The following is a 68,871-nucleotide window of genomic DNA, read 5'->3' as shown; positions in this document are numbered from 1 at the left end:
AGAAGTAACTGAGCTCCTCTGGCACACCACACATCTCCAGAGTGCCAGACCCCAGGGAGATGTCCACAGCTGGCTGGAGAAAAAAATGAGTTCCTGCATCCTAACTTCCATCCTTCACTCTGTCAAATGTCCACAGTGAGTGGAAGAAGACATTGCTGTGGTGTTGGTCTGGCCAGAGCTGATGGCAACTGTCCTGCTTCAGCAGGGTCTGTGCTGGGCACACCATGATGGTCCTGCTGCACCAGGGCCTGTGCTGGGCACACCATGATGGTCCTGGTTCACCAGGGTCTGTGCTGGGCACACCATGATGGTCCTGGTTCACCAGGGTCTGTGCTGGGCACACCATGATGATCCTGCCTCACCAGGGTCAGGGCTGGGCAGACCATGATTGCCTAACTGGGGCAACTACTCCACTACCATCACAAAGAGCTTCCCTACAGATGCCTCCCCAGCAAAGAGCCCCAGACCTGGCAGGACATGGTGCAGGACACAGAGCCCTCTGTGTGAGAGCAGGACATGAGCTCAAACCCAACATGAAGGACTCCTGGCTGGGGCTGGCTGGACATGGCACTTCCCAAAGGCTGGGTCAGGGAGCCTGGGCCATCCTGACCCTTCACTGGGCTGGACCCCTCCATGCTGCAGCTCTGGCAGGCTGCTGCTGTGGTGCATCTCCATGTGCCTGGGTGCTGAGGACATGAAGGGTTTGGGTGTGGGTCAGAGCTAGCACTGGGTGGTGCACATGTGGAGGCAGAAGGAAGTCTCAGAGGTGCCCTCCTGCCCATGTCCAACAGCTTGCCTGTCACCCCTCTCTGTTGCAGCAGTGCCCCTCTCAGTGTCCACCCCTGGCACAGCACAGCTCTTGTAGCTACCCCAGGGTCAGATCATCTACCCCAGGGCCACTTCTACCCCAGGGTCAGGGCAAACTGAGACAGCAGAGTGGGAAGGGACTGGGGAAGGCAGGAGGTCTGCACTGCTGCAGGCTGGAAGCAAGAAGCAAAAGGCACAAGTGGATAGCTGACCCCAAGACCATCAGGGGGCAGGTGACCACATCCATCACACTCCTCTGGGCAGGGTGGGACCTCCCACAGCAGGACCGAAGGCTAGGGCTGCGCTGTTTGTTTGTGGAGCTGCTGGAGAGGAGCTGGGGGGTGGGCACAGCTCTGGGGTTTGGGCCATGTGTCAGGCGGGGCGGGGGGGGTGGGGGGAGGGGGGCAGGCTTGCTGCCAGGTTCTCCTCTTGGGATATTTTGGGATGGGCTCTCCTCTCGGGCTGTCTTGGGATGGGCTCTCCTCTCGGGCTGCCTCTGTGCGCAGCTGAGCGCCTGCAGCCGCGGCCGCGCCTTGCTTTGGGCTGTCCCGGGAGCTGAGCTCCAGCGCGCTTGGAAAGCCTCCCGTTTCTCCCTCCCCGTGGGCAGAGGCTGGGAACTGCATGTCCTCTCCTGCCTGACCTTTCCTGTCGGGTCAGCAGGTCCCCGCTGGCCCACGCCGCAGGAATGCTGGAGCTCGGGCTGCTGGGTCAGCTGCGGCCCCAGCCCTGCACAGCCTGGAAACAGCCTCTGACAAATACCTGCACAAACAGGGAGCGAGCCCAAACACCCAAACCTTTGAGCGCAGGGGTTTGTAATTTTCCACAGGACAGAGGCGGTGCTTGGCCCGGGGCTGCTCGCCGTGCCTCGCCCGGCACCGCCGGCTGCGCAGCCAGCGGCGGGGAGCCGGAGGCTGGAGCGGCCCCGAGCGTGGGCTCCCCGGCGCGGCCCCGAGCCTGGGCTCCCCGGCGCGGCCCCGAGCGTGGGCTCCCCGGCGCGGCCCCGAGCGTGGGCTCCCCGGCGCGGCCCCGAGCCTGGGCTCCCCGGCGCGGCCCCGGGGCGAGGCGCACGGAGCTCCCAGCAGCCGCCCCAGGCTTCCCGGCAAGGCCCCGGCTCAGCCCGGCAGCGGCGAGCCCCTCGCTGACCCTGCTGCCGCTCCCTGCTCCCTGCCTCATGCCGGCCGTGTACCGCCCAGGGCTGCTCCCCGAGACCCAGCCAGGGGAGAGTCAACAGAGGCTGTGAGGATGCTGAAGGGCCTGGAACATCTCTGTGATGAGGAGAGGCTGAGAGCCCTGGGGCTGCTTAGCCTGGAGAGGAGCAGCCCCAGAGGGGATCTGAGCAATGGTTACAGAGAGCTGAAGGGTGGGGGGCAAGAAGCGTCCAGGCTCATGCCAGTGGAGTCCTGGGATAGGATGAGGGACAATGGACACAAACTGGAACCCAGGAGGTTTCACCTGAGCATGAGGAGAAAATTCTTTGTTGTGAGGGTGCTGAAGCCCTGGAGCAGGCTGCCCAGAGAGGTTGTGGAGTCTCCTTCTCTGGAGACTTTCTGGACCCCCTTGGATGTGTTCCTGGGTGACCTGCCCTGGGTGCCCCTGCTCTGGCAGGAGGGTTGGACTGGATGATCTCCAAAGGTCCCTTCCAACCTCCACCACTCCATGATTCTACAGCTGGCAGTCCCACACTCAGCATCCCACCTCCCTCCCACACAGGTGACAGCTCCCTTGGAAAAGGGCTTTGGTGGACTCCTGGTGGGATGGGGGTTGGGCTCTGCCCCCTAGGAGAGGAAATGGCCTGAAATTGTGCCAGGGGAGGGTTAGGTTGGAGATTAGTAAAACTTCCCTGCTGCAAGAGTGGTCAGGGACTGGCACAGGCTGCCCAGGGAGGTGGTGGAGTCCCCATCCCTGGAGGTGTTCCAGAAACCTGTGGCCATGGCACCTGGGGCCATGTTTTGGTGGCCATGGTGGGGTTGGGTTGCTGGCTGGACTGGATGAGCTCAGAGGGCTTTTCCAACCCAAACAAACCTATGACTCTATGTACCCCCAGACCCTTCCTTGCAGAGCTCCTGCTCCCTCCCTCCTCTCTTCAGGTATTTCCATGTCAATATCTGGCAGCTTCTTCAGTCTCAGCTCGGTGACCTTCAAAGCCATCCAGCACATTGAGCTTGGACCACAAGCCAGGCCAGATGGCCCTTCTCAACTAGGCTGGCCAGGCAGGCTGGGGTTCCACTGCCTGATTCCTGCTCCAAGGCAGGCTCGGGAAGCAGCGAGTTCCGTGTGTGCTCCGGGAAGGCAGCCACAGCCCCGTGCCTGGAGCCTGCCAAGGGGGTGGGGAAGGACAACAGCAGCCAGGGGCCAGCAGCCCACGGGCTCTGGGGTTTGCAACTCAGCTGTGAAGCACAGAGTTAACTCTGGGGGAGCAAAAACTGGAGGAGAGGGGGCTGTGGGGGTGAGTGTGGCAGTGCTGGTTCCAGGTGAGGTGGTCACTGGGTGCCTTAGCAAGGTGGAGGTGGTGGAAGGCATGGTGATGGATGGTACTGTCCCCCTTGGGAGACACCACCCAGAGCACTGAGTCCAGTTCTGGTGCCCCCAGTAGCCCTGCAGCCTCCTGCCTGCTGCCTCCCTCCCCCAGTCTGGGCAGGCTGCACCCCTGCAAGCCTCCCGCAGCCTGCAGCCCAGCAGTCTCTGCCTTGTACCCATGAGCAGTGCTGGAACAAGAGGCTCTACACCGTGGGCTGATGTGGTCTGGCAGGACTTGAAGGAGCTGCTGGAGTGGGTTCAGAGGAGGCCACGAAGATGATCAGCAGGCTGGAGAACCTCCCCTATGGGGACAGGCTGAGAGAGTTGAGTCTGTACAACCTGGAGAAGAGAAGGCTTCAGGGAGACATTAGAGCAGCTTACCAGTACCTGAAGGGCTCCAGGAGAGATGGGGAGGAACTTCTGACAAGGGTTGGGGGTGACAGGATGAGGGACAATGGCTTTGAGCTGGGAGAGGGAAGATTGAGACTGGAGATGAGGAAGAAATTGTTGAGAGTGAGGGTGGGGAGAGACTGGCACAGGTTGCCCAGGGAGGCTGTGGCTGTGTCCTCCCTGGAGGTGTTCCAGGCCAGGCTGGATGAGGCCTTGAGCAACCTGTGCTGGTGGGAGGTGTCCCTGCCCATGGCAGGGGGTTGGCACTGTATGAGCTTTGCTGTCCCTTCCAACTCAACCATTCTGTGATTCCATGGCTCCATGAGTTAGCCTGAAACAACTGACGCCGGTCCACATAGAAGTGGATTTTGAGGTTGCAATCTTTCCCTTCTGGTGCTGGTGGAGAGGAGCCCAGAGGAGTAATTGGACAAAGCCACCGTGACTGTGGAAGCTGAGGAGAGGAGGGCTGCAAGCAAAATCCCCTCAGGCAGAGGAGGGGAAGGGTTAACAGACCTGCCAGGGCTTAGACTCTCTGGAAACGTGGGAGACAGCTGGGGAAGACTGAAATAAGCCTGTGGTGTGTGGCGGTGGGTGCCAGCGGAAGGCAGGCTCAGTGCTGACAGTATCTGCTCTGACACACTCAATGTGTTCAGCACTTTGGGGCTCACTCAGGCAGATGAGGCTAAGTGGGAAGCGCTGGGGCAGGCATTCCTGGATGCTGCATCAGGATGCAGGCTCCAGAGGAATGTTTTCACCTCCAAGTGCAAATCAAAGCTGAGGCTACTGAAGAAGCTGGGACTGATCCCAGGGTGAGCCAAGGGGGCTAGCAAATTCCAAGCTCCTGGTGTGGATGTGCAGGGCAAAGCCTGGCAGGGATGTTGGGGAACCCCCTGTGCAGTGCCAGGAGGGGTGATGGGGGCTGGAATGCCCTTTTCATAGGTTCATAAAATGGCTTGGGTTGGAAGGGACCTTAAAGCTCATCCAGTTCCAACTCCCTCCCATGGGCAGGGTCACCTCCCACCAGCCCAAGTTCCTCAAGGCCTTATCCAGCCTGGCCTGGAACATCTCCAGGGAGGGGACAGCCACAGCCTCCCTGGACAACGTCTTCCACACAAGGAGAGACACTGGAAGACACTGGGGAAGGTGGCTGATGCTGGTCCTCCAGGTCAGCAGGGTGCTGGCAGGACACAGGGCAAAGCAGAGTGCAGGGAGATGGGGCATGGTCCCCTGTGAGGACCCAGGAGGTGGAGGCAGCTCCCTAAAGAAGCTCAGCTGCCAGTCAGTGCTTTCTTTTGGGGTTGGCACAGCTTCCCCCTGCCAACCCCATGGGTGCTAAGGATGCAGTGATGCACCCACACAGGCCCTGCTGCCCACCAGTACTGCACCATCCAGCTGCAGGAATTTGGGCCAGGCTGCAGGGCAATGGATTGCTAAATATGTTGGGGTTTGATGCTGTCATTTTGCTTTCTAAAGGCTTTATGATGCTTGAGTGATCCTACATACATGAGAGCTGGAGAGGGACTTCTGACAGGGCCATGTGGTGTCAGGACCAGGGATGATGGCTTCAGACTGCAAGAAGCTGGATTTAGATGAGACATTAGGAAGAAATTGTTGAGAGTGAGGGTGGGGAGACACTGGCACAGGTTGCCCAGGGAGGCTGTGGATGTCTTCTGCCTGGAGGTGTTGAAGGCCAGGCTGGATGAGGCCTTGAGCAGCCTGGGCTGGTGGGAGGTGTCCCTGCCCATGGCAGGGGGTTGGAGCTGGATGAGCTTTAAGGTCCCTTCCAACCCAACCCATTCTGGGATTCTCTGATGATTCTATGATTTATGCCTGAGGGCTGTTTTGAAGTCCCCAACTCCTTCACTGTCCCTGCTGGAGGTGCCCAGAAGCTCCAGGCTGCAAAGCAGTGCTACATGGGTGGTGATGGAGCTGCAGGAGCAAAGGAGGGACCATGCTGGACAGCGCCCCTCTGGAAGGCAGATGGAGATCTCTGCCCACACAAGAGAATGCAAGGACTGCGCTGGTGACCAATTTGTCTCACTGCCAGGCCATCAGCATCTCAACTCAGAGTGCCCAGCTGCAAGGGCTCTGCCCAGCTGCAAGGGCTCTGCCCTGCCAATGCAGTCTGGCCAGATGAGAGGGGAGCTGGGAGCAGGAGGCACCTCCTGAGTGCCCACTTCACCCTGCAGCCCATCACACTCTGCTCAGACCACCCCACTAGCCCCCTGTTCTCAGCAGAAACCAGCAGCCAGTATCTGGAGGGGGCTCCAAGAAAGCTGGGGAGGGACTTTTGAGGGTTTCAGGGAGTGATAGGACTGGGGGGGATGGAGCAAAACTAGAAATGGGTAGATTGAGGTTGGATGTTAGGAAGAAATTCTTCCCCATGAGGGTGGTGAGAGCCTGGCACAGGCTGCCCAGGGAGGTGGTGGAAGCCTCATGCCTGGAGGTGTTTGCAGCCAGGCTGGATGTGGCTGTGAGCAACCTGCTGTAGTGTGAGGTGTCCCTGCCCATGGCAGGGGGGTTGGGACTGGCTGAGCCTTGAGGTCCCTTCCAGCCCTGACAGTTCTGTGATTCTCTGATTCTCACGAGTTTCTGTGGAGAGCTGGGGTGGGAAAGACCAAGAAAAGGCCAGCAGTGCCGGGCAGGCTCCTGCTCTGCATTGAGAGGCTTGCAGCACGTCCTGGGGGATGAAAACGCTCCCAGGGGCTAATTGGGGCTTTGGCAGGGCTGTGAGCGCCGCGGCCGCGCGGATGGAGAACCGCTTCCACGGAACACCGAGCGGAGGGAGATGATCAAGTCAGAATGAAATATTTTCACTTTCCTGAGATGAGCTTTGGTGTTTTGACATGATCAGAATAAACATTTTGACACTGCTGAAAAGAGAAAGTCAAAGTGATGCTGCGAGGCTTCTTCCTGGAGGAAATGGCAGCGGAGCGGCAAGTTCCCAGGGAAAGATTTGTGTGCAGCAAAGCCCTGGGCTCTGGTGGGAAAACAGCCCAGTGTGTCCCTCCTACCTGGTGGAAACCATCCCAATGTGTCCCTTCTACCTGGTGGAAACCATCCCAAAGACACTGGAACAGGCTGCCCAGAGAAGCTGTGGACACTTCAACCCTGGAATCATTTAAACCTCAAAGACCATCCAGTTCCAACCCCCTGCCATGGGCAGGGACACCTCCCACCAGCCCAGGTTGCTCGAGGCCTCATCCAGCCTGGCCTTGAACACCTCCAGGGAGGGGCCATCCACAGCCTCCCTGGGCAACCTGTGCCAGTGTCTCCCCACCCTCACTATCAACAATTTCTTCCTCATCTCCAGTCTCAATCTTCACTCTTCCAGCTTAAAGCTGGTCTCCACAATCCAGATCTGGAGTGGGCAAAGGGTAGAAGGGGAGAAGGTCTGTATGGGATGTTACTGGAATCATTCAGGTGGATGAAAGATGGAAGTGCTACTGGTCTGGTAGGAAGGGAGGTGACACCAGCACCAGGCATGGATACCAAGCCTTGGCTCTACTCAGAGCTGAGGCAAGATGAAGGGGCTCAGGCTGCATCACCCTGCCAGGGTCCACTTGGTGGGGAGATGTCTGGAGCTGCAGCTCTCCTCTTCTTCCTTCTCCTCTTGCTCATCCTCCTCATCCCACAGGTGGCCCCTCTCCCTTCATGCCTCCTGTTAGTGAGTGTGGTCCCTGCCCCAGCTCTGTTCAAACCCTGCTGTCCCAATCCCCCTTCACAAGGAGGTTTTGCCCAGGGGAGCAGTTGCCATGGGGCTCAGCATGGTGCACACTGGAGGTCCTTCTGTTCAGACAATTCAGGTCAGTTCTGCAGGTGACTTGAAGCAGCAAAGAGTCCCCATGCACTGGAACATCTCTCCACTGATGGTGGGCTCAGATCTGGTGTTTTGTGGGGCCAGTGCTGGGACAGGGCAGCTGCAGCCCCCTTGCTGCTGTGGTCACTTGCAAGGAGCAGCTCACAGCCGTGGCAGGATGGATCAGAGCTGGTTCTGCTCTCTCCATCCTAACTGAGGTCCCTTTTCCCCTTTCATTCCCTCATTCTTCCCAGCTGGGAGATGCTGGGCACCTTGGACAGGCCTGTGTAAGGCAACCCCTCCTGAGATGTGAGCTTCACGTGGTGTTGAGTGGCTTCATCATGGCAAACTGGCTCCTGTCTTGGAGCCTGAGGACCAGAGAAGCTTCACTTCCCATCCAGATGGAAGAGGAGGGGAGCACTGCACCCCACAGGATGCCTTTGCTCAGACACTGCTGGAAGCCAGTAGAGGAAGGGTAAAGCAGGAAGCTGCATCAGGCAAGGGCTGTGCTGGCCAGGGGAGGGATGCTGGAGAGAGATGTGAGGTGTGTCTGGATCTCCAGCCACCCACATCTGCCCCTTCCCTGCTGCTATTGCTCAGGTGGGCTCTGCTCTGCTCTTCCACCCCCACACCCAGTGCTCTGGCTCACCCCAGACTCTAGGAAAATAAGACTGGAGTTGCTGGTGAGAGATGCAGGAAGGTTCTGACTCTTAAACCCCTCTGAAATCCCTGTGCTTACCCTGCAGACCCCCGTGTGTGTCCCCAGGCAGGGCCACACAGTGTAGTGGGCACCTGAGACCAGGCAATGGGATTCAGGAGGCATCCTGGGATGTGGGGGAGAGATGTGGCAGCTCCATGCCCCAGCTCTGCTCCTGAGTCTGCCTCTCCCCATAATGTGGTGGAGGAGCAGCAGGACCTGCTGCTTAACGGGGACAGTGGCAGCGTGCAGCTGGCTTAATCGAGCAGCTCCTGCCTGGTGCCAGGCACTTAAGTGATCATTAACCAGGTGCTGGGGAAGGTGATGCTGGAAGCCAGCCCCGTGCTGCTGCTGGGCTGTGCGAGGCCTGAACAGCCACCCCCTGCTCCCCAGACCTGCAGGTGCCTTGGCTGGGGCTACCTGAACCCAGAAACCTGCTGCTCTGCATCCTCAGGGCCAGGGATGAGACTTTGGGCAAGCAAGGACTGGGCAGCTTTGGTTGCTGGAGCTGGGAAGCCATCCAGCAGCTGGCTGTCACCTTCACCACCAGCAGCCACACTGGGTAGCTTTACAGAGGGAAACTGAGGCAGCAGGTGAACAAGACCAGTGTGTCCCTGCAGCACTGGGTTCCTGCAGCAGTGCTGGGTTGGACTTAATGATCTTCACACAATCCCAGAATGCCAGCTTGGAAGGGCCCCCGAGGATCATCTGCTCCAACCTCTCCAGAGGATGATGCAGTTGCCATGAGCTGGCTCAGCACCCTGGCAAGCTGAGTCTGAAACTGCCCAGTGCAGGAGACTCCACTGCTGCCCTTGGGAGGTGATTCCAGTCTCTGCCTGCTCTCATGGGCAAACATTTCCTTCTGGAGTGCAACAGGAATGTCCCCAGCAGTAACTTGTCCCCATCACCCTTGTTTTTACCATGAGACACCCCACAGGGAGTCTTCATCCTCCTGGTCTTGGAAGTTTTTTCAAACCAAAACAACTCCAGGTATTGATCAAGCACAGGGTTGAGCTGGCAGAGAGGGTTCAGCTCTGGGAGACCACAGGGAGATGCACCCACTGCAGTGCAGGAGAAATGCTGCTGGGGACACCCCAGCAAGGAGAAAGCTCCTGGAAGCAGCACGGGAAGGGCTGTGCAGGTTGGGACCCTCCCACTCGCCTCAGAGCTTGGGGCTGGGCGTTGTGTCTGGGCTAGAAAAACAAAGCTGGAAGAACAGGTGAGAAATGTGGGAGGGTTTTGACTAATAAAGGCAAGGCTGAGGAAGGAAACATCTCCAGGCTCCAAGTGGGCAAAAGGCTACAAGGGAGGAGGGAACGATCCTGCCTTCAGGCTCTGGGGTAGGGGAAGGAGGCTGTGGGTGTAAGATACAGCAAAGCAATTTGGGATAGATCCCAGGAGGAACATTCTAGGGAGGAGGGAGGCACAGGAGGATGTGGAGACTGGCTCCTGGTTTGCAGGGTCAGGGTGGATTTGGAGTCAGGTCCATCCAAGAATGCTCCAGGACCACAAACCCTGTGTGGCCCCAGCCAGGCTGGCCAGGGTACATCTGGAGCCAGCCTGACTCAGCCCACCTGAACCAGTAGATGCGGAACTTGGCCAGCAGGTCCCCATCTGGTGGCCGGGGGTCGTGGAATGCAACCTCAGCCCGCACTTAGGTGGGACGTGCCCCCAGGGCCGGCCGCGGCACCTGCAGCCACCGCTCCTGCTCTCAGGTTGTGTGAAGCAGGGCAGGTGTCGTGTCCCTTCCTGTCCCCTGTCCCCCACTTACTGTGTGGCACTGCTGAGTTGTTTGGGACTGGATTTCGTTCTCAGAGCTGCCGGCCGAGCACTTCGAGGCTGGAGCCATCGGCTGCGTAGTTGCTTGGGTAACCTTAGCCCATCCCCTTGGGCAGTGAGTGGGGCTGCAGGAGCAGCATCCCATGTGCCTGTGGTGTGGAAGACTCCGTTGGAGGCACAGCTGGTGACAGCGAGGGTGACAAAGCCTGAGAGCCACCAAGGGTGCTCGGTGACAGTGTCCCCAGAGCCAGCAAGCCATGGTGGGTGGGGAGGGATGGGTCTGCAGTGCACTGATGCACCCAGCTGCCCTCCTGCCCCCAGCACAGAACACTGGAGGTTGCAGGCATCTGCCCTAGGTCCGGGTGGGCTTCTTGGGTCTGACCTCATTCTCATCATGTATACCTGGCTGTTGGGGACAGGGGGGCTGAGGGCCTGGCCCTGGGCATAGGACCCCAGGTGGGGCCTGGGGAGCTGTGGGCAGGCAGGGTAGGGCCAGCTCCTACAGGGCTGACCCCATGGGGACAGCCACTCCCTTGGGACAGCACCCCACACAGGGACCAGCCCCCCACGGGGATAGCCCAAGGGGACAACCCCCTCTGTGGGGAAGGCTGCCCCACGGGGAGAGCCGCTCCACCAGGACAGGCCTACCCACGGGGGCAGCCAGCCCACGGGGACATCCATCCCACGGGGCCATCCATCCCACGGGGCCAGCCCCTGCGGGAGTGGGCGGGGCTATGTGACACCGGGACGGGGCTATCGCGAAAGGGGCGGGGCCTGGGGCAGGGGGCGGGGCATGCAGCGGTGTCTCCCGGAGCGGAGGGCGTGGCCAGGGCAAAGGGGCGGGTCCATGCCAAGGGGGCGTGTTCATGTCTATCCCCCGCCCCCGGCTGCGTTGCCCGGGGCGACGCGCGGCTGCAGCCGGCGCCCGTGACGTCACTCACGGGGCGGAGCCGATCCTCCCCTCCCTGCCAATGCCCCCCTCCCTCCGCCCCGCGTCCCGCCGGCGCCGCGCCAATGGGCGGGCTGGGGGGGGCGTGTCCGCCGGGCAGCTCCCGCCAATGAGGCGGTGGCGGCGGCTCGGGGCAACAATGTGGGGGGGACGCCCGGGGCGCACGTGGGGCCGCGCCACTGCCGGGGGTCGGCGGCCCCGGGGCGGGCACTGGGGGTGGGAGGCCGGGGAGCCGGGGCCACCCGCTCCGTCCCGCCCCGCCGCTGCCCCGTGCGGCGCCGGGGCACTCCCCTCCCCCGCCCTCCCCCCGCCCCTCCGGGCCCTCCCCCTGTGTCACGGCGGCGCCCGCATTCGGGGACGGGCACGGCGGAGGGAGGGAAGGAGGGAACGAGCGAGACAGCGAGCAAGCGACCGACCGGCGGCCGCCCCAGCATGTGGCCCGCCCGCTCCGTGGCGGCAGCGCGGCGGCGGCGGCGGCGGCGGGCAGGTGCGCGGCCGCTGAAACGGAGCGGGGGGGCGTAGGGGCGGGGAGCCGCCCGCCACCGCCCGCCCGCCGCCGCCGCCGCCCTCGCCCGGCGCTGTCAGGTGCGTGCCGCCCGCCAGCATGGCTCCGCCGCGCCGCCGGACTTAGCGCCGGGCAGCCCGCCCCAGGAGAGAGGGGGGAGGCTGCGCGCTCGCCGTGCCAGAGGCTTCCCCCCGACACCCACCTCCATCCCGCTTCTCCCCGCCCAGGTGCCCCGCCGCCCGGCCCCGGAGTACGCCGGTTCCTAGCTGAGGATGCCGCCCGCCGCCGGTCGCTCCAGTTCATCTGTTGCTGCCTGACCGCGCCGCCAGCTCCGGTGCAGCCTCCGCCGATGGATGCGGCAACCCCCGCGCCCTGCCTGCCCGCAGCCGCCCCGCTGGCCATCGTGCCGGGAACGACTCCGGAGCTCCGCGGCTGGTAAAAAAAAAAAAAGAGAAAAAAAGAAAAAAGACAGCAAACAAACCAAAAACAAAACAAAAAACCCCAGAAAAACCAAAACCAAACCAAAAACCAACCCTCTTCCCGTCTCGCCCGGGGCCGGAGTCGCCACCGATGAATATGCAGCGTTCCCCCCGGCTCGTCTCTCCCGTTAGCCGTCCGCTCCCCGGCGCGGAGCCGGGCAGAGCCGCCTGAGAGCTCCGCGGGACTTCGGGCTGCACCCGCCGCCTGCGCCCATCCTGGACCCGGGCGCACGGAGCGGCTCCTCCTGCCCTTCTCTCGCTCCAGCCGAGCTTGGAGCCTTCTTCGCACTCTTCTCCCTCCCGTGCTTTTTTTTTTTTTTTAAATTTTTTTTTTCCTTATTTTTCTTTTGGTGGAAACGGACCAGAACTGCGGGGAGGGGGCTGCTTGGGGGCCTGGGGGGGCGGGAGAGGCGGGGAGGGGACCATGGAAGAAAAGCTCCAGGCGCATCAGGTGGAGATCGACCCGGATTTCGAGCCGCAGAGCCGGCCCCGGTCCTGCACTTGGCCTCTCCCCCACCCCGACTTCGCGGCTGAGGAGGAGGATGGGGGGGGGCGCGGCGGGAGGACCCCCGGCGCTGGCGGCCGCCGGCGGGGAGGGAGCCGAGAACGCGGCGGCCCCGGCGGAGCGCAGAGCAGCGGCCGCCGCCTCCCTGCCGCCCCCCGGCGCGGACGTCGGGCAGCTCCGCAAGGCCAAGACCTCCCGGAGGAACGCCTGGGGCAACCTGTCCTACGCCGATCTCATCACCAAAGCCATCGAGAGCTCGCCCGAGAAGCGCCTCACGCTCTCGCAGATCTATGACTGGATGGTGCGATACGTTCCCTACTTTAAGGATAAAGGCGACAGCAACAGTTCGGCTGGCTGGAAGGTACCTGACCCCCCCCCCCCCCGACCCCAACCCATTGCAACTTTCCCCCCTGCTCCCCCAAAACGCGCCGGGGTTCAGATGCTTCCCCTGGGCAGCCGGAGCTTGCCGCTGGCTGGGGGGGGTTGAGGGCTCCTCGCGTTCCTTACTGCTGAGGGGGCGGGATAAGGTGGGGGATCCCCGCGTTCCTCACTGCTGGGGGATCCTCGCCTTCCTCACTGCTGGGGGGCATGAGGGCTCGATCAAGTCTCGGGGGAGCCGGCGCCTCGTGGGGGTGTGTGTGGAACCGGGGTGAGCTGGTCCCCAGTCGGGACATGTCACAGGGCAGACCTGGGGTGCCCTGCCACAGTCCTCCCCGAGGAGGCCAGGGACAGCAGGATGGCAGCAGGCAGGGTGCTCCCGGCTCTCCTGCTGGTGTGTGAGCACTGGGGTACGGTGAATGACAGTCCCTCTGTCACGGCTCTGCCTGCCCCTGCCTGCGGGCACCCCAGCCGTGCCAGGTCCCCGAGCGCCGGTGGCGCGCCTGGGAGGACAGCCGGAGGTAGGGCTGTCCCCAAGCAGGTGTCTGTGAGCTGTCTGTCACCGCGTGTGTCTCCTCCGTCTCGGCACCACCTGCCTTTCTCAGGGCTGTGTCCCCTCCTGGGGGGTCACACAGCAGCCCACAGTCCCCATGATGGCTTTGCTGGGCTCTGCTCCTGGATGACACTGGGGGCTTGTCAGAAATCCCTGGCACGGGCAGTGAACCCTTCTTGCTTAGTGTGACCTGAGGATGCCTCACACCGACCATCCCATGCCTGGGTGAGGGCACAGAGGGTGCCAGGTCCTGGCAGGGTCACACTAGCCCCTGCCTCTCCGGGTGAAGCTTGCCAGGCGCCGTGCTGGGCAGGGGGAAGAGATTGTGTCCAGATGGTGTCAGTAAAAAGGAGACGGTTTGCTTAAGCCCTCCCCTAAGCCCTGTCACCTCCAGTGTGATTAGTGTGTAGCAAAGCTTTGGGGGCTCTAATGCCAGTCTGCAGTCCTGGCACAGCGTTTCCTGGCTCTGTCCCTCCAGGCAGACCCAGACTACCTTCGGGGGATGTCCTTCATGGGTGCAAACAGGGCACTGTTGGGCCAGGGAGGGCAGACTCTGTCTGTGGCACCGTGGCCAGGCTGTGGGAGCTGGTGCAGTGTGGAAGAGTGTCCTCTCTGCTTTGCCACACTCCTGGTGGGTGGGCAGGAGGCAGCTGGTGTCCCCCTGGGGTGGAGATCCCCCAAGGGAGGGTTTTCAGGACTGTGTTTTCAGGGTTGTGTGGGAGCCTCTCAACCTCCACCTGGGCTGAGACCTGCATGGCCTTGAGTGTGTGCCAGGGAGAAGGGTGGCACCTGTTGGGGACAGCAAGGGGCGAGAGGTCTGGGTACATGTTGGGGAGGTTCTCAGCACTCTGGTCCAGTGGGTCGAGCCCTGGATGGGATGAGGAGCAGAGGGATTCCCATGCAGCACTGTCTGTCACTGGGGTGTGGGATGCTTGGAGACCCTGCAGCTGGGTGTCCCTGAAGGCAACCCCGGGGGAGTGAGGGCCAGGGGATGGAGCTGTGAACAAGTTTTTGTGCCCAGCCGTGGATGGGCAGGAGCAGGGCAAGAGGGTGCTCGTGTCTCCTGGCACTGGCACGCAAGCCAAAGCCACCGAGCAAAGCTCTCCCGGGGTGGGAAGGACCCTGGCTGGGGACAGCAGGGCCTGCAGCTGTCCTTGTCACAGGCAAGTGCTGGGGTTTGGTCCACCCCTGGCTTGCATGGGCTGGAGCGGTGCCCTGTGCCCTCTGCAGGCGTGCCAGGGCTTGCGCAGGGGACGGTGGCACCGCGCGGGTGTGTCCGGGTGTGCCAGGTGGCACAAGCTTCCCCGCCCGCCTACGCCAGCACCAGCTCTTGGCCCCCGGGTGAAGACAGGCTGTGACAGCAGCAGTTCCTGCCCACATCAGTCCTGGCAGAGGTGACCCCCGAGGGCATCCTCCCGGGAAAGCAGGAGTGGCCTTTCCCCGTGTCAGCTGGCACCCCAGGGCTGTGCGGGAGCAACGTTGGGGTGTTCCGCCCTGGCCCTTGCCCCCCACGCCCTTCCTGTTGTCCCTTGGGGTAGGAATGGTGCCTGGTACTGTGTCCCCATGCCAGCACTGCCCAGGGTGCTGCCAGTGGAGCCCTGTCATCCAGCGTGGGGTTCGGTGGCTTTCTGGGGGGCTGCATCCCTGGAGGCTTCGTGGTGCTTGATGTGCAAGCAGGGAGGACAGGCTCAGGGTGCAGGGGGGAAGGAGCTGGTTGCTCAGATGTGCCCTCCTGAGTGCACCCCGGGAATGGATGTTCTCCACCTTTCTGGCCCATCTGCTGCCCTGCACTGCTGCTGCCTGCTCCCTCCTGGCAGCTCCCCTTGCCCCCAGCATTGGCACTGTGGCTTAAACCCCCCCAGCAAAGCATTCTGCCTGACCTCTCTGCGCAGTCAGTACCAGGCAGGATTCCCCTGGGCCTGTCCTGATGCTGCAGGTGCCCAATGCCCAGCTGGAGCTGGCAATGTCAGGGCTGGCAAGAGCCCAGGGTGAGAAGTGACTTGTGGAGACCTCCTTTGCTTGACAGTCTCATCAGATACCAGTGTGCCAGGGGTTAAAACCCCACAGCCCCATGTCCCTTTTGGTAGTCCCTTGCCACAGATGCCCTGGATGCCCTCAGGTGTCCCTCCTGGGGCCAGGCTGGCAGCTCTGGTGCCAGGGAGCACCCAAGTTGCTGGGCAGTCAGTTCTGCAGTAACGAGCTGCTGGTAGCTTATTAAAGAGCCCCTGGAGAAGCCAGGTCGCTCCTGCCCCAGGCCTGGGAGACGCCTGGCAGACCGGGAGCCTTTCATTGCCCAGCTTGGTGGGGTCGGGCTGGGGGGCTCTGGTAATGTGCTGCTCTCTAATTAGCTCCTCTGAAGCTTCCCCATGCTGGGTAAAGTGGAGGTCTGGGAGCCTGACTAAGGGCACTGCGGCACCATGGGGCAGTGCTGGTGATCCTACAGGGGTTCTTCAGACCCTCTCTGCTCTGCTCTGACACTGGGGGGATTTTCCCAGCAGGACCCCTTGCCTCATCCTGCTGGCCCTGGGGATGCTGCACCTGCACCTGGCTGTGGTGTCTGATGTGTCCATCAGGAATGTGTCCCCCGGGGCTGCCTGGGAGGGAAGGATGCTGGCAGGGGCTGCATTTCTCCTTCCCCACCAAGCTCAAATGGCCTGAAATTGTGCCAGGGAAGAGTTAGGTTGGAGAGGAGGAAAAATTTCTTTGCTGCAAGAGTGCTCAGGGATTGGCACAGGCTGCCCAGGGGAGGTGGTGGAGTCCCCATCCCTGGAGGTGTTCATGGAACCTGTGGCCATGGCATTTGGGGCCAGGGTTTGGTGGCCATGGTGGGGTTGGGTTGATGGTGGACTGGGTGACCTCAGAGAGCTTTCCCAACCCACACAATTCCATCATTCTATAAGCTGCTGGCTGCATGACCTGCTTTTATGGTGAGGCAAACCGACACACCACATCCAAGCACCTCAGCCGTGCTCAGCATGGGGACCAGCCCCTGGAGGGGCGGGGGGGGAGGGACACCCTGGCTTCTCCCCTCCCGGGCCGTGCATCCCCTCCGTGCTCCACGCTGGGCTGCTGGCAGCAGGAGCTGCTGCTGCTGCTGCTTCCCGATGCAGGGCAGCAGGCGCCCCCTTGACTGACAGTTCTGCTTAATTAGGGAGTTGTTATTTTATCAGTTCCAAAGCGCTTGAAGTTTTCTGCTTCAGCTCACGCTTTCCACTTGTTAATGGGAAACCAACACCCTCCATCAAAAAGGCAGCGGCGCTGATGCATTCTAAAGGTTTCTGCTTGCTCCGGTTTGACATCCAAAATATAACAATCAAGCAATCAGCTGGTGGATGCCTGTTTGATGCGGCTCTGACAGCGCTGAAAACCTTAATTTCCCAGCCCTCCCCTACACCTCCTCCTCCTCCTTCATAGTGCTGGGGCTCTAGCGTGGCGCCTGCTCCCGCCGGGGGGGGAACCGGCAGGCTGGGTCCTGCCGGAACCGGGAACGCCAGCACGGTGTGCTCAGGGCCGGGGGCCGCCCGGCAGAGACACACCCCCACCCCCGCCCAAGTGCCACCTTCCCCTTGCAGGGCAGGGTGGAAAGGAATTAGGAGTGAAAAAGGGGGTTTGGGTGGGAGTGTGGTCCTTGCTGCCCGAGGTTTGGGGTGTACTGGGGGGCTTCAGCTCCCCACTGGGCATGGTGATCCTTGAGCTACAGTCAGGGGAGCAGAGCTGTGGCCCTGTGTGCTGGAGCACAGCCCCACCTGGGCAAGGCAAGAGCATCCCTTAAGGCTCCTTCACTGATGCCACTCTCTGCCCAGAGGCCTGCCCTTCCCCTCCTGGATGTGGGCACTAGTGCAAGTCCTTGGGACATTGCCCAGAGTGGCTGGAGAGGCACAAAGGTGGTTCCTGGGACTGATGGGGATGACTCTCCCCCTGCAGAGGGCAGTGCCAGTGAGGATGCAGGTGATGCTGTGGGGGTGGCACAGAGGTGAAGGTGGCAGTTACAGCGAGGACAGGGTGACAGAGCTCTGGGGGCGACAGGGTTCTGGGGGCACAGAGTGGGCTCAACTGATTTGCACTGGGACTAGCACTGTTCACACCACCCAGAGCCGGGGAAGCTTGGCAGAGGTCTCTGCCCTGGGCACTAGGATGAGCTTGGGGCTGCCCGGTCAGGGCTCCTTGATGGGGTGTTTTGGCTTGGCTTGGCTCAGCTCCTGTATCCCCATCTTCTCCATATATGGAGATTTTTCCAGCAGCAGGGAGAGCCTGGTGCTCCCCTGAGAGCTGCCCAGGGCGAAGAGCAGAAGGGCTGGAGAGCCTGGCTGGCCTGGGGGCTGTGGGGCCAGGAGGAACCACCGGCTCCTTTACCCCGGGAAACCCCAACTGCCCCTGCAGCAGCTGCCCCAGTTCTGCCACCCCCACAGTGCAATGCCCCTGGGGTCCCCCATAATGTGAGGGGACCCTCCAGGCCTTTCCCACAGCACAGGCAGAATCCCTTGGGAGGCCAGGCTGTGGCAGGTGACCCTTCAGCATCCCAGGGCTGGAGCTGGGGACTCCTGTCCTGTCCCTGACTCCAGGCGGGGATGACGGAGCCTGCTTGCCTCCTCCTGAGCTGCCGTGCTCCAGTGCTGCTTGGTGGCATGGCTGTGAGGAATCCCCTCAGCAGCTCTTCTCATTCCTACCTCATTTTTTTTCCTCTCCTTTTTGGAGGTTTTCATCTTCCTTCTCATGTTTTTTTCCCCTTCCCTCCCCCCTTTCTTCTGGCATCGCTTTCCATGCCGTGCTAACTGCTGAAGTAACACAAACCTGCTAAATGGTCTGGCTTTATGATAGCATAAAAATGATACTACAGCAGTGAGTGGGGCTTTATTAAACCCAGGGGACAGGCTCCAAATGAACAGCTTGCTCTGCTCTTAGCTTCCTTCTCCTCCTCTCGCCCCCCCCTGCTATGCCCCCCTTTATTTTTAATAACCACTGGAATATAAACTCCAGTTAAGAGCCTGTGGAGCAGAAGAGCGCCGGCAGTGCGGCGTTGTTGGGTCCCTCCCTCTGTGCATCCTTCCCACACAGAATCCCAGCATGGGGGGGGGGGGTGAGGTTGGAAGGGACCATCCAGTCCAACCCCCCTGCCAGAGCAGGGTCACCCAGGGCAGGGCACACAGGAGCACATCCAGGTGGGGCTTGGAAGTCTTCGGAGGAGACTCCACAACCTCTCTGGGCAGGCTCTCTCCTGCCTGCCCTGTGCTGAGGTGAGAGCACCAGCCCCCAGTGCTGGGAAATGGATTTCCTGGGGTTTGGCTTTGTGCATGAAAAGCCTCAGGAATGTTTGCCAAGGAGGCTGAACCCCCTCAGTCAGTCAGGCCGGGTGTGATGTGGGAGTGAGCTGGAGCTCCGTGGCCTAGCTTCCCCTCGCAGTAGGATTCTCGCTGGGATGCTGTTGGCACTGGGATGGGTTATGGAGAAGGGTTGGATGCTTGTCACTACTGTGTCCTTGCAGAGGGAGCACACAGGAAGGGGATCAATCTCCCTCCCCACAACTACAGTGGGGTTTGGGGCCACAGTTGGACCCCTCAGCCCTTCATCCATGGCATCCAAGCCCTGCTGCCATGCCCTTGGGTGTACTTTGGGGATGCTCTGGAGCAGGATACAGGATTCCCCCCTTGCCCTGCCACGGTGCCTTTGTGTCTCCAAGGAGATGCTCGGGAGCTGGATACAGGATCCCCCCTTGCCCTGCCACAGTGCCTTTGTGTCTCCAAGGAGGTGCTCTGGAGCTGGATACAGGATCTCCCCTTGCCCTGCCACCAGAGATGCTCTGGAGCAGGATACAAGGTCAGAACTCCCCGACCCTGCCTCTGGGGGGACAGCTGCTTTCCCCCTGCCCTCCCACCCCCACCCGCCGTGGGCTCGTCTCCAGCTCCCATTACTTTTAATTAGGCAGACACTTGCCCGGCGGCTGCCGAGCGCCGAGGTGAGCGGCGGCTTGGGTTAGGGGAGGACAGGCGGCTGGGCTGGCCGGGCTGCCGCTGCAGCTCCTCTTGGACAGCAGCTGCTGATCATTCTGTGGTGCCTTGGCCCGGCGCCAGCCAGGAGAGCTGAAAGCCCCAGCACAGAGCTGGCTTTCACCCGCCGCGGGGAGCAGTGCAGCAGGAGGAGAAGAATGCTGAGAAGGGAGCCCGGGGACCCCCCGAGCAGGCTGCTCCCATCCCTCCCGGCGGGGATGCTCCGGCACCCCGAGCAGCCTGCTGTGGGTCTGGCTGTGGGGGTCCGGCCCCACCACCCCTCCCCAGCACCGCTGCTGTCCTCTGGGCCGGGGGTCAGCACTTGGGGGCTGCCCAGGGAGGTTAGCAGCAGGATGGGAGGTGTTGGGGTCTGCGTGGCTGGCGCCTACTTTTTCAGGAAGGGACCCATCCTTTCCCTCCTCAGCACCCCTCTACCACCCTGTGCACCTGGATGTGCCCTTGGGGCTGTGCCAGGGCTTGGCAGCAGGGAGGGGGCTGGGCTGCTCGCCCTCTGGGTGTGGGTGCCAGGGTTGGTGGCGCTTTGTACCCAGCGAGGCAGGGAGGCAGCAGCGATGCAGCTCAGCTGGAGGCCTGCAGGGCAGAGGAGGCTTCCCGAAGCCCCTGGTGCTGGCACGGGGGGCACGCAGCGGCCTGGCATTGCCACCCAGATCCCTTGGAGCAGGAAAGCCCTTGCCTGGGCTGGGCAGAGCACTGGGAGCCACAGGCAGTAATGCTGCAGGGCAGCCACCGCCTAGGCACACGTGTGGCACCTGTGTGTGCACGCCTGGGCACACGTGTGTGTGCACACACCTGCTCACACGTGTCTCCATGCACACCTCACACATGTCTGTGCACACCTGCTCACACGTGTCTCCATGCACACCTCACACGTCTGTGCACACCCGCTCACACGTGTCTCCATGCACACCTCACACATGTCTGTGCACACCCGCTCACACGTGTCTCCATGCACACCTCACACATGTCTGTGCACACCCGCTCACACGTGTCTCCATGCACACCTCACACATGTCTGTGCACACCTGCTCACACGTGTCTCCATGCACACCTCACACGTCTGTGCACACCCGCTCACACGTGTCTCCATGCACACCTCACACATGTCTGTGCACACCTGCTCACACGTGTCTCCATGCACACCTCACACATGTCTGTGCACACCCGCTCACACGTGTCTCCATGCACACCTCACACATGTCTGTGCACACCCGCTCACACGTGTCTCCATGCACACCTCACACATGTCTGTGCACACCTGCTCACACGTGTCTCCATGCACACCTCACACATGTCTGTGCACACCCGCTCACACGTGTCTCCATGCACACCTCACACATGTCTGTGCACACCTGCTCACACGTGTCTCCATGCACACCTCACACATGTCTGTGCACACCTGCTCACACGTGTCTCCATGCACACCTCACACATGTCTGTGCACACCCGCTCACACGTGTCTCCATGCACACCTCACACATGTCTGTGCACACCCACTCACACGTGTCTTCATGCACACCCAGGTGTGCACTGAAGTGTGGTGCTCATGTGACACTTGTGCACCCCTGGTGCAGTCAGGTGGGGGAAGACCCTTGGCCATGCCTTGGGTGGCTCTTTCCGGGGGCACAGGCTGGTGGCCCTTGCCCTTGGGCAGCGGAGAGGAGAGCTTGGCCTTGCTGGGGGTGCCCTGCTGTGGGTGTCTTGGTCCGGGTGCCCTGCTGTGGGCATCTTGCTGTGGCTGCCTTGCTGTGGGTGCCTTGGTCCGGGTGCCCTGCTGTGGGCATCTTGCTGTGGGTGCCTTGCTGGGGGCGCCTTGGTGTGGGTGGTTTTGAAGAGGTGGCAGCGCCTGGGTGGGCGAGGGGGAGCCTGGGCTGGCAGCGCTGAACAGCCACCTTTGCTTTGCGTGGGAAGTGTGTGTGTGGGGGGAACAAAACCAAACCCCAAACCACCCAAGCCTAAACCCAACCCCAACCCAAAAACACAAAGGGAAAAAGGCAGCCCCGAGCAGGAGCAGGAGGGGGAGGGCGGCTGGGAGCCGCCTGCCACCTGGCGCGGTGCCAGCGCGGGGACGCTGCGGAGCAGCCGTGCCAGGCTGTAATTGCAGCCAGGCTGGGAGCAGGAGCCCAGACAGTTATTTTTAACTCGCGTTAAGGTAATGCACTCAGCTCCTGCCTGCCGGGTCAAAAGTTCAACCCCCTCCCCGCTTCCCAACACCCAACTACCCCCCCCCCCCCCCCCTTTGCTCACCCACCCTGTGCGGGGGCACCCCGTCTCCCCCCCCATCTCGGGCTTTGGGTTCTGGGTGCCGGCCCTGGCAGGGCCATTCCCCGTGGCTGGGCATCCTGGCGCTGGCAGACAGCCTGACCCTCCCCGGGGCAGCCTTTGTGTCTCCCGGGGTGTCTGGCTGCGATCCTGTGGGATTGGGAGGCGGCTGCAGCCGGGGCCAGCCCTGGGGTACGGAGGAGGAGACTGGTGTTTGCTGGGCTGTGCCAGCTTTGTGCCCAGCCTTGGCGCTGCCGAGGCCCCTGGGAGATGGTGCTGGGGGTGGGTGTTGCATGCCAGGGTGCCCAATGCTGCTCAGAGCCCGGTGGGAAAGCCTGGCCCTGCTGTCAGCGGTGGCGCTGCTCACTCCCTGGGGCCCCAAACGCTTGGCAGTCACAGCTCTGTGTGCTGTGCCACCCTGGGCACTACTGCCATCTCCTCCAGCAGCCAGGCTGGCAGAGCAGTGTGGGGATGGTGGGATGCAGGCTTGCCCCTGCTCAGGCTCACTGGGCAGCTATGCAGGGGAGGCTTCAGCCTCTGGGCTACCCGAGGTGGAACCAGCCTCTGAGCCCAGTGCTCTCAGTGCCACTTGCAGGCCCACACCGAGGACTGTGCAGCAACCTCAGCCCTGGCTGTTGGCATCAGGGGAGCCCCAAAGCCAGGCACAGGGCTAGAGCAGCTCTTGTTTGTTTCTCTTAAAACATGCTGGAAGTGCCAGGAGGTTGGGTGCCCTCTGCTCCTCAGGGAGCAGCTTTGCTACCCTGATACAGGATGTCATTGGCTGCATGGGACCCAAGTAGTGCCAAGCACGGGGACAAACCTGGTACCTTGCTCCCCTACCCTCTGCCCAGACCATCTGGGCAGTGGCAGTGGAGCAGAAACTCCCCAACAGGGCAGCTCTGGAGCTGGAGCTGTCATTAATCCTTTGGCCATCAGCAGCCTCCCCCAGGAGCTCAGGTGCTGGGATCTGGGGTGCTCCCGAGCAGGAGCAGTGTGTCCCTCCTCCTGTCCCCAAGTGCCCTCTCACCCTGGTTCCCTGCGTCAGCAGCTTGCCAGACGGCCGGGAACTCCCTGCCTGGCTGAGATGTCTTTTGTCCTCGGCTGTGGCATGCCTGGGACCAGCAGCTGCAGGTGCTTCACTGCTCCTCCCTCCTGCTGCCTTGCTTTGGCACTTCCCTCCCCTCCGGTGTAGCTGCTTTTGGCAGCAGCGCTGAGATTCAGGGCTTGGGGGGAGACTCAGGGGGAGCTGAGCCCCACCCCAGGCACGTTTTGTGGCATGCCTGGGGCTGGTCGCTGGCCCCACTGGCAGTGCAGTGGCTGCTGAGCACACAGGTGAGGGAACAGCCTGGGTGAGCTGGGGGGCTCTGATCTGCCAGGAGCTCGGTGAGGCATGGCCTGAGCCATGGGGCTGTGACCCTGAGCAAGGAGGGGGCACCTCCTAGCCCGGCAGGGCCACCGGCCCCATGGGGCTGTATGTGACTATGCACCTCCCAGCTGTGGCTGCATGGGTCCATGGAGGGGCAGCCCAGCACCCCCTCTGACCATGCAGATGTGGGGCAGAGGGGAGCCAGGGGGCTTTCTGGGTCCCATTAGCTGCAGGCTGGTGTCTGTTGCTGCTGGGAGGAGTGGGCACTGTGTGGTTTCCTTGAGCTCCCTTCCAGCCTGGCATTCAATAGTCAGTGTGTGCTGAGGCTGTGAGCATCCCTGGAGCCTGCCTGGGCTCTTGGATGTGTCTGGTAGCACAGGGTGGGAAGTGTCCAGAGCAGCCTCTGAGGATGGCAGAGCTGGGGGAACCACAACTGGGACCATGCTTGGGGCCATGCTTGGGGCCATGCTTGGCATCACACTTGGGACCCTCTGGGACAGTGCTTGCCTGGGACCATGCATAGGACCATGCTGGTGACCACCTTTGGCAGTGGTTCCACTGGCTCCATCTTGCTCTGGGTGAAGAGCCCTGGGAACCATCCCATCCCTATCCTATCCTATCCTATCCTATCCTATCCTATCCTATCCTATCCTATCCTATCCTATCCTATCCTATCCTATCCTATCCTATCCTATCCTATCCTATCCCATCCTATCCTATCCCATCCCATCCCATCCCATCCCATCCCTATCCCATCCCTATCCTATCCCTATCCTATCCTATCCTATCCTATCCTATCCTATCCTATCCTATCCTATCCTTATCCCATCCCATCCCACCTCACAGCCAGTCAGAGCTGCTGGGAGCAGGTTTGGGCAGGATTCATAGAGCCATAGAATGGTTTGGGTTGGAAGGGACCTTAAAGCTCATCTGGAAGGTACCTTAAAGCTCATCCAGTGCCAACCCCACTGCCATGGGCAGGAACACCTCCCACCAGCCCAGCTTGCTCAAGGCCTCATCCAGCCTGGCCCTGAACACCTCCAGGGAGGGGGAGAGCCACAACCTGCCTGGGCAACCTGTGCCAGTGCCTCCCCACCCTCTCTGGGAAGGCTGAGGAAGGGCAAGCCCCCAGCCCTGCCACATCCTGCTGCCAGCTTCAGGCTGAGCTTCAGGCTGAGGCAGCCGAGACGCTGCTGTCGCCTCCTGCCCGCAAGCTGCCTGGCCCGCAGCCGGCCCTCTGCCCTGCCTGCCCTGGCTAAGGGGGGAGGCTGAGGAGCTGCAGGGCTGGAGGGAAGGAGGCTGCTGGGCCTCCAGGCTCATCCATTTCAGCTTGGCTTTGTTTTTTTTCATCTCGAGTCTGTCAACCCTCTGCCTGTCCCAGGGTTGTAAGACAGCAATTTTATTGCTGCTTGCTTTGATGGCTGCTCCCTTTCCTTCTCCTCTGCAGCTGTGATTTATCTCTGCACTTTGGGCTGATTGGATTAGAAGTTTAAATGCTAAGGGTGCATAACAATATATTTATATTTTTTTTTCCCCTTTCTTATTAATATTAAAAAATCATTATTGGATTTTTTTATAGTTCTGTTTTGAATTGAATCCCTTGGCTTGATTTATTCTCTCTCCCAGAGTAGGATTTAATGCTAATAGGGAACAATCATTGCTTTGTTTTGAAGCTTTGACTGTTTGGAACAAACTTCTTCTCCTCCTCTTCTTTTTGTTGTTGTTGGGTTTTTTTTTGGGGGGGGGGGGGCTGCAAAGGGGAATTAGAGGATTATTAAGAGTCCATTAAAAGAAAAAAAAACAACAACCAAGGGTTTGCCCATTCCTGGCTGTTACCTGGGAGCTGGGGAGAAAAACTCGACAGCAAAGGCAAAGGAGGCTCTTCCGCAGGGCTCGCACCCTGCCCGGCGAGCCAGGCGGTGAGCGTGCCGGGGGTGGGGGCCAGACTCACAGATTGCCCTCTGCTGGAAGGGGCCCTCCAAGGGCAGCTTGGCCAACCCCCAGCTCCAACCAGAGCAGGTTGCCCAGGCCCACACTGAGCCTGAGCTTGAATGTCTCCAGGGATGGACCTCCACCGCCTCCCTGGGCAGCCTGTTCCAGTGTCTCCCCAGCCTCAACGGAGCTTCCCCCTGGGGCTCAGCTCCCTCCAGCCCAGACTCCTCTGCTCTGTCCTTGCCATTGCAATCCTGCTCCCCACCTCCACCCACAGTCCCCAGGAAGATTCACAGATTGCATCAGCTTGGAAGGAACCCTCCAAGGGCATCTTGTGCAACCCCCCCTGCAGTCACAGGGACACCTCCAGCTAGAGCAGGCTGCCCAGGGACACAGCAAGGCTGAGCTTGAATATCTCCAGGGATGGGGCCTCAACCACCTCCCTGGGCAACCTGTTCCAGTGTCTCCCCAGCCTCACTGTGCAGAACTTCCTCCTGAGCTCCAACCTAACTCTGCCCTGCTCCAGTTCCAAGTTCTAGTGTGGGGTGTCCCTGCCCATGGCAGGGGGGTTGGAACTAGATGATCCTTGTGGTCCCTTCCAACCCTGAATGAAACTATGAAACTATAAGCCATTGCCTCTCATCCTATCCCCACAGCCCCTTCTGAACAGTCCCTCCCCAGCCTGCCTGCAGGTCCCCTGCAGATCTTGAAATGCAGCTCTGAGGTCTCCCTGGAGCCTTCTCTTCTCCAGGCTGAACAGCCCCAACTCTGCCAGCCTGGCCCCATGGCAGAGGCTCTCCATCCCTCTGATCATCTTTGTGGCCTCCTTGGACCCTCTGCAGCAGCTCCAGGTCCTTCTTGTGCTGGGGGTTCCAGAGCTGGACACAGCACTGCAAGCCTGCTGTGGGTACTCAGTGCTGGTTCTGTGGCTTCCATCTCTTGCAGGATGCCAGGCAGGGCACTCCTGTGTGTGGCAGCAGGCACTTGTCCCTGCTTGCTTCTGCAGGGGTAGAAGGCCATGGCTTGGCTGCCTGTGCTGGGGGGTGCTGGGGGTGCTTGGGGGGTGCTGGTGGCCATGGGACTGCTCTGCTTCTCGAGGGATTTCTGGGATTCAAGGCTGAGAAGCACAACGGCAGCCCCTGGCTGTGTCTTTGGCAGCGTGCCCTGGGCTGTGGGTACCACCTGGCTGGGGGGAGGATGCTGGGTTCCTCCCCACAGTGCCCTTCATCCTTGTGTGGAGGGTGAGCACTGCCTCTGCCCATGCATGGGGACCAGCCTTGCCCACCCAGTGCTGTGCTACCCCTGGCACACACCACATCCTTTCCTGCCCAGTGTGTCTCAGGCAGCTACCTGCAGCCCCCAGGCCTCCAGCAGGCAATGAGGCTGGGCACATGCCCCATGGGCAGCCCTGGAGAGTGGGCAGGTGGGGATGGGGCAGGGCATGGGGCATGGTGCCAGGCAGCTGGCTATGTGACTGGGCCCTGTGCACGGTGCTGGGATGGGTGCAGCAGCGATGGGGAGCTGTGCCAGGCTTGGCATACAGCTGGCATGGTTGGCAGAGGGAGCACAGCCTGCCTGGGCATGGCTGGGACAGGCCTGGTCAGCTGTGGCCCTGAGGAGTGGCAGGGCAGAGAGGGGGGAGGCTGGGTGCAGGGTGGGAGCGGCAGGACTGGCAGCCTGAGCCACGTGGGGTCCACATGGCATGAGCCTCCCTGCAGCACTGCACTGTGCCAGGCCCCCACCCTGTGCCCCAGCACCTGCACCCTGCTCCCCATCCCCTGCCCCCCTCACTCTGCTCCCCAAACCCTGTACTCTGCACCCCAGAACCTGCTCCCTCCACTCTGCACTCTGCTTTGTGCTCCCTGAACTCTGCTCCACGCATCCTGCCCCCCACATCCTGGCCCCCACACCCTGCACCCCACACCCTGCCCCCCCCTGCCCAGGCTCCCACCCAGACATTGCTTGTTTCAAACATGCCCCCACTCCCCCTGTGCACCCTGTACCCTGAACCCACCCCCCCAAAACCACCTGTGCTCCCCCACACCCCAGCCCCATGTGCCCAAGCCCAGCCCATGCCCGGAGCTCCTCTACCAGCCGTGCCCATGCTGGGCTGCTGGGAGGAGGTGCAGACATGGGGGTGTGGGCAGGAGGGTGCCCCACTCCCTGTGCCATGAGCTTGGTTTCCCTGGAGCTGCCAGCCCCCTGCCCTCTGCCACACCCCCCCTGGCCTTGGTGAGTCCCACACCTTGGAGCCACAAAGAGGGCACTGCCCCCTGCTCTGTGGTAGGAGTCTCAGCCCAGCACACTGTGGGCACAGGGCAGCTCCATCTAGCCAGGCTTGGGTGGCAATGTCCACAAGCCTTGGTGTGCTTGGCTCTGCCCCCTGCCCCCCTCCATGCTCTGTGGCTCTGGGGTGTCACTGCAAAGTGCATCAGCTGAGGGGGCACCCCTGCACCCCCTCTCCCCATGGCACACCAACGTAAGCAGTGGTGGCAGATGTGGGGTGCAGTGCTGTGGGGAGGTGTGGGGTGCAGTGCTGTGGGGGACTGGGGTGCAGTGCTGTGGGGAGGTGTGGGGTGCAGTGCTGTGGGGGACTGGGGTGCAGTGCTGTGGGGGACAGGGGTGCAGTGCTGTGGGGAGGTGTGGGGTGCAGTGCTGTGGGGGACTGGGGTGCAGTGCTTGGGGAGGTGTGGGGTGCAGTGCTGTGGGGAGGTGTGGGGTGCAGTGCTGTGGGGGACTGGGGTGCAGTGCTGTGGGGAGGTGTGGGGTGCAGTGCTGTGGGGGACTGGGGTGCAGTGCTGTGGGGAGGTGTGGGGTGCAGTGCTGTGGGGAGATTGGGATCTGGGGCTGTGCAGTGTGGGGTGCAGGGCTGGGACACGTGGGGTGCTGCAGCTGCCATGGAGCAGCAAAGGAGACACAGAGGAGGCAGGGCTGGCACTGGGGCCAGCCTGGCTCCCCAGAGCTCCCAGTTTAACCAGCAGGGTACCCAGCTCCAGCTCCCTAACCCTAACCCCTTCACACTACCACACCCCCCGACCTCAGCAGAGGGGGAGGATGCTTGGGGTCCCCTCCTGCCTTACTTGGGCACCTCCATGGGGCCAGCCATGGCCTTGGCTCTCAGGACACCTCCCCCTGCCCCCAGTCTCCTTCCAGGGCACCAGTCCTGCTCCTGCCCACGGAGAGGGAGCAGGACCAGGGGTGCTGTAGTGGTCACAGCAGCTTCACCCCAGCAAAGCCTCTCCCTGCCCTGCTGCCCCTCACCATGCCTGGAAGCACCAGCTGGCTCTGGGGGTGCCACAAAGGGGAGGGGAGGGCAGGCTGGCTCTGGGGGTGCCACAGAGGGTGGGGGGCAGGCTGGTTGGGGTGAGACAGAGGGGTGTCTGTCACCTGCCACCCACTGCCAAGGTTTGGGGGGCAGAGGAGGGAGGAGAAGGGTGTGTACCCCCCAGGAGCATGGCCATCCCCCCTCACCGTGTGCCTCAGTTCCCCCTTTGCCAGTGCTGGGGATGCTGGGGTGACCTGGGGGTGGGGTGGGGGTGAGCAGGTTGTCCTGGCTCAGGACACCCCGTGTTTTGAGGAGGGGGAAGGTGTCTGTACACAAGCACACGCACCCCAACCCATCCAGCCCTTCCTGGGGGGCTGGGTTGGCCCCGCGGTGTGTGCAGAGCCCATCCCGGCAGGATGCAGCTGCAGGGCCGGGAGCAGGGAAGGGTTAACCGCAGCGGAGCTGCAGGCGGAGAGGGTTTGTAGCTGCAAGTGGCCTCCTTGAAGAGGATCCAGATCTGTCTGGGAGCTAAAACCCCTTTGATCCACTTACGCCTCCCCGGGGAGCTCCCTGCAGCGCTGCTGCTGCTGCCCCCGCGGCGACAGGGGCTGAGCTGCCAGACGGATGCAGGGGAGACCCCCTCCCCACCCCCACCTCCTGCTGCCAGGCAGGCAAGCAGCCGCGAAAACGGGGCGGGGGGGGGGCAAAAGCAGAGGAGTTTTGGGACACAGAAGTGATGCCAGCAGGCTTCATCTGTGGGGTGCTGGGGGTGCCCTGTGCTGGGGGTGCCCTGTGCTGGGGGTGTGTGGGGGCGTTTGGCTGTTAGGGATGGAGGGAGTGCTGCTGGGTGGTTGCCATGATGCCAGGCTGTGGGCAGGGAGGAGGCTGTGCTGCCATGGGGAGGGTTTACATGGTGGATGGCTCCCCAGGACTGCAGATCTGGGAGCTTCCAGCCCTGTGGCTGACTGCCCCATCCATAGAGCATGGAACATGGAACTATTTGGGTTGGCAAAGCCCTCTGAGATCACCCAGTCCAACCACCAACCCAACCCCACCATGGCCACCAAACCCTGGTCCCAAGTGCCATGGCCACAGGTTCCATCAACACCTCCAGGGATGGGGACTCCACCACCTCCTTGGGCAGCCTCTGCCAGTCCCTGACCACTCCTGCAACAAAGAAATCTTTCCCCATCTCCAACCTGACCCTCCCCTGGCACAATTTCAGGCCATTTCTATCTCCTTCTATCACCTGAGCCCACCCCCCAGCTCACTGCAGCCTCCTTTCAGGGAGCAATGAGGTCTCCCCTCTTCTTCTCCAGGCTGATCACCCCCAGCTCCCTCAGCTGCTCCTCCCCAGCCCTGTTCCCCAGACCCTTCCCCACCTTTGTTGCCCTTCTCTGGACTGCTCCAGCAGCAAAATGTGCGTTGCAGGGCCACAGCTCAGTGTGGAGCAGCCAGACCCTCTGGTGGTCTTGGGGGTGCTAAGGACCCTAAGTGGCTCTGCTCAGGTTCCCCCCTGCCTCCCTGCCAAGCCCCAGGGGCAGGATGCACGCTCCTGGCACTGGGAAGGCAGCAGTGCCATGCATGGCTCTAGGGTGCTCTTGGGGACATGGTTCCTACCCATCCTCACCCTGTGCAGTCCCACAGCCTGGGTTTGGGGGGGCAGGAGGTCCAGCCTCATGCCCAGCTGCTCCTGAGCTGTGTCTGTTAGTACCTATTAGTGTGCATGGCACGGGGGCTTCTGCTGGCTGTGCCAGGCATGGGAATGGCTCTTGGGGGTCAGTGAAGGTTTGGGGTGTGGGGAGCTGGGTTTTGAGCCAGCTGGGTAATGTTTGCTGGTGGGGAGGGTGTTTTTTTCCACCAAGGAAAAGCAAGTTTGGGTCAAGTGCTCCAGACAGCAAATTGGTACAAGGGGAAGGCAGCGCTGGGCAGCCAGGAGCCAGCTACCAGGGGGCAGTTGTGGGTTGGGAGGGGGGTTGGTTGCTCTGCTTTTACTGTGGGAAATGGTCAAAGATGGGAAGCTGCAATGAGCTGCTGCCCTCGACCCCCAGTGTGCCTTTTCCAGTGGGTGCCAGGACTTGCAGGATGCAGAGCTCTGTGCCCTGCTCTCCCCAGACCCCCACTGCAGGTGGGTTTCACCCTGTAGCAGTGGGGTTAGTGTCCTTGGGGGTCCTGGGTGGGGAGGAGAGCTGCACAGGGTGGGGGGTGATGGGGGTGGCATGGTGCTGAGACCTGCGGGGGGGACATTTCTGCGTGGGCTGTGCCATGCACCCCATGGTTGTGGATGGACCTCTGAGCCGGAGGCTGGATTCTGTGCAGAGAGCAGGATGAGGCCGTGGGCAGCAGAAGAGGCACGGGGTCCTCCTGGGGCTGGTGCTTGGGAGCTGGTGCTCTGGCAGTGCTGCCGCTGGTTTAGGAGATGCTGGGCTGCCTGGCGAGCAGGGTGGCATCGCCAGACGGAGGGAAAAGCCATGGGGGCAGCAGTGGAACCGCCGGGGAGGGCAGGGGACGGTCACGGCCGGGTGCGGAGGGGCCGAAGGGGGACGGTGGGGGTAGTCTGGAGGTGCCGAGGGAGGCGAGCGGGCAGCGAACAAAAGCTGCATTGAGTGGCACAGCCTCGCCGCCAGCCGGGCAGGAGCAGCGCCAGGAACAACAGCGCCTGCAGCACGCCGTGTCCCGGCCCGGGCCGCCCGCCCGGGACGTTCCGGAGCGCAGGAAGCTGGCGTGGGGACAGGGCTGGCGTGAGGGCTGCCAGCGCAGCTGACCCCGGGGGGAGCGCTGTGGGGCACCCCCGGCCGTGCCCCCTGCGACCCCTCGCCCGCCTTGGGGGGGCTCATTTGTGTAGCGAGCCCCGCTGAGACCGCGCTGCCCCCATCCATCCCCCCCGCTCCCAGCCGCTGGCTCAGGGCGGGTCGCAGGCTCCTGGGTTCTGGGTCAGTGCCGGGGGAGGAGGCGCTGGGGCTGGGGGTGGGGATGGGGGGGAAGGGAGAGAAAGAGGGGGGGGCCGGGGCCCGGCTTGCAGACAGCGAGCGGGCGCCGTGCCCAGGAATTCGAGGATGGTTTGCAGGCTGCGCTGCCCGGGCAGCAGCAGCTAATTCAATTACGGCGCCGTGTCACGAAGCCGGCAGCGCGGGGGAGCGGGCCGGGGGCCCCTGCGGGGAAGGGGCCGTCTGAAGGGCTGCCAGCTCGCCTGGGAAACTGCCCCGACGTCAGCGGGATGGGGGTGTCCCCACCCCCAGCCCCAGCATCTGCTGGGAGAGCTGGCACGCACCCCCCCGGGGCATGGGGTTGTACCCAGGGTGGCACTGCCGGCAGGTGCCCACGGCTTAGGCACTCTGTGGGGCTGCTGGAGGTGTTACCTCCCCCCGGTGAGGAGGTACTGAGGTCTGCCCCTGTGTGCTCAGACCCCTCTAGGTGGGCTTCCAGGTGACTGGAATGGGGATGGTCTGCTTCCCTGCAGTGGCGTGTGGCTTCCATTGCCTCCATACCTCCTTCCTGTGCCCCAGCGTCCTCTGTTCCCTTCCCCTGTCCTGCTGCAGTTCCCATCCCCCCATCCCCCGGGAGGCAACCCAAAGTGAATGCCCAGGGGGCTGTGGATGGGGTTCAAAGGCCTGTGGTTTAGACACAGGACACCACCTCCCTGTTTTCCAGTGCTGATTTGTTCCTGCTGGGCTGGGCACCCGTCCCTCCTGCCCTGTTTTGAACATTTCCTGACCCCCTTGGACACCTTTTATTTTGGGAGCTCTGTTTCCAAGTCTCTGATTCCTCCAGCTGAAAGACCCAGCATGAGTCTGAGCAGGGTTCTGGGGCCATGAGCAGCTGCAGCAATGAATGGCTGTGCCCAGCAGCCCGTGGCATCACTGCCAGCCCACAGGCAGGGTAGATTGTTGGGGTCTCTCCCTCCAGAGACTCATCAGCACCGAACAAACAGCTCCAAAGATGCTGCATGGCCTGACCTGGAGCATCTCCACCTGCCTCCCGTCCCTCAGGGTCTCTGTGGTGGAGCTGGGGTGGATCCCACTCCTCCCTCTCGTGGCACTGGGACTGGCTGATGTAATTTTTGCCATTACAGGTAAAGCTGCTGTGCCTCGGGTGGTGAACTCCTGGGAGACAGGCAGGGGGGGGGTTGTTGTGTTCCTGTTGATGTGCAGCATCCCCCTGGGGAGCCCTGCTGCTCCCCAGGCCTCCCCTGCCTCCTGCCTGGGCTGCCCCCACCTGCTGTGTCACTTCCAGAGCTGTGCTGGGGGGGCAGAGGCCACCCCATGGATGCATTTCCAGTGCTGTGCTGGGGGGACAGAGGCCACCCCATGGATGCATTTCCAGTGCTGTGCTGTGCTGGGGGGACAGAGGCCACCCCATGGATGCATTTCCAGAGCTGTGCTGGGGGGGCAGAGGCCACCCCATGGATGCATTTCCAGAGCTGTGCTGGGGGGGCAGAGGCCACCCCATGGATGCATTTCCAGTGCTGTGCTGGGGGGCAGAGGCCACCCCATGGATGCATTTCCAGTGCTGTGCTGGGGGGCAGAGGCCACCCCATGGATGCATTTCCAGTGCTGTGCTGTGCTGTGGGGACAGAGACCATTCCATGGATGCATTTCCAGAGCTGTGCTGTGCTGGGGGGGGACAGAGGCCACCCCATGGATGCATTTCCAGAGCTGTGCTGTGGGGACAGAGACCATTCCATGGATGCATTTCCAGAGCTGTGCTGTGCTGGGGGGGGACAGAGGCCACCCCATGGATGCATTTCCAGAGCTGTGCTGGGGGGACAGAGACCACCCCATGGATGCATTTCCAGAGCTGTGCTGGGGGGCAGAGGCCACCCCATGGATGCATTTCCAGAGCTGTGCTGGGGGGCAGAGGCCACCCCATGGATGCTTCCCCCGCCCTACCCCCCAGCAGCCCCTCCTGTGGCTCCTCTGACTCGCTGCCTCTGGTGCTGCTGGGTTCATGCCCACTCTGGCAGCATCCCTGCAGCTTTGCCAGTGCATGTCAGGCCACCATGGTGGGCTGCAGCTTTCCTGCCCCCACTGTGTGCTCAAAGAGGGCTCAGGGAGGGGGGAACACCCTGCTGGGGGAACTGGTGCATCCCTGGTGGGGGCAGCCAGCTGAGCTGGGAAATCTCAGGGCACCAGGGGAAATCTTGGGGTGTCTCCGGTGCTTGTGAGCCTGAGGAGGCTGTGATGGATCCCCAGGCACCCTGGGAGTGCTGGTGGGGAGCAGAGCCCCCCCCGCCAGGGCTGGGAGTGCTGCCAGCCCCATGGGGAGCGCTGGCAGAGGAGCTGGTGCCAGGGAGCTGTGGGCAGGGTTACACATCCCTGGGCACCACCGCCGGGGGTGGAGGGGGGAATTCAGGCAGCAGATTGTTGGATGGGGCCAGGGCTCAGCCACTCCTCTGTGCCTGCTGCCACCAGCACAGCAGAGCAGCCCCTGGCAGCTGGCAACGTTTCCAAGGGGAAAGCCCCAAGCGGTGCCCCGCCGGGGCTGGCAGGGTGGGGCTCCCAGTAGGGCTGTGCCCATCCGGCTCAGGGCAGGGACCCCCCCGCAGGAGGAGGAGGCAGACGGAGCCGGGGTGCACTGAAGCTGGGGGGCACGGCTGGGGCCCCCCCCCGCTTCTCCACCCCCGGTACCTGCGGGATGTCACCAGCTGTTTCCCTGGCAACGGCGATGGCATCCCGAGCACCTCGGGCAGAGTTCCCCTGCCTCCTGCACGGCAGCGCCGTTTCCCGGGAAACCCGGCAGCCGGCTCCGGCTGGCAGGTAGGGGAGGACCTCAGCACACCCACCGCCTCCTGCTGGGCCCCACCGCCTCCTGCTGGGCCCCACCGGCAGAGAGCAGAGCGCTGCGGGGAGCTCTGTGCCTCGCCGCTGGCCCTGGGCGGCCGTGGGGACGGGCTGGCAGAGCCTGCCGCTGCCGTTTGCAGAGCCTGGGCTGGGCAGCTGGGGGAAGTGAAGTGGCCAGCAGCTTTGGGCAGCACAGGGAGCAGCCCTCTCGCTGCTCTGCTCCCCAGAGGTGCAGTCTGGGTCTGCCTGGGGGTTGGGCAGCCTGGTGAATGGGCAGCTTGCAGGGCAGGAGGACAGGCACGGCTGGGGACCTGATGCCCACCCAGCATCCCACCCCATCCGTGCACAAAGGGAGCTGGTGTTCCCAAGGGAGGAGTAGCCAAGGGAGCTGGCAGAGTGTCCAGGCCAGCTGCTGATTGCCTTTCCTGGTCACCTTTGAGCAGCAGGTCTTGGCAGGAGGCACTGACCTCCAGGAGGGTGCTGGTGAGACATGCTGGGATCCCACTCTGTGCTGCTCCTGGGGCCACGGTCCTCCAAGTGATGCCCTTCATGCCCTGAGCCCATCCTGGGCTGAAGCTGCTGAGCAGGATGTGTCCTGGCAGCTGGCATCATCCCCTCGTGCTCAGACTCCTTTGCTGCTCATCCCCAGCAGCTTTGCTCCATCCCAAGCCCAAGTGGCAAATCCTCTGCTCCCAGTGCTGGGACAGGGACAATCAACCAGGCTGGAAAGGACCTCAGAGGTCATCAAGTCCAACATAATCCCTTCACCTCCTGACAACTAAACCAGGGCTCCAAGTGCCACATCCAATGGCTTTTTTGATCACCTCCAGGGACAGGGACTCCACCACCTGGGTGGTGGATATCTGGGTGCTGGGACAGGGACATCTACAGAAGCTTTCCCCTGCAGGAGCCTGGAAAGCCTCTTGCTACTGAGGCAGGAGGTGAGGAGCTGGGGGGTTGTGTTTGGATGGCATCAGAGCCTGTGGCACAGTGACTGCAGGGTGCCCCCCCCATGGATCCTGGCCTCTGCCCCATGCACTGGGGCTGGGGGGAGGCTGGGGGGAGCCACAGCCCTGCTGGCAGGCAGCCCCTCTCCTGTGCCAGCCCCTCTCCTGTGCCAGCCCCTCTGGAGGCATTGCCTCAGGCAGGGGCTGTGCTGCCTGCACAGAGGGCACCCAGCAGCGTTGCCCTGCTGAGCCCCCAGGGCAAGGGGGCTCAGGTTGTCCCAGGGCAGGTTTAGATTGGACATGAAAAGAAACTTCTTGACTGAAAGGGTTCTCAGAGCCTGGCAGAGGCTGCCCAGGGAGGTGGTTGGATCCCCACGCCTGGGGGTGTTTCAGAGAGGCAGAGCTGTGCTGAGGGCCCTGGCTGAGCTCCAGCCTTGGCAGAGCTGCAGAGTGGTTGGGCTGGAGGAGCTGGAAGGGCTTTTGCAGCCCAAATGATTCTGTGTCTTGGGGAGGGGCTGCCCCCTTGCCAAACCCACCCATGGGGCTGTGAGCACAGCCCCAGCCCTGCAGAGGGCACAGCTCTGTGTGTGCCAGGGAGTGTGGCACTGTGGGGTGGCACCAGCAGTGTGTGAGGTGGCACCAGCAGTGTGTGAGGTGGCACCAGCAGTGTGTGGGGTGCCAGAAGCAGTCTGTGGGGTGACACCATCAGGGTGTGGGGTGACAGCAGCAGTGCATAGAGTGCCAGCAGTAGTCTGTGGGGTAGCACCAGCAGCAGTGTGGGGTGGCACCAGCAGTGTGTGGGGTGGCAGCAGCAGCAGTGTGGGGTGGCAGCAGCAGCAGTGTGGGGTGGCACTAGCAGTGTGTGGGGTGGCACCAGCAGTCTGTGGGCTGCCCTGTGCCCTGCTGGGCTATGGTGGTCAGAATCATGGACAGGGCTGTGCCCTGAGCTCAGGCACCCACAAAGGCTCACCAGGTGCCAGGGAGCAGCCTGGGGCAGCAGTGGGGCGTGAAGCCTCCTGCCCTGGTGGGTTTTACCCTGCCCTGTAGTGAGTGGCACAAGTGCCCTCTGCTCACTGGGGTATGGGGGGAGGCTTGTGAGCCCACCTGGCTGCTGTGTGTGGGGGAGGCCTCCCCTCCTCCTGGCTCCCTGTGCTCTGAGTCAGTGCAGGCTGGTGAGACCCTGGCAGGAGCTGCTGTGAGGGTGGCACTGGGGGAGCCATAATTGGCAGGTGCAAGTGGCTGCCATTGGGCCAGGTCAGCTGAGTCACAGTGCAGGCAGCAGGGCTGAGTGCCAGGGTGGGTGCCAGGGTGTGCACTCATGCCACAGGCATTGGCCATGTGGGGCACAGGGATGGGTGCTGGGGATGTGGGGCACAGGGATAGGTGCTGGGGATGTGGGCACAGGCATGGGTGTTGGCACAGGGATGGGTGGTGGGGATGTGGGGCACAGGGATGGGTGTTGGCACAGGGATGGGTGTTGGCACAGGGATGGGTGGTGGGGATGTGGGGCACAGGGATGGGTGCTGGCACAGGGATGGGTGGTGGGGATGTGGGGCACAGGGATGGGTGCTGGCACAGGGATGGGTGGTGGGGATGTGGGGCACAGGGATGGGTGCTGGCACAGGCATGGGTGTTGGCACAGGGATGGGTGGTGGGGATGTGGACACGGGTGGGTGCTGGCACAGGGATGGCTGCTGGGTATGTGTGCACAGGAGTTCTGTGTCCAGTTCTGGAGCCTCTGTGCCAGGAAGGATCTGGAGGTGCTGGAAGGGGTCCAGAGAAGGGCCACGAGGATGAGCAGAGGGCTGGAGCTGCTCTGCTGTGAGCACAGACTGAGAGAGTTGGGGCTGTGCAGTCTGCAGTAGAGAAGGCTCCCAGGAGACCTTCTTGTGGCCTTCCAGTACCTGAAGTGGGCTCCAGGAAAGCTGGGGAGGGACTTTTGAGGGTGTCAGGGAGTGATAGGACTGGGGGGGGATGGAGCACAACTAGAAATGGGTAGATTGAGATTGGATGTCAGGAAGAAGTTGTTCCCCATGAGGGTGGTGAGAGCCTGGCACAGGTTGCCCAGGGAGGTGGTGGAAGCCTCATCCCTGGAGGTGTTTGCAGCCAGGCTGGATGTGGCTGTGAGCAACCTGCTGGAGTGTGAGGTGTCCCTGGCCATGGCAGGGGGGTTGGGGCTGGCTGAGCCTTGAGGTCCCTTCCAGCCCTGACAGTGCTGTGAGTCTATGTCTTCTCCTGGCACCTAAGGCATTGATTGCATCACTGAGCCCTGCCCTGTGCCACCTTTGGGGCCTGCAGCTGCCAGCTGGTGCCAGCAGTGCCTTCCTTGCCCAGCTGGGCTGTTTTTGCTTAATACAAATGTCCCATGGGATGTCCTCCAGCCCAGAGCCTTTGCTGCAGGGATGCCCCCACTGTCCTGACAACCTCTCTGGTCCTCATCCACCTCAGGACTAAGTGCCTCAGTGCTGCCAAGCCTGTGCCATCCATGCTTCATGGAAGCAGGAGGAAGACTCTTGCAGGTGTCTGAGAAGCCAAAGGCACCTTCCCAAGCATGGCCACCCCAGCCCCACATCTCCTGGGGTGCCCTCAGATGTCTCCATGCCTCTGCCCAGCGTTTTCTGCCTTTGCCGAGCATGAGGAGCTTGTCGCTGCTCCTCCTGCCAGCACAAACCTGCTGGGCTCCTGGATGGGACACAAAAGGGTTTGGCTTTGCTCCAGGGGCCCCTTGGATGGCCTTTGGGACTCACTGCTCCTCTGAACATCCCCACAGGAGTGGTCCCCAGGGATGTGGTGAGGCCAGGGGGCAGGCAGGGAAGACCCGGAGCAGAGGGAGTCCTCGGGGGGGGTGTGTGCCCCAGCACCTGGCTCTGTGCCCAGCTCTCTGTGCTCTGTTGGGTACCAGCCAGCTCTGCCGTGCTGCCAGCCCGAGGAGCAGCCCAGCCCTGACCCAGCAGGCACGGGGCAGGGCTGGGGCTGGCTGCAGCATGCTCCAGGGGCTGGGGGTCTCAGCCTGGTGCTGCTGGTGGTGGCTGTGCTGGGCAGGACAGGGCTGGGGCAGGGGGCAGCACGGCTGGGACCTGTGTGTCTCTCAGGTGGCCAGGTGAGCCAGGGGTGGCATTTGGGGACAGTCACCCCCCATGGGTGTCTGAGCATTGCTGTGTGAGGCAGGGTGGTGCAGGCTGAGCTCTGCTGCTCCCTTATCTGCTGCAGGCAATGAAGAGGAGGTGGTGGTGGCTTCTCTCCCAGGAACAGCCAACTCCTGTGCCATGGGGGGTTTGGAGCCCTGATGGGGGCTTGGCCTCCTCCTGGGCTGCCTTCTGCACCCCACATGGCTGCTGGGTCTCTCTAGGGTCTCTCAGTGGGGTTTGATCTGCCCTACCTTCAGCTGCTCCCTGCCCTGGGTGTGCTCAGTGTGGGTACAGGCCGTGGGTGCCAGGGCACCTGCTGTCCCCACCCAGCCACAGCCCTGGTAGCAGGCAGTGAGGTGGCAGCCAGCAGGGAGTTAAAACGGTACCTGAGGAGAAGGGAGTGCAGCTGCTTTAATTATTTGGCTGCAGTGAGAACTTGGTGTGGAGGAAATTGAACCCAGGGGAGAAAATCCTCTAATTTCATGCAAAAATGCCATGGCAGCTCGCAGTGATTTACTGCAGCTCTCCTGGTGCCCAGCCCTGGGCTGCCATGAGAGCATTACTGGGGAACTGCCTGCTGCTGCAGAGGTTCCTGCCCCTTCCCCTTCCCCTTCCCCTTCCCCTTCCCCTTCCCCTTCCCCTTCCCCTTCCCCCTCCCCTTCCCCTTCCCCTTCCCCTTCCCCTTCCCCTTCCCCTTCCCCCTTCCCCTTTCCCCTTCCCCCTGCAGGGGTTGATGTCTCAGCAGGATGCAGGCATCCTGGGCTGGCACCTTGGGGCTTGCCAGCGCCCTTGGGACCCTTGAGGGGGGCTGCAGGTGGCTTGCTGTGGGGGGCTGGCATGGCCATGCTGTTGGGGTCTCTTGGGGGAGGGCTGTGGGGGCTCAGCCTTGCCCAGGGGCTGTGCTGGGGGCGTTTCTCAGCATGTGCCTTGGTGCCATGGGGGCAGGATGTGGCTTCCAGCTGTGCCAGGGTGTGAGCACTGGGGAGCTGGGGCTAGCTGGGTGCCATGCTGGGCCAGGAGAGTGCTGCCAAAGGGGCAGGATTCGAGCCCATGCTCACCCTCTGTGCAGCTGTCCCCTGGCACCTCCAGCCCCCAGTCCATCCTCAGCATCACCACAGGGCTGGGCATCAGCAGGGGCTGGCACAGGTCCCCCAGGCAGCATTGTGCCTGGCAGCACCACAGGCCCCTTTGCCATCTGGCCAGGGCAGGTGGCCCAGCAGCCTCTGGCTCTGCCACAGCCTGAAGGTGAGGGGGTGACAGTGCCAGCTGGCTCAGGGTGTAGGACATGGCCACAGCTCATCTGCTGCATGACCTCCCTGCCCTCTGACACCACAGGGATGAGGGGGCAGGACAGGGGCTGGGGGCAGGCAGGAGGTGGGCAGAGGCTCCTGCCCTGGCACCAGTGTACAGCCTGCAGGCAGAGACCCCATTGGGCAGGGAGTGTGTGGAGCCAGCCACCACCATGGCACTGGCACATGCTGCAGCACCAGCCCAGCTCTGCCCATGCCTCTTGGTGGCACCTGGTGCTGGGATGAGCCTCTGCCCGCTCTCTACCCACTCTGCCCACACTCTGTTGGCTCTCTGCCCTCTCTTTGCCCTCTCTCTGCCTGTTCTTGCTCACCTTCTGCCAGCTTTCTGCCCACTCTCTGCCCTCTCTCTGCCTGCTCTGTGCCCTCTCTCTGCCCACTTTTTGCCAGCTCTGCAAGCTCTCTGCCTGAATTCTGCCAGCTCTGCCTGCTCTCTGCCAGCTCTGCCTGCTCTCTGCCAGCTCTGCCTGTTCTCTGCCTGCTCTCTGCCCTCTCTGCCAGCTCTGCCTGTTCTCTGCCTGCTCTCTGCCAGCTCTGCCTGTTCTCTGCCTGCTCTCTGCCCTCTCTCTGCCAGCTCTGCCTGCTCTCTGCCAGGTCTGCCTGTTCTCTGCTTGCTCTCTGCCCTCTCTCTGCCAGCTCTGCCTGTTCTCTGCCTGCTCTCTGCCAGCTCTGCCTGTTCTCTGCCTGCTCTCTGCCCTCTCTCTGCCAGCTCTGCCTGCTCTCTGCCAGCTCTGCCTGTTCTCTGCCTGCTCTCTGCCCTCTCTCTGCCAGCTCTGCCTGCTCTCTGCCAGGTCTGCCTGTTCTCTGCTTGCTCTCTGCCCTCTCTCTGCCAGCTCTGCCTGTTCTCTGCCTGCTCTCTGCCCTCTCTCTGCCAGCTCTGCCTGCTCTCTGCCAGGTCTGCCTGTTCTCTGCTTGCTCTCTGCCCTCTCTCTGCCAGCTCTGCCTGCTCTCTGCCAGGTCTGCCTGTTCTCTGCTTGCTCTCTGCCCTCTCTCTGCCAGCTCTGCCTGTTCTCTGCCTGCTCTCTGCCCTCTCTCTGCCAGCTCTGCCTGTTCTCTGCTTGCTCTCTGCCCTCTCTCTGCCAGCTCTGCCTGTTCTCTGCCTGCTCTCTGCCCTCTCTCTGCCAGCTCTGCCTGTTCTCTGCCTGCTCTCTGCCCTCTCTCTGCCAGCTCTGCCTGTTCTCTGCCAGCTCTCTGCTCTCTCTGCCTGCTCTGTGCCTGTTTCCCTGGCAGTGAGCTCTGTGCTCGTTACCTGCAGTGCCCTGGTGTCATCTAATGAGCCCTTTGGGGAGCTTGTAGGGCAGGATGGTTGCTCCTGGAGGGATTCACAGGGATGGCTCTGCTGGGGGCACCAAGGGATTACCACGGAGTTACCAAGGGGTTACCTCCTTGCACATCACCCCTGGGCCCCTCCTCTGCCCCTATGGCCCTGCTGGTGCCCCCAGCAGAGCCTGGTAGCCTTGAGGATGAGCCCAGCAGCGTGGCCCCCTTGGGACAGGGCTTGGGCCAGGTGCTGCAGTGTGAATCATGGAAGAGTTTGGGTTGGAAGAGACCTTTAAAGGTCATCTGCTCCACCCCCTGCAAGGAACAGGGAGGGACAGCTGCAACAGGCTGCTGACAGCCCTGTCCAAGCTGTGAGCATCTCCAGGGGTGAGACATAGAAGGATGGAGTTGTTTGGGTTGGTAAAGCCTTCCAAGATCATCCAGTCCAACATCAACCCAGCACCACCATGGCCCCCAAACCCTGGCCCCAAGTGCCATGGCCACAGGGTTCTGGAACACCTCCAGGGATGGGGACTCCACCACCTCCCTGGGCAGCCTGTGCCAGTCCCTGACCACTCCTGCAGCAAATAAATTCTTCCTAATATCCAGCACCACCTCTCTGAAGGGACCTCTGCCCTTCTGGCCCCTCCAGCCCCGAAGCAGCTTGGGCAGGGGGGAGGCTGGAGGAGCTGGCACAGAGCCCCAGGCAAGGCACAAAGGGTCTGGGGCACCGCTGGCCCCGTGGGGAGGAGCTCCAGGCGTTGGCCAAGGGAGGAGCAAACCGATGTGAGCCCCACGGGTGGGCAGTGGGGAAGCCGCTGCCGTGCCTGGCCCCCAGGGGCACCACCCGGGGCTGGGGACAGGGCAGGAGCCGCCGGGATGCTGCCGGCTCCGGAGGGGACAGGGAGTGCTGGCAGCTGGCGAACATAACCCTGCTGCCATGGCAACGCTCCCGGCGCGGAGCAGGGAACAGCCCGCGGCTGGCAGCAGCCCCAGCCGGGAGAGGGAACCGGCAGAGGGCTGCTCGGCTGCTGCCACCCCTGCTGTGGTGGCACCCCTGCCGCTGTGGGCATGGCTCCAGCCTGGGCACGAGCAGCCCCCTGAGGTGGCTGATCTGCCCCCCACCGGCTCCCTGCTGCTCGGGGGCTGTGCAGCGTGGGTCTCATCCTGCTCTGCAGCCCTGCTGTGCAGAGAGGGCAGAGCCTAGCACCCACCCACGGCTTGGCACCCACCCACCCGGGGCTGCCTGTGCTGAGCCAGGCTGGGTGCAGGCTGCAGAGTGAGGTTGCCCCAGTGGGCATCCCTGGCACGGGGAGCAGTGTGTGGTTTGAGTTGTGCCACTCCTCCGGGGGGGTCTGGGCATCACTTGCAGAGCTGGTGGTGATGAGGGGGAGGGGAGCCCCCAGCCAACTGCAGAACACAAACTCAGTGCCAAGTCCACAGGGGTGCTGAGGGGCTGCTGGTGGGGCACTGTGCCAGGGTGTGCAGCCCGGGCTGCTCCTTGGGAGGCTATGCCAGGGGTGAATGGCAAAGGTGGCCCAAGGCCATCAGGGGGCCAAGCAGGGGATGGGCTTTGCCCTGGGGACCCATCCAGCTGCCACAGCACCTGTGTTGGTGCCCAAAGCCTGGGCAGCCTCAACCAGGCTCCTGGATTTGGGGGCTTGGGATGGGACTGGTGAGTCCTGGCAGTGGGGTGGGCTCAGGTGGACATTGGTCAGGAGAGGTTGGTCTTGGGCACCATCACCCAGCCCCAGGGGATGGCAGAGGCACATGGGCAGGAGATCAGGTAAAGCCCTGCCCCAGGTTAGCACAACCTGGCCCCACAACAGGGATTCCCAGCTCCATGCCCACAGCCCAGAGCATGGCACTCCCCTGGAACCATCCTTTGCCCTGGGTGCTATGGGGCAGAGGAGATGCCCACATATGGCAGCTGCTCAGAGCTGCCTTGCCAAGTCCTGTGCCAGAGCTGCTCCTGCCCCAGCCCTGGGGGGGCTGCTCACACCAGAGGGGCCAACAGGGATTGCCATCCCTCCTGAGCCTGGTGCCAGGCTGTGCCCAGTGCCTGGGCAGCCCAGTGCAAAGCCTGAGCACTCCTGCCAGGCGCTGGCTGCAGTTCCAGCTGCCCACACGCCCTGCCCCTTCTCCCTGCCTGCTGCCTGTGCACAGAGCACTGCCGTGGGTGGGCTGAGGGCTTTGCGGCCGTGGGAGGTGCTGAGGGCAGGGTCCTGCTCGGGCATGGCTGTGGGCACAGGCCATGAGCATCTGGGGAGCTTGGCACCCCTGTGGCTCAGGGCCGTGGTGCTGCTGTGTGCCAGCTGCTGGCCCCAGCAGCAGGTGTGGGGCCAGGATGTGGCCCCTCGGTGCTGGGGCCGGTGGGGTGCACACAGCCACCAGCTGCTCCTGGCAGCAGGGTGGTGCCAGTGGCAGGGGCTAGGGCTGGCCATTGCCAGGGGGTGATGCCAAGGTGCCATGCAGATGGCCACTGTGCTTAGGGGCTGGTGTCCGTGGGCAGTGCTGGAGCTCGGGTGAATGCGAAGTCTTTTGGGGGGGCCGCCAGTGACTGTCCCATGCCACCAGCACCCCTGCATGGCATCCCTGGGGGTGAGGCAGCATCAGGGCTGACTGGCAGCCTCTGCCCCCTGGAGTGCTGCCCCAAACAGTGGCAATTTGTGTGTGCCAGGGGGACATCAGCGCCAATGCACTCCCGGAGCCATCGGCGGCTGGCAGGGCAGAGCCTTCCTTAGGGGCACTGTCGCTGCCTGCTCCTGGGGGAGGATCTCCACCAGGGAACGGCTCATGAGCTGGGCAGGCAGACCAAGAGCCTGGATTGACAGACAGACTAACAGCCTGGACTGACAGACAGAGCCTCACAGACCCCGGCCGGGGTGGGGAGGGAGCTCTGCAAACACGGGGAGGAGGGTGGGGGTTGGAGCTTTGTGGTTTTGCGCAGATGCAGGCTGGGTGATGTGGGGACAGCAGCGAGGGGTGGCAGCCCCGGGGCAGTGCCGGCAGACAAGTGCAGGGCATGGCATGGGACAGGGATGGGGCAGGGGCAGGGACAGGGATAGGGACAAGGACAAGGACAAGGACAAGGACAAGGACAAGGACAAGGACAAGGACAAGGACAAGGTGGGGCATGGCATGGCATAGGACAGGGACAGGGACAGGGACAGGGACAGGGACAGGGACAGGGACAGGGACAGCTCAGCTCCTTCACTCTCCCCAGCTCTGGCCAGGAGCAGGGCTTGTGCGATCCTGCAATTCCCTGCTGGAATTGCATTCATTTCCCCCACCTCAGGAGGGTGTCCAGCCCCACTGTGCACCCCCAGACCCTTGGGCACCCCAAAGCTGGAGGAGCAGACCCCCCCGGCCATGCTGCTGCAGCGCTGGTGGTGCTGAGGGTCCCGCAAAGGGCAGCTCGATGCCCATCTCGGGGCGGGGGCAGCAGCGCCTCACCGCCCTGCCGGGCACGGTGTGGCCAGACAGTGTCTCTCTGGTCAAAAGGACACTGGGGGAGGGGAATCGCTCCCAGTGCCGCATCATGGTCATCATCACCATCATCATCATCATCATCACCAGCGCTTCCAGATGCAAATTGACAGTCGAGTCGCTGCTGCTAACAATGGGTCCGGCTAATCCCTTTACAAAGGCACTAATTGCTAATCAGGGCCATTTCACACTGCCTGGCCCCTGACAATGAGGCTCCCTGCAGAAGGGCTCCTGGAGGGGATGAGGAGGCTCCGTGGTTGCCCACAGCTCCCCCAAGCCCCCTACTCCCGCCTCCCCAGCCCCCCACCCCGCCAGGTCCTGCAGCACTACCAGCTCCCGGCAGATGGGTAACAGGATGGCACCGCCGGCTTCCAGGTTGGCAAAGCCTCCAGGGGCTGGCACAGGCTCCAGCCTCATCCCCTCATGGTGTCACCCAAGCAGGGCTTGGGTCTGCCTGCCACTCCCGGCAGCCCTGGTGCCACCTCCAGCCCTCAGGTCTGCTACTCTCTGCTGAAATCATGCCAGGGAAGGGTTAGGTTGGAGATGAGGAAAGATTTCTTTGCTGCAGGAGTGGTCAGGGATGGGCACAGGCTGCCCAGGGAGGTGTGGAGTCCCCATGCCTGGAGGTGTTCCAGAACCCTGTGGCCATGGCGCTTGGGGCCAGGGTTTGGTGGCCATGGTGGGGTTGGGTTGGTGTTGATGGATCTGAGGTCTCTTCCAGCCCAAACAATTCCATGGGTCTATACCCACAGCATCCCCTGCACTGCTGCAGAGGTGAGGGCTGGGGCTTGGCTGCCATCCCCTGGCATGGGCTGGATGTGTGCTCAGCACCATGCTCCTCCTCCTGTGGCTTTTGGGGCTGCCTGGGGCCCGGATGCCAGGAGGCTCTCTCTGCTTTGGTGAAGGGCTTGAGCCATTGGGCTGGGCAGGGAGAGACTGCCATGGAGCCCCTAAAGGGATGAGGAGGGGGCAGGGCATGGCCAGGCCTGGCAAGGTGCAGGTTGCTGCGAGAAGCCCTGCAGGACTTTGGGCAGAGTGGAGCAGGATGGAGACCCTGAGACTGCTACCTGCCCCCTCTGCACCCTGCCAAAACCAGACTCTGGCTCACAGCCCTGCTGAGGCAGCTGCTGTCAGGGAGGTTTGCCCAGCACATGTCCCCCGATGTCCCCAGCACATCACCACCCTGCCTGGGGCTGGCCAGGAGCTGAGCCCCGCGTTTCCCACAGTGCCATCCTGTCCTGCTCCCTCCCCACCAGCCCAGGGCTGGCTGCTGTGGATGCTCTGGGGGCTGCTGGAGGGCTGCTGGGGTGCAGACTGGTGAAGCAGGTCCCTGCCTCATGCTGTTAATAAGCTCCTGGCCCGCCCCAGTACAGCCCCCAGCCCTGCACCCTGCTCCCCAGCCACTGCCAGCCCAGCGCCTCGGGGTGCTAATGAGGAGCCTTGCACTTAATTGCCGCTGTCTTTTGGCTCTTAATGAAGCTTGGCTGTAGAAGAGGCAGCAGCATCCCCTCCCCTCCTCACCCTAGGGCAAGCTTGACCCTACAAGCCTCCCCTCACCCCCCTGCCAGCCCTGTCCCCTGCCTCACACCAGCCTGGACCGTGGGTGGTGCTGGGTGCCCCGTGCTGGAGCTGAGGAGAAGGAGGTCAGCTCCATGCTGAATGTCACCCTGTCCAGCCATGGTGCTCCAGACTCCCTTCAAACCCCAGCCCCTCTCTCGGTGCAGCTCTGTCCCAGCCATGGGGTGCTGCAGCATCTCCTGCAACCCCATGATGAGCAGACCCAGGACTGCTGGTGGGGTCCCCAATCCTGCCAGGGGATTAGCAGCAGCTGAGCATTGCCCCAACAAGCCCTACTGGAGTGTCCTCATCAATGGGTGAAGTGTTTGGGTGCAAAGCAGCACCATGGGTGAGGCACTGCTGAGGCCACAGCTCAAATCCTGGGGCCAGTTCTGGGCTCCTCACTGCAAGAAGGACATTGAGAGGCTGGAGCTGGTCCAGAGAAGGGCAACCAAGCTGGGGAAGGGTCTGGGAACAGGACTGGGGAGGAGCAGCTGAGGGAGCTGGGGGTGTTCAGCCTGGAGAAGAGGAGGCTGAGGGAGACCTCATTGCTCTCTACAGCTCCCTGAAAGAAGGCTGCAGTGAGCTGGGGGTTGGGCTCTGCTCCCTAGTCTCAGGTGAAGGGCCTGAAGTTGTGCCAGGGGAGGCTTAGGTTGGAGAGGAGGGAAAATGTCTTTGCTGCAGGAGTGGTCAGGGATTGGCACAGGCTGCCCAGGGAGGTGGTGGAGTCCCCATCCCTGGAGGTGTTCATGGAACCTGTGGCCATGGCACTTGGGGCCAGGGTTTGGTGGCCATGGTGGTGATGGCTGGATGATCTCAGGACTCAGGATCTCAGAGGACTTTTCCAACCCAAACAATATTGATTCTGTGGGGCTGAGCTGGCTCTGGCTCTTCAGACGTGGTGACAGCCATGTGGTGCACTGGAATGGGCTGCCCAGGGAGGTTGTGGATGCCTCATCCCTGGAGGTGCTCCAGACCAGGCTGGAGGAGGCCTTGAGGAACCTCTGCTGGTGTGAGGTGTCTCTGCCCATGGCAGGGACTTGGAACTAGATGATCTTTAAGGTCCCTTCCAGCCCAACCCATTCTGTATTTCGATGCTCTGTCCCCAGCAGCTCAGGCATGTTGAGGGCTCAGCCTGTGGCTGGGGGGAGATGTGTTGGGGGACCAGGGAGAGCTCTCCTTGCCAGGCAGGTCTGAAGGTGATGAACATCAGCATGGGCACCACCACTGCAGGGAGCAGCACGGAGCTCAGCCTGTTCCTGATCCATGCCTGCTCCAGCCTGTCCTGGACACCCCACCTGGAGCACTGTGCCCAGTTCTGGAGCCTCTGTTCCAGGAAGGATCTGGAGGTGCTGGAAGGTGTCCAGAGAAGGGCCACGAGGATGAGCAGAGGGCTGGAGCTGCTCTGCTATGGAGACAAACTGAGGGAGTTGGGACTGTTCAGGCTGTAAAGGAGAAGGCTCCCAGGAGACCTTCTTGTGGCCTTCCAGGATCTGAAGGGGGCTCCAAGAAAGCTGGGGAGGGACTTTTGAGGGCGTCAGGGAGTGATAGGACTGGGGGGGATGGAGCACAACTAGAAAGGGGGAGATTGAGATTGGATGTGAGGAAGAAGTTGTTCCCCATGAGGGTGGTGAGAGACTGGCACAGGCTGCCCAGGGAGGTGGTGGAAGCCTCATCCCTGGAGGTGTTTGCAGCCAGGCTGGATGTGGCTGTGAGCAACCTGCTGCAGTGTGAGGTGTCCCTGGCCACGGCAGGGGGGTTGGAACCGGCTGAGCCTTGAGGTCCCTTCCAGCCCTGTGACAGTTCCGTGAGCCTGTCCCCTCGGTGGCCGTGCAGGGGGGTGGTGCAGGAAGGGGTTAAGGCCTAGCCCATACCTGCAGTTGCATTTTAAAGACGTGAAATTAAAGCCAGTAATTTATTCTCCCCACACACGGAGGAGCAATTAGTTCTAAACACGGCTTAATCAGTCAGCGCGAGATTGATTTCTGTAGACTTGGATTTGGTGGCTGCTGGCGAGGAGCCAGCCTGGGAGCAATCTCCAAATAAATGAAGTGCAGAGAAGTGAGCCATTACATAACGTGATGGATGAGCTGGGGCCAGCTCTGCTCTCCATTAGCATTCCGCTCAGCGCCGCCACACGCAGCCCAACTTCAGCCCCGGCCCCTCCCCGCGGCCCCGGCCCCGGCCCCCAGCAGCCTCCTGCCCCCCGCCTGCAGCCTCCTGCCCCCCTCCTGCAGCCTCCTGCCCCCCTCCTGCAGCCTCCTGCCCCCCTCCTGCAGCCTCCTGCCCCTCCTGCCTCCTGCAGCATCCTACCTCCTGCAGCATCCTACCTCCTGCCCCTCCTGCAGCCTCCTGCCCCCCTCCTGCAGCCTCCTGCCCCTCCTGCCTCCTGCAGCATCCTGCCTCTCCTGCAGCATCCTGCCCCTCCTGCAGCATCCTGCTTCCTGACCCTCCTGCCTCCTGCAGCCTCTTACCCCCCTCCTGCAGCATCGCTTCCTCCTGCCCCTCCTGCAGCCTCCTGCTTCTTGCTCCTCCTGCCCCTCCTGCCTCCTGCTCCTCCTGCCCCTCCTGCCTCCTGCAGCATCCTGCCCCTCCTGCAGCCTCCTGCTTCTTGCTCCTCCTGCCCCTCCTGCCTCCTGCAGCATCCTGCCCCTCCTGCAGCCTCCTGCTTCTTGCTCCTCCTGCCCCTCCTGCCTCCTGCAGCATCCTGCCCCTCCTGCAGCCTCCTGCTTCTTGCTCCTCCTGCCCCTCCTGCCTCCTGCAGCATCCTGCCCCTTCTGCAGCCTCTTACCCGCCTCCTGCAGCATCCTGCTCCCCTCCTGCAGCCTCCTGCTCCCCTCCTGCAGCCTTCTGCCCCTCCTGCAGCATCCTGCCCCTCCTGCAGCCTCCTGCTTCTTGCTCCTCCTGCCCCTCCTGCCTCCTGCAGCATCCTGCCCCTCCTGCAGCCTCCTGCTTCTTGCTCCTCCTGCTCCTCCTGCCTCCTGCAGCATCCTGCCCCTTCTGCAGCCTCTTACCCGCCTCCTGCAGCATCCTGCTCCCCTCCTGCAGCCTCCTGCCCCTCCTGCAGCATCCTGCCTCCTGCAGCCTCCTGCTTCCTGCAGCATCCTGCCCCTCCTGCCTCCTTCAGCCTCCTGCCTCTCCTGCAGCATCCTGCCGCTCCTGCAGCTTCCTGCCTCCTATCCCTCCTGGAGCTGGGCAGGCTGCACCCCTGCAGGCTCCTGCAGCCCCTGCCCTGTGCCCATAGGCAGTGCTGGAGCACAAGGCTCTACACCGTCGGCTGATGTGTTCTGGCAGGACTTGAAGGAGCTGCTGGAGTGGGTCTAGAGGCCATGAAGATGATAAGAGGCTGAGAACCTCCCTCATGGGGACAGGCTGGGAGATTTGGGGCTGTTCAGCCTGGAGAAGAGAAGGCTCCAGAAAGACCTCAGAGCAGCCTCCCAGTACCCGAAGGGCTCCAGGAGAGCTGGGAGGAACTTTGGACAAGGGCTGGGAGTGCCAGGATGAGGGACAATGGCTTTGAGCTGGGAGAGGGGAGATTGAGAGTGGAGATGAGGAAGAAATGAGTGAGGGTGGGGAGACACTGGCACAGGTTGCCCAGGGAGGCTGTGGCTGTCTCCTCCCTGGAGGTGTTCCAGGCCAGGCTGGATGAGGCCTTGAGCACCCTGTGCTGGTGGGAGATGTCCCTGCCCATAGCAGGGGGTTGGCACTGGACGAGCTCTGAGGTCCCTTCCAACCCAAACCATTCTGTCACTTTTTATCCTCAACTCCTCTCTTCCTCTGGCTGGAGCTTGGAAGGCATCTCCCCAAGGTACCCCAAGACTGTCATTCCAAGGGGCAATGGCACCTTTGGATGTTGCACAGAGCAGCTCTGTGAGGAGCAAAGGCTGAGAGCCCTGGGGCTGAGAGCCTGGAGAAGAGCAGCCCCAGAGGGGATCTGAGCAATGCTCAGCAAGAGCTAAAGGACCCCTGGGGGGCAAGAGGCTGGGGTTAGACTCTTGTCAGTGGTGCCCAGGGACAGGACAATGGGCAGAGGGCACGAACTAGAAGCCAGGAGGCACCATCTGAGGAGAAGTAAAAAATTCTATTGTGTGAGGGTGCTGGAGGCCTGGAGCAGGCTGCCCAGAGAGGTTGTGGAGTCTCCTTCTCTGGAGAGCTTTAAACCCCGCCTGGGCATTGTGCTTCTGGGCAAGCTGCTGTGGGTCCCCTGCTGGAGCAGGGTGGTTGGACTGGATGAGCTCCAGAGCTCACTTCCAGCCCTCCCCATGCTGGGATTCTGGGATTCTATGTGACCTTGTTCTGAGCTGTGGTAGTGCTGATGCATCCTGGCTTGGTTCTACCTTCCAGTGATGAAGGAGGAGGGGAGAACACTGCAATATGATGCCAGGCAGGGAAGGTGGTTTTTGGAGCCAGCTCCAGAGGGTTGGTGCCCAGAGGTGTGTGGGCAAAGAGACTCCCTCTGCCTGTGGAGCTGGTGGTGTGCCTGGGATGTCTGCAGGGATGCATGTGGGCAAGGGTGTGCTGGGAGCATCACGGTGGCTCTTCTTGGGTGCCTGGGAGGGATGGAGGAGTCCTGGACTGTGCCTCACTGTGCCTCTGCTTTTGTTCCTTCCTCACCTGGCCCCTCCCTAGGCTCCTGCCAGGGAATTAAGAGTCCCCTGAGATGTGGCCCTGCCTGCTGCAGGTCCCTGGGGCTCATGCTAAAGACCCCCCCATCTCCACCCTGCCATGGCAGTGATTGTGCTAATGATGGGAGCTGATGGATGCAGCCATGCCACCTGGGCTCCTGGAGCTGAGATGCCTGGCAGTGCCCGGGAAAGGCCCTCTGAGCCCTGCCTGCTCTGGCTCAGCCAGCTGTGGTGTCCCAGGGGGTGGAATCCCTGTCCCTCATGATGCCACATGAACCAGCATCCCTCCCCTGCCTGGGCTGCTGGAACTGCTTCTCACCATGTCCCCTGCCCTCCCTGGTGCCCCAGGAAACAGAGCCCAGATCCCTCATGATGCCCCCTGTATCCCCTCCAGCATGCCCCTGCTCCCTGGGGTGCTGGAGCTGCTGCTCACCATGTCCCCTGCCCTCCATGGTGCTCCAGGGAGCAGAGCCCAGATCCCTCATGATGCCCCCTGTATCCCCTCCAGCATGCCCTTGCTCCCTGGGCTGCTGGAGCTGCTGCTGATCACATCCCCTGCCCCCCGCGGTGCCCCAGGGGATAGAACCCAGGTCCCTCATGATCCCCCACGTACCCCCCAGATTCTCCCTGCTCCCTGGGGTGCTGGAACTGCTGCTGATCATGTCTCCTGCCCCCCGCGGTGCCCCAGGGGATAGAACCCAGGTTCCCCATGATGCCCCCTGCCCCCCCCCAGCCTCCCCCTGCTGCCTGGGGCGCGGGAGCCGCTGCTGACCGCCCCTCTGCCCTTGCTGTCCCCGCAGAACTCCATCCGGCACAACCTGTCGCTGCACACCCGCTTCATCCGGGTGCAGAACGAGGGCACGGGCAAGAGCTCCTGGTGGATGCTGAACCCCGAGGGCGGCAAGACCGGCAAGACGCCGCGGCGCCGGGCGGTCTCCATGGACAACAACAGCAAGTTCCTGCGCATCAAGGGCAAGGCCAGCAAGAAGAAGCAGCTGCAGGCGGCGCAGGAGCGGGGGGAGGACAGCCCCGCGCCCCAGCAGGCCAAGTGGTCCGGGAGCCCCGCGTCCCACGGCGGCGACGAGTACGACGCCTGGGCGGACTTCAGGACCAGGGCCACCTCCGCGGCCGGCGCCCTGGGCGGCCGCCTCTCGCCCATCATGGCCAACCACGAGCCCGACGAGCTGGAGGAGGACGACGGCACCCCTTCCTCCCCGCTGATGTACCCCAGCCCCTCCAGCACCATGTCCCCTTCCCTCAGCGCCCGCTGCTCCGTGGAGCTGCCCCGGCTGACCGACCTGACCGGCACCATCAGCCTGAACGAGAGCCTGGGCGAGAGCCTGCTGGAGGACCTGCAGGACGGCTACGCCATCAGCCCCTCGCAGCAGCTGCCGCCGGCCGCCCTGCGCCAGCGGAGCTCCAGCTTCAGCTTCAACTCCAAGTGCTCCAGCATGGGCCCCGCGGGCAGCACCTACTGCGGGACGATCTACAGCCAGCCAGCGCTCGGCCTGATGCGCCGCCTGCCCATGCAGACCATCCAGGAGAACAAGCAAGCCAGCTTCTCCCCGGCCGGCCCCTACCGGAACGCCTCCTCGCTGCAGGACCTGCTCTCCTCCATCTCCTACTCGCACAAGGAGAGCATGGTGCCGGGGGAGCTGCCCCTGCCGCCGGCCAGCCCCACGGTGCCGGCCCGCGGCCACAGACCCAGCCCGCTGCTGTGCGGGGGCGGGGAGCAGGCCGTGGCCCCCTACCCGTCCCACTCGGGCTCTCTGATGAAGGGCAGCGCTTTGTACCACCCGTCCCCGGCCGCCCACCACAACCACCACCACCCCCATCCCCACCACCCCCACCACCACCCCCCTGCGGTCCACACCAGTGCCTTAGCCAACGCTGTCAGCCTTATGAGCCTGCCCGGTGAGACGTGCAGCATGCCGGCCGCGCCGCACCACGGGCACCTGCCCTCCTACGCCGGTGCCCAGGGGGCACACATGAGCCTGCTGGAGTCGCTGCAGGGCCCCTACCCGGGGGCCGGCCACCCCCCCGCCTTGGGCCCGGACAGGTTCCCGGCAGACCTGGACCTGGACATGTTCAACGGGAGCCTGGAGTGCGACGTGGAGTCCATCATCCTGAACGACTTCATGGACAGCGACGAGATGGACTTCAACTTCGACTCGGCCCTGCCGCCGCAGAACGGGCTGGGCGTGCCCGCCCTGCCCGCCGCCCCCCAGCCCACGAACCAGAGCTGGGTGCCCGGCTGACGCCCGCCCCGGGGAGAGGGGGGGGTCTCGCCGCCGAGGAGCCACCGAGGGGAACATTGAGACTAACCGTTGTTTTTTTCTTTCCTTTCTCTTCTGCCTTTGTTTGTTGCGCTGGGCCAGAGCCGCGGGGCTGAGCTTGAGGTCAAGCAGGGAACGCAAACCCCAGGGTCAAACCTGGAGTCAGGGTCGGGACCCCCACCCCCAGCCCACACCCGGGCCCCGTCTGCGGGCCCTCCTGCGAGCATCCTCCAGAGGACACAGGGCAGGCGGGCAGGAGAGGCGGGTCTGGGGGCAGCAGGAAGGGATGGACCTTCCCAGCCGGTCCCCGTGCCCCGCTGTGATGGTGCCAGTTTGATCTGTCCTTTGGGCTGGGTGATGAGGTGGTGCTGGTTGGTGCTGTGGGAGCCCCCTGCGTGTGTACCCCTCTCTGAAAGGGGCTCCTCCCCCGAGCCAGCTTGGGAAATGAGTCCTCTGAGCAGAAGTGTCAGGAGCGGGGACCCTGCCCCAGGGCCGGGAGGGGCTTGCACCCCTAGATCCCGGTGGTGCTCTGAGCTCTGCCAAGCCCACGTGCCCAGGCCACCTCCACTGGGGGTCTCTTGCGTGGCTCCAGGCAGGTTTTCTTACCAGGCAGTGAGAAGGGTTGGTGCTGGAGGGAAGGGTGTCCTGGGGACTGCTGATGGGTGCTGGGGGTGCCACGGTCACACCTGCCTGTGGGCACACTGTGGATCCCTGCCCGGAGCAGCCGTGGGCATGGGGTGGTCCTGCCGGGAGTGATGTGCTGCTGGCCTGGGTCCTCCCTGCTGGAGGCTCAGGGGGAGCTCACGGGGTGGGGGAGGGGTTTTGTGCACTCTGCTGGCGTTGAGTTTTTGCGTTGGAAGGAAGAGCTGAGCTCAAGGAGAGGAGGAGAGAGGCTGTGGGCAGTGCTGATGGCTGCAGCCCATTGCAGGTCACAGCTGGGCTTGGCCTTGGGTGTTGGTGCTGGGCTGGAGGCTGGGGGCTGGTGTGTGGGGGCACCCTCGAGAAGGAGCTGTGTGAGGAGGGAGCAGTGTGGTGTCCAGACCTCTGGAGCTACCTGCCCCGACCTGGGTGACCCATGCTGCATCCCCTGGTGCAGAGCTCAGGGAGGTCCTGCAGGGCTCACAGCTGGTGATGGGGAGGCTCTTGGGGGGGTCACTGCTGCTTTCAGGAGTGAGTCCAGCCAGCATCCCCATCCAGAGGGCTTACTGCCTATCCCCAGGATGCCAGGAGAGCTGGCCTGGAGAGCTGTCAGCAAGAGGAGTCAGCCCTGGTGCACTCACCTGCCACAGGCTGATGCTTCGTGGGGAAGGGGTCCGTGACTCACACACAGCCTGCTGGGTGTGGGGAGCCCAGAGCAGCCCCATTGCTGTGCCAGGCCACTGCCACCCTGCACAGCTGAGTGAGAGCTCCCTGCTGCTGGGTACCACAGGGGTTTTGGATGGGCAGCCAGGCAGGCCAATGGTCCAGAGGAGATGGAGGGGCTGAAGGGAGAGGCTGTGGGAGCCTCTGCTCTGTCCCAGGTGACTCCCTGCATAGGCCACCTTCCTCCTGGGCACCACAGGCTTTCTCCAGACCCCCACCCCTGGGCTGCAGCAAGGGGCAGGCCACTCCCCCAGCACCTTTTCCCAGCCCAGCTCTTCCCTTCTCCTTCCAGCACCACCTCCGTGGGGCAGGTGCTGGGTCCCAGCAAGCCATGAGGGGAACCCTGTCTGCTCAGATCTGGGGCAGGGAAGGACTCGTGGGTGAGCACCTCCTGCTCCCCTGCTGACCCCTGAGTGTGGGGCACAGTGAGAGAGGAGCTCCACGTGCCACCAGATGACCTGGGCCGCGGGCACAGGGCGGGCACGGCCTCTGCAGACATTCTTAGCAGTTAATTAATTATGTTTACATTATTTGCTCATGTACAGAATTTAATATATTCTATTCTAGAGAACCTTTCTCCAATGCTTTTTTAAAAGGGATTCTTCTCTGGGCAGGATCATTCCTTTTGTACCCACCTCTCGTGCCAGGCAGATCTCAAACCCTTGGCAACTGATGGAACACGGCTGGGGAGTGCCAGCCCTGCCCCCACCCGGCGCTGCACACGGGGTCATGGCAGCAACAAGGCGGGGGGGAGGGGAAGGGGGAGCTCAGTGCCCCCCCCCAAACCATGGGAGGAAGGGGTCCTGGCTCCCCCAGACACACAGCCAGCAGCACACCAGCACGCCGGGCAGCAGCCAGCTGGGCACACCCTGGCAGATGGGATGCTTAAGCGCAGGGACCCCCCCCCAAAAAAAAAGACCCCTTGGAGGTGGTACAGCTGCGGGCCAGGCACCAGCGCGGCAGAGGGGAAGCTGCAGCAGCAGCAGCAGCAGCAGTAAAGCTTTGTCCCTCCCCTGCCCCCGCCCCCCCAGCCCGGCTGGCCTCCCCCCGCCCCGCTCCCCCGTGGGGCACGTCCCGTTGCCAAGCTGTCGTTGTGGTTCGTGACCGTGGGGTTGTCGTGTGTGCGGTGGAGTCGTGTTGGTGAGCGTCGTGTGTACAGTCGTCGTGCGGTGCCAGGGACAGCGGCAGGCGGGCACAGGGACCCCGCGACCCGGGCGGGGGGAGCTGGGACGGGCTGGACCCGCGGGGGTGGAGGGCAGCGGGGCAGAGGCGGGCGGGGGGGTGGTGCCAGGGCCAGGGTGGCTGGGTGGGGTGCTGGTGATGTCATGGAGGTGTGGTGCCCGTGGGGCAGGCAGGTGCCGGGGGTGTACGGCCGTGCCCCCTGCGCGTCCTGGTGCTGCGACCGGGGAAGGGGCAGCCAGGGCTTCACTGCGCTTCCCCAGCGGTGGCCAAGGCTCTGGGCTCCCTCTCTGCTCCCCAGCTGCCCAAGCACAGCTCACTTCATGTCTCACCTCAGCTTCGGCCTCCCCCATCCATCACCCCCTCTGCCCTCCCCAGCCCTTTGGGCACAAGGAGCATCCTCTGCCCCCAGCCCTGCTCCCGGCCCTGCCCGGAGCCCGGAGCTGGCGCCGAGGGGACGCCAAAGGGGCCCCAGTGGTTTGCTTCAACTGGAGGTTTTGGGTCCTTTCCCTCATATTTATAACTGTACAGAGTTGGGGGGGGGGTCTCTGGCAGGTGTCATCTCTCACCACGCATCTATGGTAGGCAATGGTTAACTTTCTTGGTCGTGCTATTAGAGTCTGTGTGTGTGGCCATGTAAAGCCCTGTGTATAGTGCATTGTACAGCATATTTTCATGAATAAAATCGTTTTAAATATTACAGAGTGTGGGGCTCCTGCCCTCTGTGCTGCCCTGGGGCTGGGCTGGGGCAGGGGGGCGGGGGGAGGACAGCGCTGGCCGCCCAAAGGGCTCCCCAGTGCTCATCAAAGTGGCTTGGAGGGAGCTGAAACCCCTCTGAGGTGCTCTTAGAGACAGAGAGGTGGATACTGACCTGCTGCCAGGCTCCAAACGGGCTGAGGGGACCAGGTGCCCTCTGGAAAGCCCTGTGCCCACCCCAGTGCCGTGGGCAGCCCCTCTCTCCTCCACACCCTGCCTCACCTTGAGTTCCAGGTGGCTTCTCTCAGGGCTATGCAGATGACTTCTCTCTGGACTCATCTCAGGCCACTCAAGGAAGGGTTTCAATTCAACTTGTCCTTCCACAATCAGCTCAAATGAAGGTGGGGAAACTGAGGCAGCCTCCAAAATCTATTTCAAAGCACTTCCACCACCTCCACAGCCATGTGATGCCCAGGGGAGTCTCTGCACCCCACACACAGCAGCTGAACAAGACCCCTGCATCACAGTGAGCTTGTGGCCAAGCATCCCAGTGCCACCAGTTCAGCCACCCCACCTTGCTGGTGTTGCAGCTGGGGACATCTCTCCTCTTGTGGATCTGGCATTGTCCTCACCTCTCTGCCACAAGCTGAAGCACAGGCATGGGTGCAGCAAGCAAAGTGTGGCCAGCAGGGATAGGGAGGTTCTCTTCCCCCTCTACTCAGCCCTGCTGAGACCACACCTGGAAAACTGTGTCCAGTTTGGGGCTCCCCAGTTCCAGAGAGACAGAGACCTGCTGGAGAGAGTCCAACAGAGAGCCAGGAGGATGCTTAGGAGACTTGAGCATCTCCCCTGTGAAGAGAGACTGAGAGCCCTGGGGCTGTTTAGTCTGGAGAAGGCTGAGAGGGATCTGATCAATGTCAATCAATACCTGATGGGTGGGGGGCAGGTGGAGGGGGCCAAGCTCTTGTGGGTGGTGCACAGCAAGAGGCCAAGGACCAATGGATACAAACTGGAACAGAGAAGGTTTCAGCTCAACCTGAGGAGAAACTTCTTTGTTTGTTGCCCAGAGAGGCTGTGGAGTCTCCTCTGGAGAGATTCCAAACCCACCTGGATGCATTCCTGGGTGATGCTGCGCTGGCAGGGGGGTTGAACTCAATGATCTCTTGGAGTCCCTTCCAACCTGCTGTGATTCTCATGCAGAATTTAATTGCTGTGGCTCAGCAGGGGAGGAGCTGTCAGCCCTGGCACAGCAGAGCCCATGCTGTGCCTGGGCACAAGGGGACCTGGTGGGGCTCTCCTGGGTTGTGTGTCCTGAACCAGGAGACACCTCAGGCCCAACAAGCTGATGGGGAGTGGGGAGTCTGGGGGTCTGGGGCTGCTTCTGGAGGGCTGAAGGAGGGAAGCAGAAGGGTCCCTTTAGGTGGTTGACCCCCCAAGGACAAGAGGGTGTAGGGAATGGGAGGTAGCATTAGTGTCCTGAGGGGGCAAGAGCTGGAAGCAGCCTGAACATGCCATGGGTGAGCTGCAAGAGCCCAGGGGGATGTCAGCCACGGGGCTCAAAGGCCAGGGGCAGAGGACCAGGGCCAGGATGTTATCTGGGGCAGGACACTGGGATCCAGGTGCTTCTCCTGGGTTTCCATGGGGATTTGGGCTTGACATGAAGCACCTCAGTGTGAGGAGACCTGCAGTGCTCCATGGGATCCCTGCTGGAAGCATCTGCAGAGGTCACAGGGGTGGCAAGGTCATGGTGGGCTCAGCAAGCCAGGGGTGCAGGGCTCGTCTCTGGGGTGTGTTTAGCTCAGCACTGGTAGGAAAGCAGCAGAACTGAGGCAGCAGGAAGGGTTTGGGGGCTTGAGCACCATTGTGTGAGCTACCACCATGAGGCAGGACCCCCTCAGCACAGCTCACAGCTGGGTGGATCACACAGGCTTCCTACAGAGCAGGGCCAGGAGGCAAATGGGGCCACACAGCCTCTTGCTCCTCCAAGATATCCATGCATGAAGCCAGGATGTGCTTGTACCAATAGAAGGTCCATCACCCTCTGCTGTGCCCTCCAGGGTCCCCATACAGATTCCACATCACCTAGCCCAATATCTGGGTTCTGGAGAAGCAACTCCAGAGATCACCAACAAAACTTCCACTCACCTTCCCACCTGCACTGTTACTGGCTTGTCCAGGGAGGTTGTGGAGCCCTCAACCCTGGGGGTGTCCAAGGCCAGGCTGGAAGAGGCCATGAGCAGCCTGGGCTGATGGGAAGTGTCCCTGCCCATGGCAGGGGGTTGGAACTGGATGAGCTTTAGGGTCTCTTCCTACCCAACCCATTCTGTGACTCCATGGCAGTTTGGTGTCCAGTGCCCCCCACTCTGCAAATCACCTCTAGTGTCCCCCCACAGCCCCACCAGTGACACACCAGTGCTTAACCCAGTTCATGCTCCTCACTGCATCACACAATGCCCTGGGCTGGAAGGGACCCTCCAAGGTCACCTGGTCCCTTCCCCTTGCAGTCAGCAGGGGCTTCTTTAACACTGCTGGTAGGGCTGGCTGGGGAGAACAATCCCCTGCAGAGCCCTTCAATGGCAGCTTGTGCTCAACCCCTTGACCTCCTAACCAGCCCCAAAAGGTAGTTTGAGGGTTTCCTCTTGCAGTGAGAAGCCCTCAGAGAGCAGCCAGGTGCTGGCTGGCTGGCTGCTGCCTGTGTCCTCAGCAAACCCTGCTCCTGGGAACCCTGGGGTTAAAGAAAAAAGAGGGGGGGAAAAAAACCCCAACAAACAAGAAAACAACCCAAACCCCCCACCCCAAACCCAAGAGGAAGAAAGCCTTGAGGCTGGTTTGACAGGAGCTCTTTGCCATGGCTCCCTGGTGATTGGCATTAATTATATCACCCTCTCTGGTTCTTTATTCAGTGCATCCTGCAGCAGCCTCTCCGTTCTTCAGCCTGGGATCAATGACAGGCTGACAGCCTGGTAATTACCCACCTCATCCTCTTCCCCCTCTTCAAACAGGAGGCCAACCTCCACTTTCCTCCCAGGGCCTTGGAAATTCCCACCTGCTCTGCACCAACCCAAACCTCTGCTCCAGGATGGGCTTCAGCCACCCTCTGGCCACTGTTCTGCCTCCCTGCAACGCCCCAGTGCTGGGCATCCCCCAGCAGCTCCTGAGCAGAGCCTCACTCACAGCTTCATAGAATCATGGAATGGGTTGGGTTGGAAGAGACCTCAAAGATCATCCAGTTCTAACCCCCTAGGGACACCTCCCACCAGCCCAGGGTACTCAAGGCCTCATCCAGCCTGGCCTGGAACACCTCCAGGGAGGGGACAGCCACAGCCAACCTGTGCCAGTGTCTCCTCACCCTCACTCTCAACAATTTCTTCCTCATCTCCACTCTCAATCTCCCCTCTCCCAGCTCAAAGCCATTGTCCCTCACCCTGGCACTCCCAGCCCTTGTCCAAAGTCCCTCCCCAGCTCTCCTGGAGCCCTTCAAATACTGCAAGGCTGCTCTGAGGTCTCTCCAGATCCCTCTCTTCTCCAGGTTCCCCATGGTTGTCCTCCTTCCAGGCCCTCAGCAGAGCTGTGTGCTGACAGCTTCTTCCTGCTCTGCACGCAGTGACCTTCTCCCAGTGCCATCTCTGAATGCCACCACTGTCAGCAGGAGCCCAGCAGGCTCAGCCTGCACCCAGCTCTGTGCACCCACAGCTCTTATGCAAGCAGGACCTGCAGGCTGTCACGAGGAGGGGACCTGATGTTGTGCCAAGGGGCTGGGCAGCATGAATCAGCTCTTGTCTGAAACGTGGTGGGAGCACAGCCTGGCTGAATGCTCCCCCAGCCTCACCCCTGCCTTCTGCAGCAGCTCCTTCCCAAAGAGCTCTTCTGGTCATTTAAGACCCAACTTCACCTCCCCCAGCTTCCCCCGACTTTGTGCTCAGCCCTGCTCTTGAACTCAACTCCATCTGCTCCCTGTGCTCTCAGTCTCCCAGGTACAGAATCACAATCACAGCATTGGTTTGCTTGGAAAAGACCTCTAAGACCATTGAGGCCAGCCATGCTTGTATCTATGCCCAGTGTGCCCAGAGCTGGCCTCCACCTTGAGCTCTCTGTGCCCTGGCAGCCCTCATGTCCTCCTCCTCTTCCCTGTGGGCCTCCCTTCTGCCACTTTCTCAGTCTCATTGCACCAGAGGAGAAGCTGAGCATCACATCAAAGCCTTGGATCCCAGCAGTACCTCACTCATGCAACCTGGATAGCCAGGATGTGCCCAGCCCTGCCTGCAGCTTTAGGAAGCCAGGGTGCTGCTGACAACCTGGAGTCCTGCCTGTGGGCATGCCTGCCCAGCCAGGAGCTCAAAGCCATTGGCCAGAGTGACTCTCAGGCTGTGGATTATTTCCATCTGACTGTAAGGTTGAGCTGCTCTTGCTCATGTCCCACCCTCTGTCCTGCTCTGGAGATCAGGAGGAAATGATGGAGCAGGACAAGGTGGCAGCTGGTGGGGCTGAGCCAGGACCACAGGCCCACAGCCACTCCAACACTGATGCTCTGCCAGGTCTCCTTGTGTCACAGGCCTCAAGGATCCACTGTGGAGGTCCTCAGCTGGGATGGAGATCATAGAATCACAGAATGGCCTGGTTGGAAACGACCTTAAGATCACTGAGTCCAACCAGAACTTAACTTCTCTCTGCACACAACTCTCAGACCATGGCCCTAAGCTCTTCATCCAAACAGCTCTATAAATACCTCCAGGGATGGGGACTTCACCCTTGCCCTGTCCAGGGAGCCATCACCCCCTATCAGCTGGAGGTGAAGGAGGCAGTGGAAGGTGGCCCTGCCCATGGCAGTGGGGTTGGGACTAGGTGATCCTTGAGGTCCTTTCCAACCCAACCTATTCTGTGATTTTGTGATCCTGTGGGGTACCAGCTGGCAGTGAACTCAAACTCAGCTCAGGTCTCAAAGAGGAAAGTCCTGGGGGTGCAGAACAAGGCTGAGAGATGAAGAGCTGATCCACCAGCTGCCCTGCCCAGTTCACACAAGCTGGCCAAGGAACCCCTTGAGAAGCTGCACCAAGCCCACTGTCCATGAAAGCCTTTCCTTCCCATCCCACCCATCCCAGGGAGCTGGGTGAAGTCAGCAGGGCTGAGGCAGGTGCCTGGCTTGGCCCATGCCTGTGCACCCTGGAGGGCTTGGATGAATGCCCCTGGGATGGGAGGCTCCTTACAGGCTGGTACTCAAGGCCTGGCCTCCAAAGGATGCTCCAAACATCCCAGTGAGGCCTTCCAGGAGAGCAGGAGAGAAGTGCAGAGCAACCTGGGCTGGTGAAAGGTGTCCCTGCCCACTGCAGGGGCTTGGAGCTGGCTGAGCTTTGAGGTCCCTTCCACCCCAAGCCGTTCTGTGAAGCAAGGCTGCCGAGGAAGCAGGAGGGAAGCCTGCAGCAGCAGCAGCAGGCTGTCAGCAGATATTCCCTCACAGAAATCTTGGAAACCTTAGAAAGAGTTTTGTGGGGTTCTTTTCCTTCTCTTTTTTTTTTTTTTTTTCTCCCCTCAATGTTATTAATTAAGGCAAAAGAATCCCCAGCTGGGGAGGGAAGCAGTCAAGTTGTGTTTGTGCTAAATACAAGGCACCATATGGTGACATGCAGGGAATTGGCCACGGAGGCAGCCCGGGATGTATGTCCCCATATGTTCTGTGTGCTGGAGAGTCCCTTTGTGCTGGGAAGAGGCCATTGTCTTCCGGGGCAGAAATGAGCAGCACACCCCCAGGGAGGAGGAGAAGCATCACAAGATGATGCTCTTGCTGAATGCAACCCGTGGAAAGCAGCCCAAGCACCTGGCCTGGGGGCTGCCTGCCCAGGCGCCACCGGCAGCATCTTCCCCGCTGCTCGTCCTCCTGCACACCTCTGCCTTCACACCTCACCTTCCTCCTCCTCCACACCTCCTCCTTCACACCTCATCTTCCTCCTCCTCCACACCTCCTCCTTCACACCTCATCTTCCTCCTCCTCCACACCTCCTCCTTCACACCTCATCTTCCTCCTTCTCCTCCACACCTCCTCTACTCCTCATCCTCCTCCACACCTCCTCCTTCTCCGCACCTCATCCTCCTCCATTCCTCATCCTCCTCCATTCCTCATCCTCCACACCTCACCCTCCTCCACATCTTATCCACTTGCACACCTCCTCCTTCTCCACTCCTCATCCTCCTCCACATCATATCCTCCTCCACACCTCCTCCTTCTCCATACCTCATGCTCCTCCACTCCTCATCCTCCTTCATTCCTCATTCTCCACATCTTCTCCTCCCCCAGGAGAAGTTTGGAGAGGAGAGGAGAGGAGAGGAGAGGAGAGGAGAGGAGAGGAGAGGAGAGGAGAGGAGAGGAGAGGAGAGGAGAGGAGAGGAGAGGAGAGGAGAGGAGAGGAGAGGAGAGGAGAGGAGAGGAGAGGAGAGGAGAGGAGAGGAGAGGAGAGGAGAGGAGAGGAGAGGAGAGGAGAGGAGAGGAGAGGAGAGGAGAGGAGAGGAGAGGAGAGGAGAGGAGAGGAGAGGAGAGGAGAGGAGAGGAGAGGAGAGGAATTTGCTGGCAATGCATTGGAGACTTTGGGAAATGGTTTGCCTTGCCAGGCAGGGCTGAGCAGTGCTGAGTTCTGAGCACAGCCCAGGCCCTGGCAGCTTTGGTGAGCTGCTCATGAAGCCATCACTGACTCCCCAGCCCCAGGAGCAGTGTTCCAGGGCTTGTGGCCAGCTGCCGATTAACAGTCAGAGAGCCTGCAGGCTCCTGCCCTTCCTGCCTGCCTGGTGCATTAATGCAGGGCTGTGGGCAGCTCTGCCTGCTGGGGCTGCCCACAGCAGTGCCCTGGGCAGTGGCAGTACATCCTCATCCCCAAAGCCATCAGCACCCTGGGCTGCACCCTCAGCTGTCAGGCCTGGAGGGGCAACCTGTGGGGTCACAATCAGCTGGGCAAGGCAGAGGTCTCTGCTAGCAGACACCTTCACTTCTGTGCCACTCATCATAGAATGGTTTGGGTTGGAAGGGACCTTAAAGATCATCCAGTTCCAACACCCCTGCCACTAGCCCAGGCTGCTCAAGGCTCATCCAGCCTGGTCTTAAACACTGCCAGGGGTGAGGTGTTCACAGTTTCTCTGGGCAACCTATTCCAGTGCCTCACCACCCTCATAGTGAAGAAGTTCTTCCAGCCCATGGCTCAGCTCTGCTGCACATGCACCTGGAGGCTGCTAAGCCCCTCCCCGTGGTGAGCACTGGACCCTGGTGCTGGCTCTTCTTGTGCCACCAGCCCTGCCCTGGGCATGCAAAGGGCTCAGCTGCAGGTATGTTCTTTGGTCCCTGGAAGGTGAAGTCTGCACTGAAACTGTGTCCCCCAACAGGGAGTAAGGGCTGCTCCTGTCTGAGCATGAGCTGAGGGGGTGACACCAGGGTCCCCATCCTATCCAGCATCCTGGGGGCTGTACCCACTCCCCACTGTGTTGCTTTCCTCTGGCAGGAACCATCCTTGGTGAGTGCCTCTGTCCAGGAGCATGTCAGGAGCTGTATGGTCCCTGGCACCTGGTGCTGCAGCCCAGGAGATGATCAGGAGGTGTGGGAGGCCTGGAAGCTCTCTGCCCAGCCCAGAAGTGCTTCATGGGTTAGGACAGGCTGGGCTTGTCCTGGCTGTGGGCTGAGACCATGGACCCTGTCTGTAAGCATCACCCTTCAGGAGAGCCACGAGGTGTCTGAGATGGGAATGGATCCCAACCTCCTTTCTTGATGCAGGCTGAGGCTGGGAAGGAATTCCTACCCCTGCCCCCACATGGGAAGAGTTTTAAGGGGTGAGCTTTTCCTCACTGGCCTCTCACAAGCAGGGATGTGTGTGTGTGTGTGCCTGGAGGAGGGGGGGCTCAGCCTCCAGAGCACAGCACCCAGGGCTGGGGCAGGGTGACCCTGCAGGGGAAGTCTGGCCCTTGGTGCTCAGAGCATCTGTGCCCTGCAAGGCAGCCTCCAGATCTGCAGCCATGCCTTGGGGTGGTCCCTTTGGGAGGCTGAAGTGGGACATCTGCAGCCAGACCAGGGCACCTCCAGCCAGACTGGGACACAAGTGTTAGAGTCTCCATCCCTGGAGGTGTTTAAGAGGATGCAGAGCTTAGGGCCATGGTCTGAGAGCAGTGTGCAGGCAGATGTTAGGTTATGGATGGCCTCAATGATCTTGAGGGCTTTTCCAGTCAAGTGATTCTATGATTCTATCTCCAGCCAGAGCAGGGAGTGCTGGAATCACTGTCCCTGGGGGTGTTTAAAAGCCATTTGGATTAGGAGCACAGGGCCATGGTCTGAGAGCTGTGTACAGGCAGATGTGAGGTTATGGCTAAACCTGATGATCTCAAGGTCCTTTCCAACCAGGCTGTTCTAGGAGCCTGTGATTCTGTCTCGAGCCAGAGCAGGGAGCTGGGAAGGAGCCTGTGCAAGGGGGTCAGCTGTGTGCCCATCTCCCCAGAGAGGAGAGAGCCGTGGGAGGGGTAAAGAACAGGGTGCAGGAGTCGCCGGGGCTGAGTGGGAGCCCCCATGCCCCCACCACACCCTCATCTCAGCCCTCCCCCTGCCCTCACCCCCGCTGGCAGGGCAGCAGGACCTCCTCTGGGCAGCCTGCCCCCAGCACTCCGTGCAGCTGTGAGCCCTTTGTGCCGAGGTCTGGGTGGCTGTGGCCACCCTGCCAGCCGTCCCCGGGCCCGCCGGGAGCCGGACTGCACACACGCAGAGGCAGGGCTGGCTTCCAGCCCCACTTCTGAGCACCCCCCCTGCTTTGGAGCAGCTTCATTAAAAGGAAACACAAACCAGAAGCAGAAGGAAGCACTTTTAAGTCCCTGGCAGCTTTGCCTGTCTATGAGTTATGAGGTCTTGCTTTATTCATGGGGCAGGATCAAACCTGCTTATCTGCTCCGAGTCCATTACGCTTCCCCGGGAGCCTGGCTGCAGTTGGTGCCTTGGCAGAGCCCTCCCCTGCCCCTCTCGCCCTCCCCAAACTTTATCTCCTGATTTCATTACTGGGAGTTGTGCTGGCCCTGGTTTATCAGCAGTGATGGAGTGGATTTGCTGACTTCTCTGCTGTCCTAGCAAAAATGAGGATGGAGACATTCTGCTCCAGGTTCCTGCTATTTTCAGAGACCTTGGCTGCATGATTTATTCATAAAAAAAGCCATTATTTATGCCAAAGAAAGAAGACAGAATGGGTTAGCTTTTTAAGTGCTTATAATGCATTATATGGTACCTTAGCCTGCCAGACATCATTTATAATTGTAGAATCCCTTAACCTCCTTTTCCTCTTCTCCCTACCCTTCACATCAGCGTGGAGGGTGAGAGCAAACCGGGTAATTAGCAGAAGTTGACAGATGTGGCAAGGAGAGGTAAGGTGAAATAGCATCCAAGGAGATGTCTCCCCAGCACCTAAGTGAAGAGAGAGCCTCCCTGCTGCCAGCCTTGATCTCCCAGCGCCGGCAGCGCAGGCAGCCGGGAAGCCGTTAGCTCACTGGGGCTGAGGCTGGGTCCCATCCAAGCCTCCAGCTCCCAGCCTCTGCCTGCAGGCAGCACAGGAGCACAGCATGGTGAGGGTGAGAAGTGACCTCTGCTCAGGGGTCACCCAGGGCAGGGCACACAGGAACACATCCAGGAGGGTTTGAATGTCTCCAGAGATGGAGACCTCTGGAGATCACCCAGCACACCCCCCTGCCAATGCAGGATAACCTACAACAGGTCACACAGGAACACACCCAGGTGGGGTTTGAATGTCTCCAGAGATGGAGACCTCTGGAGATCACCCAGCACAACCCCCTGCCAAAGCAGGATCACCTAGAACAGGTCACAGGAACACATCCAGGTGGGGTTTGAATGTCTCCAGAGATGGAGACCTCTGGAGATCACCCAGCACCCCCCTGCCAATGCAGGATAACCTACAACAGGTCACACAGGAACACACCCAGGTGGGGTTTGAATGCCTCCAGAGATGGAGACTCCACCACCTCTCTGCCAGCCTGCTCCAGGGCTCTGCCACCCTTCAATCACAGAAGTTCTTCCTCATGTTCAGATGAACTTCTGATGTTCAGTCTGTGCCCAGTGCCCCTTGTGCTGTCCCTGGGCACCAATGAGCAAAGCCTGGTCCCATCCTTCCGACCTCCATCCTTAAAGTATTGATCAGCATTGATCAGATCCCCTCAGGCTGCTCTGCTCCAGACCAAAGCCCCAATTCTCTCAGCCTTTCCTCCTCACAGAGATGTTCCAGGCCCCTCAGCACCTCTGCTGTCCCTCTCCAGCAGTTCCCTGTCCTTCTTGAATCAGAGAGCCTGGAACTGGACACTGTACTGCAGCTGTGGCCTCACCAGGGCAGAGTATCCCAGCTGGATCCTGTCTCAGATCCATCTTGGTCCTGAGGAACCCATCCCTGCTTTCACTGGGAGGTGACACCTTCAGGTGCTCCAGGTCCCTGCTGCTGCCACCAGCACTGTGGCTTCTGTGGCTGCTGGTGGAGCTTGGCCCAGCCCTGGGACACCCTAGGAACCTGCTGTGTCCCAGAGATTGTGAGGAGCTATCTACTGCTCACCCTCACTGCAGTTCTGAAGGGACTTCAGGCCCCAAGCTCCCTTCCCTTAGCTCTTGTACAATGAAAACAGAAGTCAGGACAGCATCAGCCAAGAACAGCCCCCCCTGATCTGTCAGACCTGGTGGAGCTAAGGAGTGGGGAGGCTGTGGGCTGAGGCTGGGCAGAGCCTGGGGCTGGTGTAGCAGCAGGAGCTCAGCCACCTTCTGCTAACCCCAGAGCAGCTGCTGGAGCCACAGTTTCACACCAAGAGCTCTCAGGGCTTGCTCCTGCAGCCAAGAGCCTGTTGGACTCCGTTGCCTGAGCTCAGCTGGACGGGTCCCTTCCAGCCAAAGTGCTTCTTCTGCACTGTTTCTGCCACCAGCCCTGGCCATGCAGTGAGAAACATCCTCCTGAGCGGCACCAGCACAACCTTCTGTCTCCAGAGCTGAGTCTTCTCATGCAAAACAAAGCCCTGTGGAGCACTTCAAACATCTTCACCTTTCCTAGCTCTGCTGTTTTCCTGTAGCCTGTGTCCCCACATCCCTGCCTGAGAAGCACAGAATCCCACCTGCTTTGGCTGGGAAGGGACCTTTAAGGCTCACCCACTCCAATACCCTGCAGCCAGCAGGGACATCCCCAACCAGAGCAGGTTGCTCAGACCCCAAGCAACCCAACCTCACCTGGAATGCTTCCAGGCATGGGGCAGCTCTCACCTCTCTGAGCAACCTGGGCCAGGCTCTTCCCACTCTCAGTGTCAAACTTTTCTCCCTTCTCTCCAGCCTCAATCTCCCTCGTTCAGTTCAAAGCATCCCCCCTGGTCCTGTCACAACAGGCCCTGCTCAAAAGGGTCTCATCAAGGCTCAGAACAGCAGGACAGGGGATCACATCCTGTGTCTTGGAGAAGCCCACAGCATTCCCAGGATAACCCATTCAGGAGGGGATGGGGGGGGGGGGGCACAGGGGTGTTTTAAGAAGCAACTAGAACACAAGTACCAAACTCACTGTGAGCCTGGGGCCAGCCTGAGCAGCTGCCCTCTGCTTGGACCCATCCTTTGCAAGCCCCAAAGAGGGATGAGGGCTGTCTCTGCAGCATGGGCAGTGCCAGGCAGGGACAGGGCTGTGTCTCCAGGCTATGCAGGGAGGGGGCAACCTGCTGCATTCCTCTTGAGGTGCAAAATGATGGCCAAGGGGGCAGAGTCCCCAGAATGACCAGCAGGATGAGAGAGGGGATTCTGCCCCTCTGCTCTGCTCTGCTGAGACCCCACCTGCAGCACTGCCTGCAGTTGTGGGGCCCCCAGCACAAGAAGGACCTGGAGCTGCTGGAGATGGTCCAGAGGAGGCCACAAAGATGAGCAGAGAGTCCTTGCTAACTCCCTGTGGGGACAGGCTGGGAGAGCTGGGGCTGTTCAGCCTGGAGAAGAGAAGGCTCTAGAGAGACCTCAGAGCAGCCTCCCAGTAGCTGAAGGGCTCAGGAGAGCTGGGGAGGGACTTTGGACAAGGGCTGGGAGTACCAGGATGAGGGACAATGGCTTTGAGCTGGGAGAGGGGAGATTGAGACTGGAGATGAGGAAGAAATTGTTGAGAGTGAGGGTGGGGAGACACTGGCACAGGTTGCCCAGGGAGGCTGTGGATGTCCCCACCCTGGGAGGTGTTCCAGGCCAGGTTGGATGAGGCCTTGATCAACCTGGGCTGGTGGGAGGTGTCCCTGCCCATGGCAGGGGGTTGGCACTGGATGATCTTTAAGGTTCCTTACTTTAAGGTCCCTTACCCCAGCTGTTCTATGAGTCTATCAAACAGGGGTAGGGGTCACGCCGTGCCTGCTCCCCCCTGGCACAAGGTGCCCACACTCTGGGCTGTGAGAGGAAAGCAAGGGAAACTTTTAGCAAGTTGGAGATGAGAAGCAGCCTTCCCCTCTGGCTCCTTGCCTGAGCTGTCTTCCAGTAGAGGCAAACCCCCAGGCAAAGGCAGAGCCTGGAGCTCAGCAGCCCGGAGTTCCAAGGCAGGGACACAAATCTGGGCTCTGATTCTGGCTTGTGTTTTCCCCCCCTCCTTTAAACCTACGACAAATGCAAACATAAAGAGAGGGGAAGATAATGCAAGGATGATGATCAAGGAGGAGAGAAAGCAGAGGCTGGGCTCTCACACGGAGGCACAAACACAGACACACACACACACACAGAGACCACGTTTGGAACCCAATTAAAGTGCCTTTGCAGGCAGCTCCTTGGCCCCCTCCCGGGGAGGCAGGCGAGCAGCTCCCCTCGGCCTGCTGCAGCTGAATAATTAAAAGCTAAGCATATGTTAAAAAATGCAAACAGTCCACCAGCCTGGACGCTTCCCCCCCCCCCCCCCATCTCTCTGCTCTGATGATTTGATTTCCAGCAGCAAAGCTGCTAAATGCTTCTAAAGCTTTTCCCCCCACCCCCTACCCCCTACAGCATCCAACGTCCCCCCCGGGGGCCGCACCTCGGGCGCCCGGCGCCGCCTGCCAGCTCCCTCCCCGGCCGGGAAGGAGTTAAAGCCATTTGGCAGAGACTAAGCC

The 68,871-nt window shown here is 61.7% G+C and overlaps 1 protein-coding gene across 1 annotated transcript; it reads left to right on the top strand.

The window, feature by feature from the left end:
• The first annotated feature begins 11,440 nt into the window (after positions 1-11,440).
• LOC137447440 (forkhead box protein O6-like) lies at positions 11,441-55,795 on the top strand. Its single transcript, XM_068150917.1, is given in 4 exon segments — positions 11,441-11,523; positions 11,671-12,469; positions 12,471-12,788; positions 51,079-55,795. Coding segments are annotated over 3 exon segments (1,899 nt in total). The 5' UTR covers positions 11,441-11,523; positions 11,671-12,346; the 3' UTR covers positions 52,537-55,795.
• Positions 55,796-68,871: the final 13,076 nt, after the last annotated feature.

This window comes from Melanerpes formicivorus, unplaced genomic scaffold (assembly GCF_026170545.1).
Source record: "Melanerpes formicivorus ecotype bairdi unplaced genomic scaffold, bMelFor1.0.p_v2 SCAF_21, whole genome shotgun sequence".
Classification (NCBI taxonomy): Eukaryota; Metazoa; Chordata; class Aves; order Piciformes; family Picidae; genus Melanerpes; species Melanerpes formicivorus.
Note: the sequence above shows the minus strand (reverse complement) of the source record. Positions and strands in the feature narration are given on the sequence as shown.